At 49.7% G+C, this 60,948-nt stretch overlaps 3 protein-coding genes and 2 pseudogenes across 3 annotated transcripts; 4 read left to right on the forward strand and 1 right to left on the reverse strand.

Moving 5' to 3' along the window:
- Positions 1 to 8,877: 8,877 nt before the first annotated feature.
- LOC142007607 (olfactory receptor 52B2-like) lies at positions 8,878 to 9,736 on the reverse strand (annotated as a pseudogene).
- Positions 9,737 to 13,755: 4,019 nt separating this feature from the next.
- On the forward strand, positions 13,756 to 19,750 carry LOC142002516 (olfactory receptor 52B2-like). The gene is made up of 2 exons (XM_074978683.1): positions 13,756 to 13,798; positions 15,892 to 19,750. The coding sequence occupies exons 1-2, from the start codon at positions 13,788 to 13,790 to the stop codon at positions 16,895 to 16,897; spliced, it is 1,017 nt and encodes a 338-aa protein (XP_074834784.1). The 5' UTR covers positions 13,756 to 13,787; the 3' UTR covers positions 16,898 to 19,750.
- A 5,236-nt stretch (positions 19,751 to 24,986) lies between these two features.
- On the forward strand, positions 24,987 to 26,526 carry LOC142002521 (ubiquilin-1 pseudogene; annotated as a pseudogene).
- A 16,851-nt stretch (positions 26,527 to 43,377) lies between these two features.
- Positions 43,378 to 44,322, forward strand: LOC142002528 (olfactory receptor 52B2-like). Its single transcript, XM_074978708.1, has one exon. It carries the CDS (start codon positions 43,378 to 43,380, stop codon positions 44,320 to 44,322), a length of 945 nt encoding a protein of 314 aa, XP_074834809.1.
- Positions 44,323 to 57,707: 13,385 nt separating this feature from the next.
- Positions 57,708 to 58,658, forward strand: LOC142002538 (olfactory receptor 52B2-like). The gene has a single exon (XM_074978719.1). The coding sequence runs from the start codon at positions 57,708 to 57,710 to the stop codon at positions 58,656 to 58,658; it is 951 nt and encodes a 316-aa protein (XP_074834820.1).
- The last annotated feature ends 2,290 nt before the right edge of the window (positions 58,659 to 60,948 follow it).

The following is a 60,948-nucleotide window of genomic DNA, read 5'->3' on the forward strand; positions in this document are numbered from 1 at the left end:
GAAAGTGTTGGTAATGTGCAAGACAACATTGACCTCCAAAGGGCCAACAAATTTTCTCGTTCGACACTGGTCAAGTCGTTTGGATGCCAGACTTGGGAGGTTCAACCTGTGATTAAAACCATCTCTCATAGTAATGCTGCCCTTCGGCTCCTACCAAGAAATAATGTTAAATCTTATCACCTCAGGGAAATGAGTGCACACAGGGCCTGACGTGTGAAAGTGGAAACTGTGGTACACCACCTGCTCAACTCACAAATAAGAAAAGTGCGGAGGTAATTCTTCTGCTTTACTCCAAAGAGCAAGGAAATGTGGGACAGGAAGGGAACCATTAACCAATAGTATGTGCCTCTACCAGGAACTGAGAAATGTTTCTTTGTTTTTCAGACAGTCAACAGGCATACTGGCACCAGCAGGGTTGTACTATTCCCACAAAAATTGTGTTGTGAGTTCTGTGCTGGTTTTGTGTTATTGCTGTTATTCTGGTGGATATTGTGCAAGGGTGTTTATCACACACAGCAACACAGGTCAGTGTGTGGTATCACCTGCCTGAGAAGCACAGTCTACATGTGCTTGCAAATGCCAGTTTGGACTTAAGGACAAGCTGCTGGTACTGGGCAGAGAGCACACCGGGTGGGAATGGGAATTGCACACAAATATAAAGGTACAAGTGGGAGGGAAGGTGAAAAGGAGGATAGAGCAAATTGAAGACCAAATGTCCCTGGCTTTGAATGAGGCTATTGGTGTTGCTAATCACAATTGCTTTTGCAGGATTAATTCTCACGATCCTCATGGCAACCTCGGCTGTCAATGGGCAGCAGGCGGGATCGGTAACATACATTCCAGCCCCTCAGGAAGAGGCCAGAACTCTTTCACTGACTGTCAGGCCTTTGAGTGGTGTCCAGAATCCAGTCAAGATGAACCAGACAACATCCCGTGTTCAGCTACCTCACCTCCGTGAAGTGAAACAAGGGACTGAAAGGACATTCTCTGGTGCGGCCCATAAACTCCGGTGGGCAGAGAAGAGTGACACCACCAGCCCTCCACCTGCAATGGGATGAGGGCACTGGCCCTGAGAGACACCTAAGGGGCAGGATGAATAGAGCAGCAGTGGCTGTAGGAATAGGAAAATGGGGGAATGATCTGTCAGGTGGGAGGGGGAGGGATGAAAACAGTATCCATGGGAGGACTCGGTAAAGTGTTACTCGCTCGGGTTAACGGCGATTTTAATGTGATCCCAAACTAGATGGGAATCACATGGATGAGGGAGGGAGAATATCTCCAGCCTGTGCTTGTGGGTTTGTTGTAGGGGCACAAAAATGAGTTTCATGTTGGCCCCACTGGGCGCTGCCGGCAGGTCAGCAGTGCACCCTGGTGGCCGCGAGCAGGAAGGAGCCAAACAATCACCCTTTGTGCAACTCCCACTGGGGAGAGGTAGAACTCACCACCCAGCACTGGGATATGGGGAGGCAGCTCTACCCGCTGTGCCTGTAGCAGGACCCACATGTCAAGTGGTCAATGGGTGACACACTGTGATGGTAAAAACTGGACCCGGGGAATTGCCTGTGGAGCAGGTAAAACACTGGAAATTGACACTCGATTGTCAGAACTGGTAAAACCTTTCGCAGTAATGGGCCAGAAAAGTTCTGCAAACCATGGAGTCGAGTGTAACAGACCTACGTCAGATGTTGTCCCTGTTGGCTGAAGGAGTGGTAATTGCGACCCACAGGGCAGAGTGGGGCACAGGCGGTGCCTAGTTATAAACAGCGCTTCTGGGAACTCTCCACCACGCCCTGCCAGCTGCACCTAGAGGTCAGCGTTGAATGGAGCAGTAACACTTGAACTGTCACGTGGGGCCCCACTCACATCAGCAACGCACACTCTGTGCCAAGGGAGAGGCAGTGAGGGCAGCAGTTCATGCCAGCCCCTGGCACTGTGCCACGTGGTCAAACGTCAGCTCCAATGAGCTACCAAGTCCTGTGGGGAAACTGCACCAGGTCGATACGACACCTTGGGGAACAAACCCAACCTCTGGGCAATACTGGGGCCACTTCCAGTAACATGGCAGAGGAGCACCTCTGCTGCCTTCCTGGCCAGCAAAGAGCTACACCGCTAACCCCTCAGGAGGTCTAGCCTGCCTGGTGCCCCAACCAGTATGTCTCCTTATGCAGAAGAGAAGTGATGAAAACCAAGCTCACCAAATCCACCTGGATTCTGCTAGCTCACAAGGGCTACGTCTACACGTGAAGCCAACATCGAAATAGCTGATTTCGATGTAGCAACATCGAAATAGGCTATTTCGATGAATAACCTACACATCCTCCAGGGCTGGCAACGTCGATGTTCAACTTCGACGTTGCGCGGCACCACATCGAAATAGGCGCAGCGAGGGAACGTCTACACGCCAAAGTAGCACACATCGAAATAAGGTTGCCAGGCACAGCTGCAGACAAGGTCACAGGGAGGACTCAACAGCAAGCCGCTCCCTTAAAGGGCCCCTCCCAGACACACTTGCACTAAACAACACAAGATCCACAGAGCCGACAACTGGTTGCAGACCCTGTGCCTGCAGCATGGATCCCCAGCTGCCGCAGCAGCAGCCAGAAGCCCTGGGCTAAGGGCTGCTGCCCACGGTGACCATAGAGCCCCGCAGGGGCTGGAGAGAGAGCATCTCTCAACCCCCCAGCTGATGGCCGCCATGGAGGACCCAGCAATTTCGACGTTGCGGGACGCGGATCGTCTACACGGTCCCTACTTCGACGTTCAACGTCGAAGTAGGGCGCTATTCCGATCCCCTCATGAGGTTAGCGACTTCGACGTCTCTCTGCCTAACGTCGAAGTTAACTTCGAAATAGCGCCCGACGCGTGTAGCCGCGACGGGCGCTATTTTGAAGTTAGTGCCGCTACTTCGAAGTAGCGTGCACGTGTAGACACAGCTAAGGGGACCTGCCTCATTCCCAGGTCAATATTATACTTGGATCTTCTGCAAAACAATATGTTGTGCCAATTCTTTGGAATCTAGAATCTAAAAATTTATTAATAAAAAGAAAGAATAGTTAAAGAAAAAAGAAAAGAAAGAAAGAAAGAAAAGAAAGAAAGAAAAAGAATAGTTAACGTGCTCAAATTGCATGCATCAGTCATAAAGTAAATGGAATATGCTGCAATTCTAATACCTCAGTTCACAGCATAGATGGTTCTGCAAACAGCAGCCTGGAGTTTGGAGACAGGATCGAGATTGCAGACCGAAGACAAACTGGTGACTTTCAGGGGCGTCTTTACACCCTTGCCCATGTGGAGAATCACATGATCAGGTCACTTATCCATCCTTATTTGGGGCATTCTGCCATTGAGCACATGGTTGGACAACACGTCCCAGTTAAATTTCTGAGATGTGGAACAGAATCCGCCTGCTTTTCCTGGCTAGGCATTCTTTCACAGTTGGCTGCCCATCTCCTATTATGTTCTAAGGCTATGTCTACAGTACAGAATAAAGTTACATTTATTGAAGTTGACTTTTTACCACTAGATTTTATAAAGTCAAAGATGAGCATCCACACACGTTGAGCAAGTTGACACAGTGTGTCTCCATTGCCTTGGCTAGGCTTGACTGTGTCAGCAATGCATTGTGGGCACCTACCCCAGTGCCAGCAGTCCCATTGCATTCTGGTGTTTTGTGTCAGTGTGTTATGGGTAAATGTGCAGCAAGTGCTTGACGGGTGTCTGATGTCATCATCCCAGAGTGCAAAGTCACCATCCCTCCACCTTTGGAAAACAAATGGCCCAGGGAATTTTGTGCTATTTTTCCAACTCACGCTGCTGCACCGTACTAGCAGGGATCCTGAACAGCTCAGAGCCATTGCGCAGTGTGTTATGGCCACTTAGCAGAGTGTCATATGTTACGTTATTAGACACAGTCAGTGAGAGGATGAGGTGGTTGTTGACCGTGATTTGAATGACACTGAAGGACTGGAGGCCAGGAATGCACTGTTGCTGGCTGCCCCGGATGCATTGTATACCATGGAGTACCAGTTCTGGAGATGTGAAACCAGCACATGCTGGAGGGACCACACCATTTTGTAGGTCTGGAACATGACAGTGGCTGCAAAACTTCAACGTGCAGAAGACCACTCTTATGGAAGTGTGCGATTTCCTGTTCCAAGCCCTAAAGCTCTACAGTGCCAGAATAAGACCTGATTTGATATTTCACAAGCAAGTAGCATTTGCGCTGTGGAAGTTTGCAATGCCCGACAGTCAGTAGGAAATCATCTCGGGGTGGTCAGATCTGCACTGGGGCAGGTCATGGTGATTGAGGTATCCCAGGCAATCAGTCCCCTTCTGCAGTGAAAGACCATGACTGTGGGAAATGTTCAGGGCGTAATGTGTGGCTTTGCTGCCATGGGGTTCCCTGACCGAAGTGGGGTGATAGATGGAATGCACATCCCCATCCTAGCCCCAGATCACTTGACCTCAGAATACATTAACTGCAAAAGGTCCTTCTCCGTGCTGTTGCTGGGACTGGTGGATCACAAAGGTTATTCCACCAACAGCTACGTGGGATGGTCGGGAAAAGTACATGACTCTTGCATCTTTAGAAATTCAGGTCTGTACAGGTAGCTCCATTGTTGGACTTTCTTCCCAAGCCAGAAGATCAAGATTGGAAATGTGGAGATACCCACAGTGATCTTGGGCGACCCTGCTTAACCTCGGCTCATTGAGCCGTACAGAGGCACCCTGGACTGCAGCAAGGAGCGCGTCAGCGACAGACTGAGGATGTGCAGAATGGTGGTGAAATGTGACTTCGGCCATTTGAAAGACAAAGCTGAGTTCCTTTTGCTGCGTTTGGATGATTGTGAAACCAGCACGCCCCCCCCGGTTCCAGCATCCTGCATTCTCCATTACATTTGTGACTAAAAGGGGGAAGTTTTCTTGCCATTCTAGGTGGCAGAGGTAGACAACCTGGGTAGTGCTTATAAACAGACATAGACCAGGGCAATCATCAAGACATAGAAAGAAGCAACAAAAATCAGGGAGGCTTTGAAAATAGCTTTATGAATGAGCAGACAGACACCTGAATCTGCTTCATTTAATTTTTCTGATATCACCCCCACCCCCCACTTTTATTTGTGCTTGACCTTTATGAAAGCATCTCTAACTGCACTGCACCCCTTTGTGAACCAATAAACAAGTCTGTGGCTTTCACAACAGTATTTTTTTATTTAGGGGGTGAGGGTTAAGGGAAGGGAAAAAGAAAGGGAATCCCACGTGTGCAGGAATGTGAGCCTTTTGAGGTGTGGAAAATTTTGAGGTGTGGGCCATAAGACTGTACTTCCCTTGCCACCCTCTCAACCCCCACCCACACATTCAGGGTCCCAAATGAGGGGAGGTTGGGCAACAGAGTCAGGAGGCCGCATAACTGTGAGTTCTGTAGTTGGTGGTCCTGTGCAGTTCCAGCACGGACAGGAGGCTGGCAGTCTGCACCTTGACAGCCATCAGGAGCTCTGCTGACTCCTGGTTCCTGTAGCGGAGCATGCTTTGCCACCACTGCTGGGTCCACAATCTATCACCAGCGGCTTGGCCTGGGTCCTTCTGGGCCCCTTGCAGCTTCTGCAGGAAGAGGTCCTGTTTTGTTCATTTCATCCTGCTCATCACACTGACCTTCTCACTCCTACAGATGCTGCCTGTTGAAGACAGTCAAGGTCAAAATTTAGATACAGTTTTTATATGTGATACAACACACTGACCCATGCGATGAATGGGCATCTGTTTGGTAATCATGGCAACTTTTGTTTCCAAGGCCACTTTTGGTTTCTAAAGGGTGACAAAGAATCAACCTCTGCATAACAGAAGCTACAAGTTTGCCAAACCATTTCATTGTGGATATGGTAAGATCCTGGTGGCTAAGGGAGAGGGTGTGGGGTTGAAACAAAGCCCTGTAAAATGTAGAGAACAGGAAAAAACAAAAAAATAAAAACAAAACAACAACAACAACAACACATCTCTCGGTGTCTTTTTCCTGTGCAGGGAAAGAGACATTTAAATCAGGAGAAGCTGGTGCCTGGACATGCTGGTGACTAGGAGTAGGGTCCACACAGCCTGGCAGCTGCATGGGGGTGACAGTAGCAGGGGGCTTCCCTGTAAACTCTAAGGTGAAGAAAAAAATTTCTCAGCAGCTTCTCCTAAATCTTTTACAGTCGTGTGGTTGCGGGTTGTGGGGAACTGGGGAGCCCTGCAGCAATGCGGTGGGAGGAGTAAGAGACAAGAGATCCCACCAGCCACACAGAGTGGGGAGACGTAGAACCCACCAGCTACATCATGTGGTAGGGTGGTCCTGGGAAATTTAAATGGCCAGGGAGCAGTGTGGTAATGTTAAAGGGACAAACTTTCATGAAACTTCCCATGCTTCGTCAAGGTTGCAAAACAGAGACATCAGCCTCCTGAGAATAACAGTGAGTGAAAAAGAAAATATGATCATACCGTGTGAGCACAGGGCTGAAAAAATTTCAAGTAAGGTGTGTGGTGCCATGATGCCAGATTACTTACTGATGGCTTGGCATGGCAAGGTGTGCTCTGGTGGAAACCGGAATAAATCAGGCCTCCTCAAAAAATCTGGTGAAAAAATAAAAGAGTCTCTGGCAGCAATCTTAATGGAGGTCTCCAAAAAGTATAAGCGCTCCATCCCCAAGAAGTATTAACAAGCTGTTGTGGGGCTCAACAGAAGCAAACCTTTACCCCAACCCAGCTGAAACCCTCTTATAGCACTTTAAAAATGTGTATTCACCAGACGAGACTGCTCCATCATTGTTGGATTCCAAACCATCCAGCATTAATGAGAGGACTGGCTCCAGGTTGAGGAAGAGCTCCTGGCTGGCAGGGTCAGTTTCCTCAGCCATCCACTGAATTTCTTGACTGGCATCTTCCTCATCATTTGCCTCTGTCTCCTTCTCACCCTTGCTGCTCTCACCAGAGAGCTGAGCATTGTCTCCTGAAGAATCCATGCAATTCTTGGAGACTGCAGTCAGGTCCTTCCCAAGAATCACATCGATCTGCTCATAAAAGTGGCATGTTTTACAAGATATCCCAGATCACCTGTTGGCTTTCTTCACCTTCTGATAATTCTTCCTGAGCTCCTTGATTTGGACTTGGCATCCCTGGTGTACCCTTTCTCCACCATGCCCTGGAAACTCTTCCCATAAATGTCCACATTTCTTCACAGTTTGCTCATGACAGATTCTTCACCTCAGACAGAAAAGAGACCCTGCATTTTCTGATGGCTCCACGCTGGGGTTTTTTTGTGACCCTGGGAACTCTGATCAGAACTAGAATGTGAGAACTCATGATGGCTAGATGCGATTGCTCCTGAGGTGACCTCCTGAGGTGTGCTATCCACATTGGTGAGAAAGAAAATGAGTTTAAACTCCCGGGCTTCCTGTTACCTACTTCCTGCACACCTGAGCCGCATCTACACATGCCAGCTACTTCGAAGTAGCCGCACCAACTTCGAAATAGTGCCCGCCACGTCTACATGTGGCGAGCGCTATTTCGAAGTTGAAATCGACATAAGCGGGTGAGACGTCGAAGTCACTATCCTCATGAGGAGATGGGAATAGCGTGTAGCCGATCTGTGTCCCGCAACATCGAAATATCGGGGTCCGCCATGGCGGCCATCAGCTGAGGGGTTGAGAGAAGCTCTCTCCAGCCCCTGCGGGGCTCTATGGTCACCGTGTGCAGAAGACCTTAGCCCAGGGCTTCTGGCTGCTGCTGCTGCAGCTGGGGATCCATGATGCATGCACAGGGTCTGCAACCAGTTGTCGGCTCTGTGGATCTTGTGCTGTTTAGTGCAAGTGTGTCTGGGAGGGGCCCTTTAAGGGAGCGGCTTGCTGTTGAGTCCACCCTGTGACCCTGTCTGCAGCTGTTCCTGGCACCCTTATTTCGATGTGCGCCACTTTGGTGTGTACACGCTCCCCTGCAGCGCCTACTTCGATGTGGTGCTGCCCAACGTCGACGTTGAACATCGACGGCACCAGCCCTGGAGGACGTGTAGACGTTATTCATCAAAATAGCTTATTTTATAATATATAATAATAATATATATTTTATAATATATATATATATATATATATATATATATAATATAATATAAAATAAGCTAATTCGATGTAGCATACACGTGTAGACGTAGCCCTGGAGAGCAGTGGAGGTGAAAGCATCCAAAACGGACATAAGTGAGGCACTGCGGGATACAGCTGTAGACTGATAATATTGATTTAAATAATGCTGTATTAACAACACCTAAATGGTACTTGGCACAGGCTGCAAGTGCATTCCAAAAGGGCTGTAACGGAACATCTCGGTACCAACATGTGCCCCACAAATAACAGACATTCCAACCCAGGTTCAGGACAGGGTGTAAACTGGCAGAATGACAGTGACCGAACCCCGGCGTATAATGCAATGGGTGGTATGTAGGTAACATTGAGGGTGGCAACCTGACACGTCAGGAGTGATGTGTAACTTTCTACCTCTGTGACTTTATACAAAAGTACCCAAGGGAGCTGTCTCTGTCAGGCCTGGGTGCAGCAAAGAGTCCTGTTGGTGACTGAGTGGACCTCTTGTCAAGGTGTTTATATGTATCATGGTTCCATGGACTCTGCTGACAGCTATTCCTGGGCTTCATTTGACAACAAACCTGGCCTGGTGCCTTCAATCCTTATCTGATTGTGTCAGAGTGTATTGTGCCAAGCATCTGAGCAGAGCCAGGGCAGTGTGCGGGAAGAGCGCGCGCACACACACACACACACACAGAGCCAAATGGTTCTCCTCCTGGGATGAAGCAAAACACTTACCAGGACATCACCACAGTGACTTCTGACCCAGAAGTCCTTAGCATTGCAGGACGCTTTGGCTGCAGCACTGGCAGAACCCCTTGATCACCCAATTCAGGATCTCTTCTATTGCCACCCCGTAAACGATGGGGTTTAATGTGGGAGGAATAAGCACATGGAGATTGGCCAGTAGGTTGAGAATATAACCAGGGATGATGTCCCCATATTGGTGTGCAAAAGGAGAGAAAAAGGCTGGCATGTAGAACATCAGTATGACACAGATTGTGGGAGCTGCAGGTATGCAGAACCTTAAGCCGGGCCCCCAGGGTTGGGAGCTGGAAGACAGCCCTGAGGATCAGCACATAAGACACAGCAATAAGCCCAGCATCCAAGCCAAATATTAATACAGCCCAGGCTACGCTGTACCTAATATTGATAGTGATATCATTGCCGGCCAGCTGGGCTATGCCAGTGTATTCACAATAGGTGAGCGCCAGGAGGTTGGTTTTGCAGAACTTCAGCCACATCACAAGAAAGAGAACAGGAAAGATTAGCCAGAGACTTCTTGAGACAACTCCCAGTCCTATCTTCCCGATCACAGGATTGGTTAGCACAGTGGTGTATCTCAGGGGGTGGCAGATGGCAACATACCGATCAAATGCCATGGCCAGCAGGATGCCCGACTTGGTGATAAAACTGGCATTGTTGAAAAACATCTCGGTTAGGAAGGCAGCAAAAGAAATTTCCCCTGCTCTGACCCAGAATACAGCCAGCATCTTGGGAGCTGTTGTAGTCGACAACAGCAGATCAGCAGTGGCCAGCATGGAAAGGAAAAGGTACATGGGCTCATGGAGGCTTTGTTCTGTCCTGATGATGAATAGGAGGAGAGAGTTCCCTAGAAGCGCTGTAAAACACATAGTAACTCGCCACAGGGGTATAGCCCTCTGAGTCTTCATTGGAGGCAGAGGCATGCAGAGAGCTACAGATTCAGGAGGAGGAACATTGGACACACAGCAGCCCTGGTTATCGGTTGCTCCCAGGCTCCTCAGTTTGCACAGTCACAGCTCTGCTCCTGGGCACAGCCAGTTTCTGCGACCGGGCTGGACCCAGCCCTGAGACCCTTGTGGATCTGAGGGAAGTTTCCCTGAGTGCAGCCTGGGGATTTGGGGTGAGGATGTGACAGGACTGGGGGAAATTTCAAAGGAGGTTTAATCTGAACTGCCCCTCTAACCAACAACGGCCCAGCCCAGAGCCACTGAGTTCAACAGCCAGAGCCCCAGTGATGTGCGCGGGTGAGGGTAAGTGTAACCCGGCGCCCTCGTCCTGACACGGCCCCTCAGCGCAGGGCCGGGGGCATTGGCTCAGTGCAGGGGCTGCCGTCCTGCCCCTGCAGTCAGAGTGAGGCAGCCCCAGTCTAGCTCACCCCTTTCCAACACTGCCTCGGTGTCAGGTGTGTGCGGCCGCCCCAGACAGATTCATTCCCTGCCAAGGACTCACCAGGCTCCTGCCCCAGCCGGGGATGAGCAATCGCTGCCTGGGACTCAGCCGGGAGCTGCAGGGGGTGGGGAATCCGCACTGAGCGGGGCTGAGGTGCAGGGATGTTTATACAGCTGCCCTGGGAATCCCAGGGGGCTGAGAGCCAGCAGGGAGCCCCAGGGACCTGGCCTGTGGGACTGGCGCAGGTGGGGAAGAGCAGCAGCGAATTAACCCTTTCCTCTCCCCTGTTGTATCTGATCTGTTTTCCTTTTGTACATGATTTAAAAGGTCATCATGATACTGGGGCCCTGCCAAGAGTTCTCTGTTATTTGACGGCCACCATCAGACCTGAGAAACTCCAAAGACTGACCCAAAGACTCCAGAGATTTACCCTTATTGACCCATGAGTTGTAGCTTGTGAAGTGCGTGTAGGAGGCTCCTGCGTTGTCAAGGTCCGTAGGCATGTGCCAGTCCCAGTTGAACAATAGCAGCCTGAATCTGACAGTGCGCCCTGTGGCCCTTTGGTGAAAGCGGAGGAGAGGTGGGTTTGTGAAGGAAAAGCATCATTCATATTGTTTTATGTCAGCGGTTCAGGCCCGTGACGCGGAGACTCACAGGCTTGCGTGGCAGAGTAATCCCTCTGGTTACCTGCTCTGAGCTGCAGCAAAGCACAGGCTGTGGAATCATCCCTAAAGCCAGGCCCATAATGTCCATGTGAACTGAGGCAGAATCATCATCAGCATCATCAATAACTGTGGGCTCAGCGCCCGGTGGTGTCTGATGCCTCTCTCACTATTTCCTTCCATCTTTCCCTGTCCAGTGCAGAGCGGCTTAGTTTCTGTAGACTAGCTCCACACCAATCTACTACATCATCTACCCATTCTCTGTGGGGTCTGCCTCTCCTATTCTAACCACCCATTGTGCTGAATACTAGAGTCTTGATTTTTCGTTCATTGTTCATTCTGCGCAAGGCAGAATGAACTAGAATAAAGGGCCATCTGCTGTCTGAAATCTCTCCTCCACAAAGGTACTTGTTGACCTCGATTTAGTCATGTCTGTACCTTCCTCTGAACAAGGTAAAGACCTAAAACAATAAGCAGTCCTGTCTAATAACATCTTAGAGACTAACACATTTATTAGGTCACGAGCTTTTGTGGATAAAATGAAGTGTGTTTTACCCAGGAAACCTCATGTTCCAAAAATTTTGTTAGTCTTTAAGTTGCCACAGGACTGCTTGTTTTTTCAGTTATAGACTGAAATGGCTATCCCTCTGGGACTAAAGAGATACCACAATTCCCTGGGACACTAGGATATTGCTTGTCTTTGGTCAGTGTCGTCCACTCTGAAAATCCCGTACGACTGACAATGCATAATAATCACAGAGAGGTAGCTGCGCTAGTCCGTATCTTCACAAAATGAAAACAGCAGTCCTGTAGCACTTTAAAGATTAACAAAATGGTGTGTTAGGTGATGAGCTTTAGTGGGGCAGACCCACTTCTTCCAGATCTGAAGAAGTGGGTCTGTCCCATGAAAGCTCATCACCTAATAAATCGTTATGTTAGTCTTTAAAATGCATGATAAATGCATCATAATTTCTGAGCTTTTGTCTTCTCTGGCCTGCACCGGAAACACGGAGGTTGTTCCATTTATGAAGATCCAGAGAGGAACGGTAATGTGGGGTGAAACCATGTAGCCTTCGTTGTTCTGCCACTGGAAAATAAATCATCTCTGGTTTCCCAGCCGTGGGAGAGATGTCATTGTTGTTGCATCTTTGGGTGACACAGAAATCCTTCCCACAGCCCAGCCCGCAGAGCAGCAGCTGCCACATGTAGATATGAGGTTTGGGAGGCGTTGCTGTTCATGAAAATATTTTCACAAAGCTAAAGGGGATATTGTACCCGAGGTAGCAGCCGCCCTGAGACAAAGTGCCTGGTCTGTGACATTCTGAATGCCTTTCTGAGCCCGGCCCCATGCCCATTGTAACTGGTTCATGTGCTCAGTGTAAGCGCCACTCAGGGCCCAGCAGGTTGGGCAAGTAAAACCACTTGTAATGCAAATGATGGAAAAGCAGGAAACGGGTGAACCCAGCTGAGTGGGTTAGTGCCTGTTAATTGTTAATGATTTCAGATTCAGCCAGGCCAGGAGCCTGCCTGGGCCTCACTGCTGGGATACTTGAGGAGGCAACATTAATATCCCCACAGGCCAGCCTCAGTCAGTGCTGATTCCCACCAACCGCAGGTCCCAGCCCAGCTGACAGGCTCAGGCTCTTCAATCCCAGCCAGCCCAGGGTCCTGGTGAGTGCTTTGCATCAAATGTTTGGGTTCGGGCCGCTCAGTGCTCCTCTGAAATATGCTGAAAGGCAGGAAATGCTTAGCTGGGAGAAAGGGCTCCCCTGAGAGGCACTGGCTACAGGCTGTCCTGTGCGATTCCAAACTCCATGCTTGGGTTATTAGACATAGAGCCAGCTGGGCTCGCCATGCCCCAGGGGTGAATTGTCTGCCGGGTGCGACAGCTGGCGATCTCATGAGGCTTATGGTAGCAGTGTCTGAGAGGCTTCCAGGTCCACATGCAGGGCCAGACACGTCCTGGAAGGGAGGATAGGAGATATTCACAGCAGGGCCAGGGAACCTTTTCTGACTCAGGTGCCCCGACCCACAGCAAAATCAGCCGGGGGCCACGTCCAAGGGAGAAGCTCAATAAATAAATAACCCACCACCTTCCCAGCTGTGGCCCCAACTGAGGCTAGGCAATATTGTGCCTCCCCCGCCCCCGACTCTGGAATGGGGCCAAAATGAGGGGATCGATGCAAGGGAGGGGACCGCCGGTGCGTGGGCTGGATGGGAAGTGCAGTCTGGGCAGGAGATAGGGCTCAGGAGGGGGCTGCTGATGGGTGAGCCGCCAGGGGAAGGGTGCAGGAGTGGGATGGGGAAGAGGGGGTGTGGGAGCAGGGTTGGGGTGAGGGGTCTGGGTGGGAGGGAGGGTGCAGGATGAGTTTGGGGGAGCAGGCTCTGCAAGGGAAGGGGCAGGGAAGGGGGTGCAGGGGCCTACCTGGTGCAGGTTGGTCGGGGGCAGTGCACGTTACTCCACCTGACTCTGCGTGCTTCAGGGCTGCCAGCACTGCCCCCACCTCTCTCCTTGGCTGTGATTTGTCCCATGGGAGAGAGAGGCCACCGTGCCTGCATGGAGCCCTTTACTACAGCACACAGAGGCAGTCCCCCTGCCTGGCAGAGCCACAGCTGCATCCGGCTCTGGTTTGCCTGCATCAGGCTCAGGGCTTTCCCCCACCCCACAGCGGTGTGAGATAGCTGGCACTGCTGGCACCCCTGGTGACTGCAGCACCGGCCCCAGTTTGCACCACTGCAGGGGAGGGGGCAGGGAGCCCTGAGCCTGACGGGCCAGGTCCAGGTGAGCCCGTCAGCTAGATCCAGCCCCCGGGCCTTCGGTTTCACGTCCCTGCTTTGCATCCTAGTAAACAGGAGCCCAAAGAAGTGGATGGAGTGCAGGTAGGGACGGAAGAGAAACAGTGGCAGAAAAAGAGGGACATTCAGTGATGTCACAGGGAGGCAGACTGGTCCAGAGCCGTATTTCTTGAACTGTGTTCTGTGCGACACTGGTGGTCTGGGAGCAGCTCGCGGGTGTGTCTGACACTTGTTTGATATCATACACCGAGGGGCTGTATTTTCTGTTATTAAAACCGGACACAATGTTACTTCTTCATTATTATGACACCTGATTCAATTACAGGTTGAACCTCTCTAATCCAGAGCTCTCCCAACTGGCAACATCCGTCATCCGGCATGATTTTAGTTAGCTGGACAAACACATCCTGGGTGCAGCCAAGTCTTCCGGGGTCCCATAAAGTTTGCTTCCAGCCACCAGCCCAGGCTATCAGCATTCTGTGCGGCTATTTAGCTGTAATTTACCTCCAAATGTCTTCTAAGAGCCCAGTAAACTGTGGAAGTGTTGATAAAGTACTCGAAAGTATTGACCTCCTGTGGTCCAGCAAATTCTCTCCTCTGACACTGGTCAGGTCCCAAGCTAGAGAGTTTCAACCTGTAATTGATTTGGTTTTGCTGTATATGTTGCTGGAGGGTGGGGTTGTTGTAGTTGTTGTTGTAGCTTTGGATTTTTTTTTGTTTAGTCTGACAACAATTTTTTGAAGAAAATTTTCATAGGTCTTCCATATAAAAATGTTATTGTTATGTTAATGTTAATTGTTAATGTTATTGCCATGGTCTCAAAAAGTTTAAAAAACACTGCTCTAAACTGGCAGATTTTACACAAGCTTCTGTACAAATGCTAGACATCTACATGCTAAGATGAATGAACTTGAGTACAAGCTACTCAGCGGGGCTATAAATATAACAGGCATCCCAGACACTTGGTGGAATGAGGATAATCAGTGGGATATGGTAATACCAGGGTTTAAAAAAAACACCTCAGAATGACAAAGTAGGTCATGGGCTTGGGGGTGTAGCAATAAGTGTGCAAGGAAGCAGAGAGTTAAATGTAGTAAAAATCTTCAAGCATATCAGTCTCGGGCTAAGAGGGAAAGTCATTTCATAGGTCAGTAACGGTTAAAAGACAGGAAACAAAGGGTAGGAATTAATAAGCCATTGTCATAGAGCAGAATGGTAGCAGGATCACCCACGTCTCCCTACTGGGCCTTGTGCCGTTCCACATCATCCTAAACGATCTGGACAAGTGAGTCAACAGTGCTGTGGCAAATGTCACCCAATTATGGAGGACAGTTACGTCAAAAGCAAACTCCGAAGAGTCCCAAAGGGACCTCATAAAACAAGCTGATGAGGCAACGAAATGGCAGATAAAATGTGGAGTTCAAACCCAGGAAAAGATAAGCCCAGCTGCACATAAAATGGATGGGGGTCTGAACTAGCTGGGGCTGTGGGCCTTGCCCAATTCACAGTCCATTTTGGTCAATTTCACGGTCATAAAATTTTAAAAATGGTAGATTTTGTGATTTCAGATATTTAATCTGAAATGTCACAGCGATGAAGAGGGCCTAGCCCACAAAGGAGTTGTGTGTGGGTGGGTGGGGGAGTCCCAAAGCTACTGTGTGGAGGGTATTGCTACTCTTACTACTCTTACGTCTCTGCCGCTGCTGGCAGCTGCCTTGCCTGTAGAGCTGGGCAGCTGGAGGGGTGGCTGCTGGCCAGGAATTGAGACTTGAAGGCAGAGCCTCCGTCAGCAGCAGAGCACACAAGTAAGGATAGCACGGTACGATGTTACCACTCTCACTTCTGGCCACCCAGTGCCAAAAGCAGCGGTAGAGTCATTTCAGAAGCGGAACTTTGCAAGGGGTGGGAGTGTTATTGTAACCCACAACCCACGTACCTACTGGGTGTGGGTCACTGTCCATGTCGCGACACCTAGAGAACTTACACAGGGAAGAGCTAGTCTCCTCCACAGCCTTAGCTGAGTGCCCGATGGCTTTTAGCTCACACTGTAGAGGCCCCTGCATTAAGCTCCAGAGGTCCAGGTTTGATTCTCCCTGTTATAGTATGCTTGGTCCAGCTCAGTCCTGTGCACCCCAGGTAATCAAAGGAGTTACTCATGTGATTGTCTTACTCTACAGAGCCATGGTGAGTTCAAACCCAGGGCCCAACATACCAACTCTCAACCAAAGCAGCTTTGATCCTATAACCTTCATCCTGACCGGCATCCCAGGCATGGAAGAGTCTCACATCTGGATCTCGGTCCCCATCTGCCTGATGTACATTGCTGCCCTTTTTGCCAATTCTGTTGTACTCTTCATCATCGTCACAGAGCGCAGCCTGCATGAGCCCATGTACCTTTTCCTGGCTATGCTAGCGGTGGCTGATCTCATGTTATCCACAGCAACTGTGCCCAAGATGCTGGCCATATTCTGGTTCAGCGCCAAGGAAATTTCTTTTGATGCCTGCGTGACCCAGATGTTCTTTACCCATTTTAGCTTCATCGCAGAGTCAAGCGTTTTGTTGGCCATGGCGTTCGACCGGTACGTGGCCATCTGCTATCCCCTGAGATACCCAACTATCCTCACTCACTCAATGATAGGGAAAATCGCTGTGACGGCTGTTGTCCGAGGGCTGTGTATCATGTTCCCACCGATTTTCCTTCTGAAGAGGCTACCGTACTGTGGACACAACGTGATGCCCCACACATACTGTGAGCACATGGGCATAGCCCGGCTGGCCTGTGCTGATATAACAGCCAACATCTGGTACGGGTTCACCACAACCCTGCTGTCGTCAGGGCTGGATGTCATGTTCATTGCTGTGTCATACGCACTGATCCTTAGGGCTGTCTTCCAGCTCCCCTCCAAGGACGCCCGGCTGAAGGCTCTTAGTACTTGTGGCTCCCACTTCTGCGTCATCCTGATGTTCTACACTCCAGCCTTCTTTTCCTTCCTCACTCACCGCTTTGGTCACAGTATCCCTGGACACATTCACATCCTGTTGGCCAATCTCTACGTGATTGTGCCCCCCATGCTGAACCCCATCGTCTATGGGGTGAGAACGAGACAAATCTGGGAACGTGTAACCCGCCTGGTTTCCCAGGCCTGGGGGCTTCACTGCTGCAGCGGGAGGAGAGGCTGTTGACCTGTGCAGAACGGTGAGAGTCATGGACTGGGAGTGAGCTGCTGCTGTTGAACAGCATCACAGGGCCCCAACTGGAGCAACGAAGTTCACCAGCAGATTCCTTCTAAATGAAACCGAATTGCTTGGAAGGAGGGTTTGAGGGACATGGGGGCCTGGTTCATCTGGTCTTTGCTCCTTTTGGCTCAGAGGAACTATCAGACACTCCCCTCCAGCACAGATCAGATGCAGAACTTAGATGGACTGTCAAGACCTCTGTGATGATGAACTTACACAAACACACCTGTCAGCTGGTAGGCTGTCCATCTTTCCCTCTCATTTCTTTATTCACCTGTTGTGCACTGTCTTAATCGTAGACTGTCAGCACTCTGAAGTGCAGGCTGTTTTATGTAACCGGGAGAATGTCAAGCTTGGTGGGACCCTGATTTCTGATTGGAATCCTTGTGTGTTACTAATATACAGATAATAGCCATATCATATAATGATGACAACACACTTTCCATTCCGTTCTTGCTGGTGGAGGTTATTAATCAGCAGATGCTAAAGTTGGGCATTTTTAACTCAGCTGGTCTAGAGAAAATGCATGCAAGAGTTTTAAAAGAGCTGTCTCAGGCACTCACTGCAGTACTAATATTGATTAACATCATCAGGGAAATTCCAGAAGACTGGAAGAAAGCAAATGTAATAGTCATCAGTCTGACATTGGACAAGATAACCAAATAGCTGATAATGGATTTGATTAATAAATAATTAAGGATAATATAATTAATGCTAATGAACATGAATTTGTGGAATATAGACACTGTCAAACTAATTTGGTATTTTTGACAGACTGAGAAAACCTGGCTTCTATGCCTAACACTGCTTTAGGCCTCTTGGATAATCTTGGGCAGCTTACTTCCCTTCTATGTACCTCAGTTTACCCACTGATCATACTTATATTGACCTCCTTATTACCAAAAGGTACACCGCTGAAAAGTGTGATGTAGTGTATGTGGAGTTGCTGCTATGTGCCAGATGGGTGTGAAAAAGTATTCCACACATATTCTGCAGAGGAGCAGGTGAATCTATAAGGGGCAGGGTGGAATCAGACCCATGGAAATAACTGAGTGAACTTGGCTTAGGTTTATGTTTAGCGTATGAACATCCCCAACTGGTCCAATGCACTCTGGACTAGATCTACTGAAACCTCTGCTGATCAGGACAAATCCTGGTGTCTCCAAAGATGTGGGGAGTCCGCAGGCCCCATAGCCTCATCCCCAGTCAGAGGTGACCCTCAGACAGCAGATAGAGCAGAAGACTGATTCGATGACAGGGACACAGCATAGAACAGGCTTGTCAGCACAGAAACCAGAACCAGTCAGTAGAATCCATCTCCTGGAAAGGTGGCCCAGAGCTAAGGACAGGACTCCCTCCCTGCACACCAAGCCAGCTCTGACTAACCCACTTACCCCACAGCCTCCTCCCATTCCCCCCAATCAGCCCCTCCTTCAATCTTTGTCCTCCTTCCTGGGCAAAAGGTACTACTTGGCCAGCCCCTCTATGCCCCATGTGCAAACTCTGCCTGCATCAGGGCTACGGGGCAGGACAGTGGGCCTGCTGCTTCACAGATCTGTCACTGTCAATTCCCCATTCTGTAATGAAAGCTCATCAGCGACCCTGAAGGCAGCTTCCCTTCCCTTGTCACTGATCAACTCCCTGTGCCATGCCCAGTGACTCTGGCAAGCGGGGAAGGCAGGCTGGGAATTGAAGGAGACACATCCCACAATCAAGTTGCTCTCTGGCGAAGGAATGCCAGGGCCAGACGTGCCTCCTTTAGATAGAAGGGAAAAACAAGAAGGCAGCTGCCCTGTCAGCACTGGGCTGGCTGGCTGCGGACCTTCGTCTTTGAGCTGCTCAGCCCATCCCTTTCTTGGTCCTCACTCCTCCTGGGCCAAAAAGAGACAAAATCCATTTGGCTCCCTTGGGATGGGAATTTTCAAACCCCTCAGTGGTGCGGGAGCAGCAGCCGCATTGGAAGTCAAGCCTATTGGAAGCCAATGGAATGTGTCTTTCTAAACTCTGTAGGCCCTGTTAGACCTCCTGGTGAGACAAAGGCACACCAGAGGAGAGCACAGAATCATAGACTACTAGAATGGGAAGGAATCTCAAGAGGTCAAGCTCAGTTCCCTGCCCTGATGGTAGGACCAAGCACCACCTATACAATCTCTCTTAGATATTATCCAACCTGTTCTGAAATATCTCCAGTGACGGAGTTTCTAAAACCACCTTAAGCAATTTTTTGCAGTACTTGACCACCCTGACAATTAGCAAATCTTTACTAATGTCTAATCTAAACCTCTTTTGCTGCAATTTAAGGCCATTGTCTCTTGTCTGATTTTCAGAGGCTAAGGAGAATAATTTTTCTCTCTCCTCCTTGTAACACCTTTTTTGGTACCTGACAAGTAATACCATGTCCTCTCTCAGACTTCTCTTTTCCAAACTAAACATGTCGGGAATTATTTTCCCAACCCAATACCTTGGCTGAACTTCTACACAGGCAATCCTTTGTGGAATTCAAAGGCCAATGTATAAACATAAACATATTGATCTATACTCTGTACCCCTCAGCATACACTTGTAAGTGCCAGCAGGATTGGGCCTGGAGGTACCTTCCCATCATACTGCTCTCCGCAGCGGTGAGGAAAAACCCTGACAAGGAACCCAACACTATCCTGGCTTTAGGACAAAGAAGAGGTGCTGTTGCTGGTTATTAGACCAGCTGAAGTCAGATGGGGGAATTTTAGGGGTGGGTTAGGACAACATTCATGGCTGGGTCCCCTTTTCTCGTGGTTTCCTTCTCATCTCATGATCGTATAAAAATAAATGAGCTGATTATTTCCTGTGCCTTGAGTCCAACTAACCAGAGTTTCTTTGTTTAAATTTTATACAGCCCAAACCGCATGAGAGAACACTGGTATTTCCAGGGTCACTCCAGATCTAACACAATGCTCTTCCTTTGCTTGCCTAGCTTCCAGTTTTGGTTATTATTAATGGAAATACTATTGTGTGTGTGTGTGTGTGGTGGCATTGACGTTAACCACCAGAAATTAAATCACCCTCCATCTCCTATGAGGTCCAGCAGGCTCTGACCCCCCTGCCTTTGTTACCCGCCAAATTTCTTTATCCCTTCCACTCTTCATGGGTACACCCCCTTTCCCAGTTCCCAAGGCTCAGGGTGTAATTCACTGCGGATCTGCAGGATCTTTGCTACTGAAAAAGCCTAACACAGTCAGATTCTTATTCTCCATTTATTGGCAATTACCCAGCAAGCAGAAGACATGCTAAGCACTCAGTGCCATGTTCACCACTCCTGATAAAGTCTGGCAAACTTCCTCTGTTGGCCACCAAATCAGTTCTCTGGGTGCTGGTTACTGCACCTCATGTTCATGGTCTGAAGCTGTGTCTTGGAAGTGAGTTCTCCCCCCAGGGATTTGTCCTTCTTCTGCTTTCTGCCTTTCTTCCTGCTGACTCCCTGCTTTACCGTTGATGAGTGTTGCCCTTCATGCAGGCTTCAGGGGAGGCTTTTCCATATGGTAATAGGAAAACCATACTGTTCGGCGGGTACACCATGGCTCGTGAGGAGAGTTCTGTAAGCCATTGCAAGGGAGGTGAAGTGCAACGAGAAATAGTGGTCGAACGTTGCTGGGGAATCAAGCCCACTCCTCAAGAGCGGTTTCGGGTGCTGCTAAGCAGGAGGGGAAACGTGAATGACAGTTTTCCCCCTGCGCCAGGCCTCATTGTTCAGTCCCCAGTCACTTCCACAGCAAGGCCGCTGTGCTACGAAGGGGCTTTTTATGGGAGCCAGTGAGCTAGGGCAGCATTTTACCCTTTCCCCATTTCATAGATGGGCACACATGGTGCTGGGACTCACCCAAGGACACACCCATATTTGGTGGCTTGGCCAAGAGTTGACGCACGTTGTCCCCGTTGTTTTAGGGCCTAGAAACTCCCCCGAGGCTCCAGAGAAGGGCATGGGATAGGTGCCTGTCCTGGGAGGGGGCCCCAGGTTGAAGTGGGGCTAATGACTGGGATAGGTATCTCAGTCAGCCTCTCAGAGTCTGACAGAAGCCAGTGGAGCTTTGCCGTGGGGTTGGAGCACACAGAAACACACTCAACAATCTTCCATTTCTGGCCATCCTGAGGACCTTTTTCCAGCCCCCCTGTCTGGGGGAGGTGCGGCAGTTACTACAGGTTCAGAGAGAGTCAGGGGCTGGGTGGGGGGTGGTCTGGGAATCTGGATCTGCCATGAGGAGAGGTTTGATTGGGCAGCAGGTTTGCATTTCCTGAGGCCTAGGCTGGCTGAGTGCTGCCTCTTTTATAGGCTAATGTTTCTGTGGATGGTCCATTGAATTACAGGTCATGACTGTGGTAACTGTGCGAAGTACGTGGAGCAAGGAGGAGCTGACTGGAAAGCTCAGGGAATTGCAGATAGGAAGTTCTTCAAGAAATATTCTAAGGGTCTTTGGGAAACATCTGTCCATCCTTTGTCTTGCCCTCTCCACTTTAACTGGTGTAGCTCAGTTTCAATAGCATTTTGCTGAGGAACATTATAGACAGGGGTGATAGGCAGAGATGTGGCCCCCATCTGTCTACAGCTGCTGAGGTTGTTTAAAGTTTGGGCTATGGTTTTTTCAAAGACCCTCTTTTCCCCCCCATTGGGACCAGAAAACTGAGTGACTGGGCAGCAAAATGGCAAATTAAATTTCATGTGGGTTAGTGTAAGGTAATGCACATTGGGAAAAATAACCCCAATTATTCATACTATTCATACAAGATAGGCTGTCCTCCAGGGTTACTCAAGATGATCCAGTCGTTCCACGAAGACATGAGAGGAACCATCCAATATGACAGCGCGTTATCAGATGCTTTCAGAATCAGGAGCAGCGTCAAACAAGGATGCGTGCTTGCTCCGACATTGTTCGGGATCTTCTTCGCACACCTCCTGAAGCATGCCTTTGGATCTTCAACAGAGGGCATCTTGCTGCACACAAGATCTGAAGGGAAACTGTTTAACCTTGCAAGGCTGAAAGCCAAGTCTAAGGTGTGAGAAGTCCTCATCAGAGACATGCTGTTCGCAGACGATGCTGCTGTAGTGTTTCACACAGAAGACCAGCTTCAAAAACTGCTGGATCAGTTCTCCAAAGCATGCAAGGACTTTGGGCTTAACATCAGCCTAAAGAAGACAAACGTACTCGGTCAGGATGTTGCTGAATCCCCATCAATCAGCATTGACAACTATACGTTAGAGGTCGTCCATGAGTTCGTTTACCTCGGGTCCACCATCACTGACACCCTGTCGTTGGACACTGAGCTAAAGAGGTGGATTGGAAAAGTGGCCACAACTCTGTCCAGACTCAGCGAGAGAGTGTGGAATAACAACAAGCTGAACACTCACACCAAAATGCAAGTCTACAGAGCCTGCATCCTCAGCACCCTCCTTTACGGCAGCGAGACTTGGACCCTGTATGCCCACCAGGAAAAGAGGCTGAATGTCTTCCACTTGCGCTGCCTCAGGCGCATCCTTGGAATATCACGGAAGGACAGAGTGACCAACACCGCCATCCTCGAGCAAGCTGGAATCCCAACCATGCACACCCTCCTCAGGCAGCATCGGCTCTGCTGGCTTGGTCACGTCCACAGGATGAATGATGGAAGGATTCCAAAAGACATCCTGTATGGTGGGCTAGCCTCTGGCAAAACACCTCCTGGACGCCCCCAGCTGCGCTACAAAGACGTCTGCAAGAGAGACCTCAGAGAGGTAGACATCGAGCTGGACAACTGGGAAGAACTAGCAGACGACCGCAGCAGATGGAGGCAGGGGTTACACGAGGGCCTTCAGAAGGGCGAGATGAGGATCAGACAGCTAGCAGAGGAGAAGCGAGCGCACAGAAAGCACACTAAGGACTTGCCAGACACCCACCACATCTGCAAGAGATGCAGCAAGGACTGTCACTCTCGCGTGGGTCTTCATAGTCAAAATAGACGCTGTAAATGAAGTCCTCAATTGAAACTTGGCGCGATCCATAGTCTATGCAGACTGAAGGATGCCTACACTACTACTACTACTATTCATACTATATGATGGGGGCAAATTTAGCTACAACAGATCAGGAAAGGGATCTTGGAATTATAGTGGATAATTCTCTGAAAACATCCACACAGTGTGCAGCGGCAGTCAGTAAAGCAAATAGGATGTTAGGAATAATTAAGAAAGGGATAGAGAATAAGACAAAGAATATCTTACTTCCCCTATATAAAACTATGGTACCCCCACATCTTGAGTACTGCGTGCAGATGTGGTCTCCTCACCTCAGAAAAGATATACTGGTGTTAGAAAAGGTTCAGAAAAGGGCAACTCAAATGATTAAGGGTTTGGAACCGGTCCCATATGAGGAGAGGCTGGAGAGACTGGGACTTTTCAGTCTAGAAAAGAGGAGACTGAGGGGCGATATGATAGAGGTATATAAAATCATGAATGGTGTGGAGAAAGTGAATACAGAAAAGTGATTTACTTGTTCCCATAATATAAGAACTAGAGGACACCAAATGAAATTAATGGGTAGCAGGTTCAAAACTAATAAAAGAAAGTTTTTCTTCATACAGCACACAGTCAACCTGTGGAACTCCTTGCCAGAGGATGCTGTGAAGGCCAGCATTCTAACAAAATTTAAAAAAGAGCTTGATAAATATTTGGAGATTAGGTCCATAGATGGCTATTAGCAAGGGGTAAGGTATGGTGTCTAGCCTTTTATCGAAGGTGGGAGATGGATGGCAGGAGACAAATCGCTTGATCATTGCCTTCAGTTCACCTCCTCTGGGGCACGTGGCATTGGCTACTGTCGGCAGACGGGATACTGGGCTGGATGGACCTTTGGTCTGACCCAGTATGGCCATTCTTATGTTCAGTAAATCTTCATCCACTTTGTTATCCCTTTTGGCCTGAGCAGTTGGTCAAAGCAGGGGGCCCTGCCTGTTGTTTCATTAGGAGGAGAAATGGACAACAGAGTCACGTATTTGTTTGATGGACACCTGTTCCTTTACTCGGCAAGTAGGAAGTCCTGGCTACTTGATTCCAGCAGGAGCCAAGCAAAAGGAGATTGTTTTCTTGTTAGCAGCTCCAAGCCTCTGTCTGCCAGCACTCTGCTGAAAAGCCCTCTCTGACCTTTCCCAGGGTGGCTCCCCCAGTGCTTCAGTGTAATTCAGTTGTTCTTTTCTGCCTTCTCTCCCCTCTTCTCTAGGCTTTCTGCTGTATCTCTCTCAGAGCCACCCAAACACATACAGTTCTATCTTCCTGTGCCAGATCCTTCTCCAGGCAAAACCACTGGGCCGCATGCCTCAGCGTCTGCTCACACCCAGCCTGTGTCCTGGTGGCTCCAATGGTTTGGTCAGTAAAGGAGCTCACTTGTTTCTGCACATTTCTTCTGAATGACAGGTGGCTGCTACAACCCCGTCCCCGCAACTTCACCCTCATCAAATCCAATGAAGCAGGATGACACTAACTTCACGCTGGAGTGATGGATGAGAGAAATGCCTCCTTCCCCTAACCACTGAGCACAGACTGAGTAAGGCTCCCAGAACTATTCATTTTCAGAACGAAGGTTATTACCAATTTGGAGCCAAATTCACCTGTGACGTAAGAAGGCACCTCTCCATTGCCTTTGGTCTAGTTGCTCCTTCTGATGCCACTGGGAAGGAGGAATGTAGGTCTATGCCAGGAAATTGCCAAATTGAGGTTCCAAGAGATTGCTTGCATGGGAGTTAATGGAGAGGACATGGATGACATCACCCACTGGCCCCATGGTAGTTTATGACATCAGCAGCGATGTCACAGTGAAGACAGTGGAGGCTGCAGGCAGTGCTGGAAAAAGCTGCAGGTTGCTGCAGAAGCAGAGCAGTGCAGGTGCTCAGGCCTTGGTTGGAGGCACTGAGGAAGCCCCCCTGGGTGCTCTCCAGAGGCCCTTGAGTAGTCGGGGCCCATAGCGGGGAAGCAGAAGACTTTGTGTCCTACCCTTCTGGTCCCCACCCCTATTTGACGCAGACCAATGTCCCATCACTGAGGCACCATTCTGCTGAGCATGGTCAGAAGCGGAGACCACTGCAGAGCCCAGCTAGAGGCTGCTGCTTCTTCAGAAGTTATCAAGGTGATGGTGAAGACCCCCCGGCAGAAGGAGGAGTTCCTGGTGCCCAAGGACAGGCCCATCAAGGAGTTCAAGGCCAGCATCTCTGCCCGTTTCTCCTCTCCCACCGACCGGCTTGTGCTGATATTCGCTGGAAGGATATTGAAAGATCACAAGACCCTGAGCCAGCATGGCATCCATGACGATGCCGTCATCTACCTCGTCATCCAGTCAAGAAGGAGACACCAGGAGCATCTGGGTCAGCACCCTGGCTTCCCGGAGGGTGCTGCCACCACCAAGGGGAAGGACAGCCACCTGTCCAGGGCAGACTGTGCTGGCAGCACAACCTTCAGGACAGACAGCCTGCAGGAGCTCGTCATCCGCCTGGGCCTGAACACGACCAATTTCTCCGAGTTCCAGAGCCAGCTGACATCCAACCCTGAGATGATGATCCAGCTCCTGGAGAACCCCTTCATCCAGAGCCGGCTCTCCAACCCCGACCTGATGAGCGAGCTGATCATGGACAATCCTCTGAAGCAGCAACTGATTGAAAAAAGCCCGGAGATTGGCCACTTCCTGAGCGCTCCCGACATGCTGAGGATTATGCTGGAGATTGCTCGGAACCCGGCCACTGTGCGGGAAATCATGAAGGACTCCAGCCAGGCCTTGACCTCCCTGGCCAGCATCCTGGGCAGAGGAAGCACTTTTCAGGACCTCTGCGGTGATCACCCGGATTTAATGCTAATGCCAGTGCAGACACAGGCTGGGGAGAATTCATTTGCTTCTCTGAGGAGCAGCACATCCCTCACCAGCAGCCAAACCCTGCTGAGTACAAGAAGAAGTTCACCCCAGGCTTGTACTCCACCATACAGCTCCCCCAGTAATGCCAGCAGCAGCAGCAGCAGCGGCAGCATTAGTGACTGCACAGCACAAAACCACACCAGAGCCAATCCAGAGCCTGGAAGAACAGCCAATGCTGCTATCACCACAGCCATCAAGAGCTTGCTGCAGCAGATCATCCGACAGCTTGTGCAAAACATCCTGGCTGCAGCCAGTGCCAGGGGTGTGCAGCCATCGCTCAGCCAGAACCTCAACCCAGGGGCAATGACACTGCTGCTGAGCCCCCTGACTGTGGGGAAGCTTCCGATGCAGCCCCTCCCGAACTTCCATCAGCAAATCTGGCACGCGGAAGGGCTGACGGCCGTGCCGGCCCCTAGAGAAACCCAAGTGCTGGCACAGATTCAACGGCGGCTACAGGCTCTAGCAATGGGGGAGCCTGGTGTCCCACAGCTGTTCCTTTCTCCTGTAGCAGGGCTGGGGCATGCAGCAGGCTTGACAGGCCGAGCTCCCTCCAGCTCTGGGCTCGCTGCAGCTGAAACCCCGGGCTCCACAGGGCCAAGCCAGCAGTTCACTGTTCAGCAGATGCTGCAGGCACTAGCTGCCGCAAACCTCCAGCAAGCGCAAAATCTCTGAAAAGCTGCTGGCGCTGCTGACTGCAAAGGGTGTCCCAGGCTGCTGGGCAAATCCCCCAGCTCTGATGGAAGCAAGGGAAGATGCAGAGGTAACGATCACAAGCTCTTGGGCTCCCAGCCATTTCAGCAGCACAGCTGTCACGTCACGTGGAAAAAAAAAGATGAAAAACAAAAAGAATTTCATGATTTCTGATAAAAAGGCTGTAAAACTTTCAGCGCCCTTCTGTGTTTATTTCTTTCTGGGTTGCATCCCTCTGCAGAAGGTATGAGAGCGACGGCCGCAGCCGCTGCAAGGTTCAAAGCTTACACGGTCAAAGGCAGTTCTGTGTCACAGACAAATACGCCAATATTCCAAGCAGAATTAAAAAAATCAGAGCCGGCCCAGAAAAAAAGTCGTACTTTCTGAGAGAACATGGGAAGAAAACCATTTCCTGGAGGTGCTTTGCCACTGTTTGATGAACACCAAAAATGTGGAGGTAAAAAAAGACATTTTGGTTTATTTTTGGGTTTTGATGGGTTCCAAGAGTTATGAGTTACCAATGGCAGTCGAGAGAGCTGGAGGCCAGATCATGGCACAAGGCATCAGCCACAGCTATGCTTGGAACTAACAGCCAGGGCCGGTGAAAAGCAGAAATGCTCTTGTTCAACACCCGTCTAGGCCCTGCTGTTCCTGGGCTACATCTACACTTCCAAAAAACTTGCAAATGGCCATGCTAATGGCTAAATGGAAGAATGCTAATGAGGAATTGAAATGAATATTCAGCATCTCATTAGCATGCTGCCGTCACTGGCACTTCGAAAGTGCCGCGGTTCGCTCTCCCATGGCTCGTCTGCACGGGGGTCCTTTTGGAAAGGACCCTGCCGATATCGAAATCCCCTGATTCCGATCAGCTTTCGAAGTGCCATGGCCGGTGGCATGCTGATGAGTTGCTGAATATTCATTTCAGCACCTCATTAGTATTTTCGATTTGGCCATTAGCATGGCTGTTTCGACGTTTTCTGTAAGTGTAGATGTAGTCCTGAGGTTTCAGACACAGCGTCACCGTTCATCACTTTTTGTCAAACCACTTGGTCGCGTGCTCGGTTGGGCGTGCTCGTGCTGGCCGCCAGGGATGAGGCTGTGTGTTCAGGGTGTTTTATCCAGGACTGGTGCTGAGGTTGTGTCCTGGAAACTAACCTGCAGGCAGGCATCTGCTTTGGATGGGGCCTGACAGCTGCTCATCGCCTAACTTTAGGTCAGGCCTGAGGCCTTGCACCAGTCTCTGTACTTCATCAATGTCTATTTATTTATAGGTCAACAACATTGTCATGAAAACTGGTCATCACCTGTGTCTTACCCAGTGCCCCTTCCCCCCACCTGACTCTTCTTCCCCGGCCTCCTCCTTGGGTCGCACTCTGCCAGGTCTGTTGGGCCTTGCCTCAGGTCAAGCACCTGAGTCTGTGGCCTTGAAATGAATGGGGCTGGCCAAGAATTTCAGGCTAAGCTCCTCATTGAATTAGGGTCTTGTTTGTTACCCCTGCTTCGTTTGAGTAATGTATTACCCTTGTCCCCAGGAGCCCCACTTCCCTATAGGCCCGGCCCTGCTGTGCTAGGCCCTGTACAAATGTGGAACAAAAAGAGCTGACAATGGAGGTATATGACAAGAGGAGCAGACTGATGAGGGAGTACAAGGAGCATGAAACAAACTCGACGAGCGTGACAGACAGTGGGCTCAACATGCCAGCTGTCTAACTGTCCAGTTCACAGAGTTCATGGCCTGCTAATGCTGGAGCACAAAGGCATGTTTCTTATGTGAAAGGTCCCACTGAACTCAGTAGCAAATATAGATGCTCCATAGCTCTAAAATACCAGAACACTTCCACTTCGACTATTTAGGTGCCCGGTTTCAAGAGGACAGCATTGACCCATAAAGCAAATGCAACTTGCATGCCCAGCCATCAGCTGGAGCCTTTGTCAGACTGTGCAGCCACCCTGCAAAGGAGGCAGAAGGATTTCTAAACACTGGCTGCATCTCCGCTCCAAAGGGCGACTGATCGGCCTAGGGCCGGTTTGTGCCTGAGGCACGGGCATTCGGAAAATAAAGGAAAAGCAACGTTCTGCTTGGTCAGTCATCCACTCCCAAGCGCCGGCCAGCTCCGCTCCTACAGAACACGAGCTTATTCACCTCCTTAGCATGATTTATGCTTGTCGCGTGGTTAAAGTGTTAGCTTAATTGCCCAGCTGCTCCTGGTGAAAGCCCAGCAGCCTTCACAGCTTCTTCCCAAGGGCTCCCTGGCAGGAAGACAATATCTCTTTTAGAACACGAGGGCCGTACGGGGCCACTGGCAGAGTTGCTCAGCCAGCCAGGATGGTTCATGTAATTCACGCCAGGGCTTTCACCGAAGGCTGCATTCCTGCACGCCTCACTCAAAGGCGAGCCAGGCAGGAAAGGAGCGGAGCGCAATGCCGGGTGAGTTTGGGGGTCTGCACCAGAGACTGTGTAAGGCCCTTTGGGATTATTTATGCTTAGTCCCTGATTGGGCGAAGCACTTCAGCACCTTCTGAGCTTTCATTTATGCTTCCTGACAAAAAGACATTGTTTTAAACCTGCTGCTTATGACTTCCATTGGGTGATCCCTGTTCTTGTGATATGGGAAGGGGTAAAAACACTTGTAACCATTCTTCTGTGATATCCCCCCTTACGCCAACCTAACCAATATTTATTTGACTTCCTATTTTCCTCGAGAGGATTTGCCTTCCAGTTTTTAAAGGAAGCCATTTTGTTTCCAACTTCTGTAGTTTAGGCGTAGTGGTATTTTTTTTGTCTGTTTCCTTTTTTAACCAGTTGGGGTATATGTTTACTTTGATCCTCTCTAGTGATGTTTTTAAACTGTTTTCATGCTGCTCATGGGTACTTGGCTTTTGTCACTGTCCTTTTCACTTATGCCTTTTTGCCTAGTTCCCCGCTCTGAAGTTGCGTGCCACTGTGGTGGGTTTCTTTGTTATTTTCCCTTCCACAAGGATATCAAATGTCATTACATTATGATCACTATTACCAAGCACTGCAGCTATACACATTAAAATTATGGTGCTACACAAAAAAAGCATTTCAAAATAGCCCTCAGCTCTTTCAAAATAACATGTCTACACACATAAAGCCTATTTCAAAATAGAGCCAGTGGATGTACTGTGGCTTATTTCAAAGTAGGCTCTATTCCCCGTCTTAACAGCCCCTATTTTGAAATGGCTATTTCAAAACAATAATGGAGAGGTAGTCGTGTTAGTCTGTACGCCAACCAAACAAAACCGCAGAAATGCAGCGCTTTAAAGACTAACAAAATGATTTATTTGGTGATGAGCTTTCATGGGACAGACCCACCGATGAAGCCCATTTTGTTAGTCTTTAAAGTGCTACATTTCTGCTGTTTTGTTTTATTTTGAAATAGGCGCTATTCCTCTTGGAATGAGGTTTACCAATTTCAAAATAAAGCAACCACTATTTTGAAATAATTTCAAAATAGCAGTTGCATTGTGTAGATACTAGGATAGTTATAGAATCCAGGCTGATACTGGTGCAGAAAAAGGCTACTGGGATTATCAGGGAGTGAAGGGCCTGGCATAGAAAGGGGGCTAAAGGAGCCCAGCTCAGGTCTGTAATTCAGGTTTTCAACGTCTGTTGTGGAGGCCCAGTTTTTGAACATAAATTGGACAAACGCATGTCAGGGATGACCTAGTCCTGTCACAGAGGAGGGGGCTGTTCTATATGTTTATGATTTTTAAGATTCTGTTACTGTGTTTGGTGCTGTACAAACAACTCACCAATGCTAATCTGATTTCCCCATTGCTGGTGAGTTTAATTGCTGAAGTACTGGCCTCAGAACCAGCTGCAGCCGTGAGAACCCTTTTCTCCCTGTGCAGAAACTGTGGGCCACTCGTTCCCAAATCTGTCTGGTTCTCACCCCACACAGGATGGGATTTAACATGGGCAGAACAATGATGAAGAGGTTGGCCTATAGGATATGGCTATAGCGAGGGATGTGAGCACCACCAAAGTGATGTGCAAAGATGGGGAAAAAGGCAGGGATGTAAAACATGAATATGACACAGGTGCGGGAGCTGCAGGTGCCTAATGCTTTCAGACGGGTGTTCATGGATGGAAGCTGGAAGACAGCCTAAGGGATGAGAACGTAGGACACAACAATAAACACAGCATCTAGTCCTTTGGTTACAAGGCCCACTGATAGACCAAACCAGACCTTAGCTGCGTCTACACGTGCACGCTACTTCAAAGTAGCGGCACTAACTTCGACATAGCGCCCGTCGCGGCTACACGCGTCAGGCGCTATTTCGAAGTTAACTTCGACGTTAGGCGGTGAGAAGTCGAAGTCACTAACCTCATGAGGGGGTCGGAATAGCGCCCTACTTCGACGTTCAACGTTGAAGTAGGGACCGTGTAGACGATCCGCGTCCCGCAACGTCGAAATTGTGGGGTCCTCCATGGCAGCCATCAGCTGGGGGGTTGAGAGATGCTCTCTCTCCAGCCCCTGCGGGGCTCTATGGTCACCGTGGGCAGCAGCCCTTAGCCCAGGGCTTCTGGCTGCTTCTGCGGCAGCTGGGGATCCATGCTGCAGGCACAGGGTCTGCAACCAGTTGTAGGCTCTGCGTATCTTGTGTTGTTTAGTGCAACTGTTTCTGGGAGGGGCCCTTTAAGGGAGCGGCTTGCTGTTGAGTCCGCCCTGTGACCCTGTCTGCAGCTGTGCCTGGCACCCTTATTTCGATGTGTGCTACTTTGGCGTGTAGACGTTCCCTCGCAGCGCCTATTTCGATGTGGTGCCGCGCAACATCGAAGTTGAACATCGACATTGCCAGCCCTGGAGGACGTGTAGATGTTGCTACATCGAAATAAGCTATTTCGATGTAGGCTTCACGTGTAGACGTAGCCCTTGAGAGTTATATCAGTACCGGCCGGCTGGGCTATGCCCACGTGGTCACAGAATGGGTGATGAATGATGTAAACCTTTTCAGAAGGAAGATGAGGGTGGCCACCAGGCAGAACCCATGGATGACAGATGCTGCCATGATTTTTTCTGCCTGCTCATGGGTTAGGACGCTGGTGTATCTCAGGGATCACAGATGGCAACATACTGATCAAACGCCATGGCCAGCAAGATGGCTGACTCGATGACAAAAAAAATGGATGATGAACATCTGGGTGAAGCAGGAAATGGAGATGATTTCCCCGGCCTGGAACCAGAATATGCTGAGCACTTTGGGTATTGTGGCAGTAGACAGCAGAACGTCAGAGGCCGCCAGCATGGCCAGGAAGAGGTACATGGGCTCATTCAGGCTCTGCTCTTTGAAGATAATGAAGAGCAGTGGGCCGTTCCCTAGCAGACCAATCACATCCATGGAGCAGAAGGGGATGGAGATCCACAGGTGAGAAGCTTCCATGCCTGGGATGCTGACCGAGGTGCAGCTTACAAGAGTGAAGCTGGTGTGATTGAGAGTGGCCAGGGTGGGGTGGGGCTCTAGTCCCATTCACGGTTTCCTTGTAGACAAAACAAGTGGCAGGGGTCGTCCAGTTCACTGAAAGTCCTACCTGGCAAAATTCACCTCTGAGCACTGGTGGTGCCACAAGCAACGTCGACCCATAAAAACAAACAAACAAACAAACAAACAAAAGCCCATTGTTAGTATATCTCAAAATCCAGGTCTACAGATGTAGGCTTATAATACAGCACTAAATTTAATCTTGCAGACATTCTGGCTGAGGCTGGAGTTCGGGATCTGAAACCCAGAGAGGGGAGTTTTAGAAACCAGTGGAGATTCACCCTTAAAAACTTGGGCATGACATAAGTCTTCCTTATTCAGAGAATCCAAGCCTAGAAGTGACCCCTCTAGTCTGACCACCCATTTACTATAGTCCAGAGACCTGCTCCACACTAATTCCTAGAGCTGAGTTATTAGAAAACGTCCCATCTTTCTATAAAACCCACCAGTGATGGAGAAACTTATCCCAAGGGTTAATGACCCTGACTGTTAAAAATTAGGTTTTATTTCTAGTCTGAATTTGTATCTTCCAGACCTTGATGGGTCTCTACCTTTATCTGCTAGGCTGAAGAGCCCATTGTCAAAATTTTCTACCCCAGCTAGGTAATTATCAAGTTTGTACCCCGTAAGGTTCTTTTTGTTAGGCTGAAAAGATTGAGCACCTGGAATCTATCCCGATGAGCCAGGTTTCCTTATCCTTTAATGATTCTCATGACTCTTCTCTGAAACCTTCCCAATTTAACAGCCTTCTTCCAGAACTAGGGACCCCAGAATTGGAAGCAATATTCCAGCAGTGCTCTGCTCACAGCCAAATGCAAAGGTCATATAACCTCTCTCCTCCTACTCAGATTCCCCTGTTTATGCAGCCAAAGCTCACAGCCTTCCCCTTGGCCATGGTATCACACCAGGATCTCATGCGCCACTGTTAATGTGTGATGTCCCCCAGTTGTTTTTCACACTTGCCGCTTCCTAGGACAGGACCTCCCCACCTGTGAGTAGGGCTGATATTCTTTGCGCCTAGATGTCTGTGTTTATATTCAGCCTTATGAAAGCACCTGCTGTTTGCTTGTGCCCAGCTTACCAAGCCACCGGGCAGGTCTAAGTACCACATCAAGGGAAACTTCAGAAGGTCAAAAATGGTCCTGAAGGGGTACCAAGGATGGCAGAGGTAGGAAGTTTGGGGCGTGGCTAGAGGCATGTGAGCCCAGGAATCAAGAACAGCCAATTTATCTTCAATACCTGGAAAGATACTGGAACAAATGATTTAGCAACTAGTTGTAAGCAGCTGGGTACATAAGTTCATAGGAATGGCCTGGGTCAGACCAAAGATCCATCTAGCCCAGTATCCCGTCTTCTCCCAGCAGCCAATGCTAGTTCTCCAGAGGGGAATGAACTGGACAGCTAACCCTCAAGTGACCTCCATAGCCCACTCCCAGCCTCTAACGAGGATGGGGACACCACAAGGAATATGGAATCGCCAGCATTGATCTGTCAAGGACAAACCCTGCCAAACCAGCCTCTACTCTACCTTTGAGGATGGCTGAGTGGATGGAGGATGCAGGAGAAATGCTGACTGTGATTTTCATAAGGGGTTCTACACCACCCCATATGCTTTCTCATTAAAAGAACAAGGGAAATGCTGTTTAGAAAAAAATACTATAAGGTCAAGTAATTATCACTGTCTAATTGGGGCTGGTATGTAGTGAGATCCCACAAGGGTCAGTCCAGGTCGGGTGCTTAACACTTTGGACTATGGATGAAAGAGTGCTGCACAGGCTTATCGATCAAACGCATGCCTACGAAACGGGGAAGGACTGGGGAGATGGAAAAGGTTCAGAAAAGGGCAACAGAAGTGATGAGGGGTTTGGAACGGATGTCATATGAAGAGAGATTAAAAAGACGGGGACATTGCAGCTTAGGAAAAGGAGACTAAGGAGGGATATGATAGAGGCCTATAAAATCACCATTAGAATGGAGAAAGTGAATACGGTATTTTATTTATTTGTTCCCATAACAAAAGAACTTGGGGTCACCAAATACATGCGTATTTGCCAGGATGGTAGGAATGGTGCTTGTAGCCTCTGTTTGTCCGTAGCTGGAAATGGATGGCAGGAGAGGGGTTGCCTTGGTGATTACCTGTTCTGTTCACTCCCTCTGAGGCATCTGGCATCAGCCTCTGTCAGTAGACAGGATACTGAGCTAGGTGGACCTTGGGTCTGACCCAGTCTGGACGTTTTTTTCTTTGTTAGGAGCACAATTGTCCTCAGCACTGGGGAGGCGCAGCCAGAGCTCTGTGTCCAGTGTGGAGCTGTACAACCAGGGACCACTGTGGACAAACTGGAGGAGCCCAGAAAAGACCAAGAAAAATGATCAAAGGTTTACAAACCTGACCTCAGAGGAAAGGTTAAACACCTGGGTGTGTTTGGCCATGGGAAAACCAGGGGGACCTGCATCAAGGACCATGGGGTCAATAGTCCCTGTGATCCACCTGCAGTTAAATGTGGCTGTCCTTCAGCAGGGAGAACTGAGCAATGGTTCCCGACCTTTTCAGTACCATGGCGCACTTCAGCAAGACAAACAATTCCATGGCACACCCACTTTTTTTACCTGACTCGATTGCTCATAAACATCACGTTTGCGTGCTTTTACTATGGTTATGGTCTTACCAGAGAGGTTCACAAAAGAGCAGCGCATGCACCAATCTAAACAAGGAGCCAAGGCTTTCGTGATTCACATCCACCACCCAACACACTGTCTTACGCAGAGAGCACGGGCACGTTTTCTAAACCTGCTCAACGCCACGCGAGGGATATTAAGTAAACAAGTCACTACCGAAAGCAGCTCCCACACCCCGCCAGCCCCTCAGAGCCAGGAGGTGTCATTGAAACTGCACCCCAGCGCTCCAGCCGACTCCTGCTGTTTCACTCTGCCCCTTGCCAGAGCAGGGAGTGAGGCTGGGCTCCCTGCCAGCTCGTCTGGGCCAGGAAGCAGCATTTACGGTGCCTCCTGGTGCAAGGAGTCCTGCGGGGTCAGCGTTTCCCCTCAGGGTGGCTCTGCAGAGCCGCCGCAGGGGGAAGTGGATGAACCCCGGCCAGCTGGGGCTCAGGCAGCCTTGCCTGCACAGAGCCACAGCGAGGGGAAAGTGACAGTTTCATGGCCCACTTGGAGAGTTTTCGCGGTGCACCAGTGTGCTGCTGCACTGGCCACAAACCACTGGAGCTGAAGGTTCAGTAGTCAACAGGGACCCAGCGTGGAACAGACCTGTCAGCACAGAAACCAGAAGCCATCAGTACAGTCCAGATGGGGAGAAGGGCCCAGAGGGGGATCCCCTAGCTGGGTCTTGGGCTCCTTTCTCCCTCTCCAACCACACCAGACCGTCCCACTCCACAGCCAAAGTTCCAATTCAAACCCCCCCCAGGCCCTCCTCCCGACTTTGTCCTGTTTCCCAGGGGAGAAAGGTGCCACCTGGCTGTGTAGCTTACAAAGGGCCTGGAACCCATTGCCTATATGCGCCAAGTCATCACACCAAAACTTCCATCACCACTGCGCACTAATGTGGTGCCTAGGGAAACTGAGGCACATACTTTGGGTTACTGCTGGACAATAGGAAACACATGTGACCCAGTCAGGGGAATACCATCCCCACACACCCTACTTTGCCACAGCCTGAGAACAGACTTCAAACATGCAAAGGGATGAGCAAAAAAGGGGCCTAAAGCCAGACATGCTGACCACTTGTAGCCAAGAAGGCTAACAGCATTCTAGGGTGTATGAGGAGGAGCATTTCGAGCAGATCTAGAGAAGTGGTTGTTCCCCTCTCTTCAGCACTGCTGAGGCCACATCTGGAGCGTTGTGTCCAGTTTTGGGGCCCCCAGTATAAAAAGAATGTGGATTTGCTGGAGCAGGTTCAGCGAAGGGCAACAAAAATGATTAAGAGTCTGGAGCACAAGACCTATCAGGATAGGCTGAGGGATTTGGGCTTGTTTAGTTTACAGAAAAGAAAAGTGAGCAATGATTTAATAGCAGCCTTCAACTTCCTGAAGGGGAGCTCGAAAGAGGAGGGTGAGAAACTGTTCTCAGTGGTGTCAGATGGCAGAACAAGGAGTAATGGTCAGAAGTTGAAGAGGGAGAGGTGTAGGTTAGATATTAGGAAAAACTGCTTCACCGGGTGGGTGGTGAAGCACTGGAATGCGTTGCCCAGAGAGGTGGTGGATTTTTAAGTTCCGGCTTGACAAGGTTCTGGCTGGGATAACTCAGTTGGGATTGATCCTGCTTGAAGCAGGGGTCTGGACTAGATGACCCACTGAGGTCCCTTACAGCCCTAGGGTTTTGTGATTCTATGAGCTGCATAGGGCCAGGACAGGCAGGGAGCCTGCCTTCGCCCTGTTGCACTGCCAGAGGCCTGATAGGTGGGCCACCCACCCAGACGATAGTGAGTCAGGAGGAGCCAGGGGACTGGGGTGGAGAAGGGCCAGACAAAGCTAGGTATGAACAGAGAAGCAAAGCAGGCTGGGACAGGAACTCCAACCAGGTGCAGTGGTTCTGGAACCAAGGCCTGTCCCGCCCATTTTTCACCAGGGCAAACACCGCGCCCTTCCCCTCCTCATCCCTCTGTCCCCACCACCTGGCCAGGACAGCATAGGGCTGGCTTCGGAGCACAGGCAGTTTCAGGTGCCACTTGGTTCTTCCAGCCAGGGCCAGTGGCTGTGGAGGCAGAGTGTTGGGGAGCTCATGCCAACACACCTCACCTGCCTGCCTGGCTCTCCCCAGCTCAGGTTTGAGGGTGGGAGAGAAGAAGGGTGAGACTTAAACCCACACAGGCAACTGTGGGGAGCCACGGACTTCCCCCTTGCCCTGGATGGCGAGGCGGGAGGTGGGGATGCAGGTTGGGGTCTGCTCTCGATGGGTCTTGATACCCTGCGTAAGCAGAGGGATGCCACAGCTCCCTGATGGTGCCCACAGGGCCCTTTTCATCGCTGGGCTGTGGCTTGAAAGCCTAGGCTTCTGCCCGCAGCTGGGTGGGGAAGAGACGTGGGCTGCTGTGGGGAACCTGGGTCTTTCCACCTATCTTGGGCAGTGGGTCAGACGGGCAAGGACATGGATGGGGGCTGCTTTCAGGTCCACCCCACCTCAGAGCCATGGGCCCCAGCCCTCCATCCGACCCCTTTTTAGCAAGGCTCCCATGTCCCTGGTGCCAAGGAAATCTATGGAGGATGCGCATGGAGTGGCTGCTGAGCCGGCCGTAGAAGAAGCTGCAGAAGAGTTAGACTTGCAGAGAAGGGTGTCCTGGGACACCCCAGAGGAGACAGACAGGCTGGGACACCTGGAATGAGACAGGGATGTCCTTGGCCCAGCTCAGGCAGGTCAGGAGACATCCCAACGCCCAAACACTACAGGCCTGAGTGGGAGTAATTGTTATGGTCACTCCACCCCATGCACAGGCTGAAAGGAGTTCAGGTGGCCAGCTGGGCCAATTAAACCCATAGGCTGCTCATGGCAGAGAATTAATTAGAGATGGGCCTCATCTCAGCAGGAAGAGGCACTGCCTGGGTTGCCAGGTTGTGGGGTGTCTGGGGGTCAGGCTGCTGTTCTGTCATTAGCTACAGAGGGGACAATAAAACATTGGAAGTAAAAAGTTTCAGGAATTCTGGATGGGGGTTTCTTCCTCACGGACCTCCCAGAATGTTCTGGGCCTTTCCAGAATGCCACAGAACCTTCCAGACTCTCTGGGAACATTTTCCAGGAAGCTGCTAAAGCACGGTCATCCAGCCCCCCCCGGGTGTGTATAAGGTGGGAGGGGACAGGCGTCGCTAGTTCTTCGGGGAGATGTAAGAGTAAAGGGCTGTGAGAAGTGAGCTGAGAAGTTGTGAACATCGTTCCATTGTGTAATTGTGAATGTGCCTGGGTGTTTTAAGGCTTCAGGGATGCAAATAGTGAAAAAGCATTAGAGTAAAGCCACTTGCAACTGGATCTCTTGGCAACGTCTCTGACCAGTCTTTGGATTTCTCTGACAATTCTGCTTCAGTCCGCAATGGCGAAGGCGAGAAAAGCGACCTGTGGAGCAGCAGGAGCAGGGTTACCTTCTAAGGCTGTCACCTGCCATGGCATGCTCGGCTGCTGGTCCACCCAATGGTGGAGCGTGATTCAGTGTCTCCCTGCAAGTTCATTTTACTTAAACTGAAATAGCTGCCATAAACTCAGAGGAAGCAACATTTTAATTTGTTTAACTGTGGCCCTCCTAAGTGCAGCTTTACAAACCCAACGTGCAAATTTACCATGTCGCAGGACAGAGATAAATCCTATATGAAAATCCTGCACACGATGAGTGAAATAGTCAGGAAATGCAATCAAAAAATTGGAGGGGTAGCCATGTTAGTCTGGATCTGTAACAGCAATGAAGGGTCCTGTGGCACCTTATAGACTAACAGAAAAGTTCTGAGCATGAGCTTTCATGAGCACATCTGATGAAGTGAGTCTGTGCTCACGAAAGCTCATGCTCAAAACTTTTCTGTTAGTCTATAAGGTGCCACAGGACCCTTCGTTGCAATCAAAAAAGGCATTCAGAAGTGTCAGAGACGAAGCGGAGTGGGCGAGGGAAGACGGTCCCCTCGTGTGGTGCCATTTGATCTAGGGCCAAGCTTGAGGGGGCCTGGGACCTGTGCAAAGCCCAGGAGCTCAGGGCAGAAGGCAGCTGCAGAGAAGGGCTGCAGGCACTGGCAAGGTGAGAGGCGGTGAGGCGGGGAGCAGCCCAGGGACACAGCAGTAAGGACTGGGGCTGTGCAAACCATGACTGCATGTGGCCGGGTGCCTAGGCTGGACCCCACATGGAGGGCAGCATCACTTCACCTGCCAGTCTCTGGGGAAGTGACACCGTTATGGGGCAGTGGAGAAGGGTCAGTGGGCCCTCAGGGACATTCACACAGGCCTTGTGCCCAGAAGGGGGATCCTCAGTGCCCAGGCCTGTGGGCCCAGCTACCAAATGGGAGCAGAAGCGCCCCAGGCGAGAGACTGAGCAGTGGGACGCAGGTGGGGGTGTGACCCAGCAGAGCCAATCCCCGCCATGGCCAGAAGGAGGTGCCCCTCGCTCTGAGTACAGCGCCCCGTGTAGCACACCAAGGCCGCGTCTACACGTGCCGACTACTTCGAAGTAGCGGCGCCAACTTCGAAATAGCTCCCGTCACGGCTACACGTGTTGGGCGCTACTTCGAAGTTGAAATCGACGTTAGGTGGCGAGACGTTGAAGTCGCTAACCCCATGAGGGGATGGGAATAGCGCCCTACTTCGAAGTTGAACGTCGAAGTAGGGACTGTGTAGACGATCCGCGTCCCGCAACATGGAAATAGCGGGGTCCGCCATGGCGGCCATCAGCTGAGGGGTTAAGAGACGCTCTCTCTCCTGCCCCTGCGGGGCTCTATGGTCACCGTGTGCAGCAGCCCTTAGCCCAGGGCTTCTGGCTGCTGCTGCGGCAGCTGGAGATCCATGCTGCATGCACAGGGTCTGCAACCAGCTGTCGGCTCTGTGGATCTTGTGTTGTTTAGTGCAAGTGTGTCTGGGAGGGGCCCTTTAAGGGAGCGGCTTGCTGTTGAGTCCGCCCTGTGACCCTGTCTGCAGCTGTGCCTGGCACCCTTATTTCGATGTGTGCTACTGTGGCGTGTAGACGTTCCCTCGCAGCGCCTATTTCGATGTGGTGCTGCCCAACGTCGATGTTGAACGTCGACATTGCCAGCCCTGGAGGATGTGTAGACGTTATTCATCGAAATAGCCTATTTTGATGTCGCTACATGGAAATAAGCTACTTCGAAGTAGTGTGCACGTGTAGACGTAGCCCAAGAGAGGAAGGAGGTCAAGTGAGTACAGCTCTGGGCTGAGATGGGGCAGACCCCAATTCAAATCCTGGTTCTGCCCCCGACTGCCTGTGTGATGGTGGGTGAGTCACTTAGCACCTTGGGGGCTTTGCTGCCCACCTGTAAAATGGGGAGCAATCCGACCTCTTTGCTCCCCACTCCATGGTTAGATTGTGAGATTCCTGGGTGAGATGTGATGCTCAGCTGGGCCCTGATCCCAGGTCATGCTCCTCGGTGCTGCCCTGTGACCCACATGGAACAGCAGACAGAGCCGGGTGTTTGGGCTCGCAATGGGGAGAGCCGGGAGGAATCATTCATGCAAACACTGTTAAATCCCCTGATAAACACCTGCACCTGCGTGAGGCTGAGAGGGAAAATGGTCTGTGCCCGGGGCTCCCTGCTGGCTCTGAGCCCCCTGGGATTCCCAGGGAAGCAGGATAAATATCCCTGTGTCTGAGCCCTGATCAGTCAGTTCCTACCACCTGCAGCTCCCCACCCGGATCACAGGCAGAGCCTCCTCCTCCCCGGGTGGGGCAGGACTCTGGTGAGTCATTTGGGATCAGGGCAGGTCTCTAGCACTGCTGCATCCCTCTGGTAGAAAGTTGCCCATCGCGTGTCGACAGTGGGAACGTAAGCTCACTAAGGACCCAGTCCAGGGGAGCCTCCCACAGCGCAGGTTGGCACAGGAACTGAGGGCACGTAGGATCTAGCGGGATCGAGCCCACAGAGTAAGGAAAGGCAGGGAGAGCATGGACTGGAGTGCAACGCCTCCCAGAGTGTGCTTCCTGCTTGCAGTGAGCTGCACAGTTCTCATCCCCCTTTGCTGCTGGCAGGCAGTGAGCCCGGGAATGGAACCTGGAGCTTCCCACTTCCTGTCCCAAGGCCTGGCCTCCCCATGGCCCCGATGCTGCAAAGAGATTCCACAGCAGAGGGCCCTGTAAGACATAGACCTGTGCTTGTCTTCCACTATGTAAGACAGCAACATAGTTTGCTTTGTGTTTTGATAGTGTATGGACTAGCATGGCTTCCTCTCTCTTACTGTGTAAGGCGGAGATGATACCAGCTGTATTCCCCTGGGGGCTGATGCTGCCAAGCTCTGCTAATAAAAGGAAATTTTTCTTCACACAGCGCTCAGTCAACCTGTGGAACTCCTTGCCCGAGGAGGCTGTGAAGGCCAGGACTCTATTAGGGTTTAAAAAGGAGCTTGATAAATTTTTGCAGGTCAGGTCCATAAATGGCTATTAGCCAGGGATAAAGTATGGTGCCCTAGCCTTCAGTACAAGGGCAGGAGATGGATGGCAGGAGATAAATCACTTGTCTTCTGTTCTCCTTCTCTGGGGCACCTGGCATTGGCCACCGTCGGCAGATGGGATGCTGGGCTTGATGGACCTTTGGTCTGACCCAGTATGGCCATTCTTATGTTCTTATGTTCTTATGTTCTAATGGTGGTTGTGGGAGATTGTGTGTCTCTCATTCTGGGAAGAGAGGCAGACCTTGGTTTTCCTGCCCAGTAGCTCAGACGAGAGCAGGCCAGTGTCTCCAGCATTTTGTGTCACCAAGCTCCAAATGATTCGGTCGTAAAACACTAAGGCCCTTAGATAAATTGGGAGACAGAGCCTTAGAAACAGCAAAGCTGGTGGACAGAAACTCATGAAGATGGATACAAACTACTTTTTACTCTCACAGGGGCAGCCGTGTGAGTCTGTAGATTCACAAATAACAGCCAGTGTGGTGGCACCTTAGAGGTAACTAAGTTATTAGGTCAGACACTTTCATGGGTAAAACCCACTTCATTGAAGTGTAATCTAAGCAGTGACCTGGAACAGCTCCAGTATTTACCTAACGGCTCCCAGGTGCAGTCTGTCAGGCTGAGACAGCGAAGGACGGCTCAGCAGCCAGTGCCCTCTGTGGTAGTGCCATTGCCTTTGCTGGGCTGTCCTGATTCCAACGGCTGGAGCTGTGGCCATGTGTGACGACCAGACGCATGTCAGAAGGAGCTCAGTGTAATTTATGCAGTGAGGTGACACAGGGTGAGAAGCAGGACTTCTGCAGCTTGGAGAAAATGCTCCTCATGGATGCGGCCCCCAGCCTCACAGACAGGGAGGTGCCGGTAGCCCAGGCAAGTTTATAATACAGTGTCTCTGCCTGGGATACTTGGCCATTTCCAGACTCGCCAAAATTCTAACCGGCCCAGGGAATCCCATGGGGTGTCACTAACACCAGAGTCGCCTGCTCAGCCATGATCCTGGAGAGATTTCTGGACAACCCCACCCCCACCCTGCTGTAACAGGCAATCAGCTAGCTTGGGCCAAATGGATTAAAAGCACCAAAGAGCAAAGTGCATCTGCCATGAGCATAGAAACAGAGGCATTTTCAGATTGGATCTGACCAAGGTCCACCCACCCCTTCCTAGCAGCAAAGCAGCAGCAGCTGCTCCAGGAAAGGACAAGCAATTCCAGCACTGGCAGATGTGGGATAATATCACACTTCACAGATCATCCTGAACGGCAGTAGCTAGTGACTAATTTCAGTGAGAAGTGTGAAGATAAATCTCCCTTCAATGCTCCTTTATTTAGCATTATCGTTGGTATGCATTGATTAAAAGTGACAATTAGAACTTGGCAGTAGACAACCTCTGCTGGACGACGTCCATTTCATGCTGTGGAGAGGCTGAATTCGTCTGCAAGGATGGCCGGTTGACTGGAGGACAGAGTTAGGACAATGGATCTCCCACTGCTATCAAAGGGGCTCCATAGAACGATTGAGATAGATTTTTGTGAAAAGGTCGCAGGGTCTGTTGTGAATAATTAACTGAACATGAGCTTCCTGTGTGCTGCTGTGGCTGAAAGTGCTAATGTGACTCTAGGAGGTATGAATGAGGGACTCTCCTGTCTGAGTAGGGGAGATATATTGTCTCTGTGTTCGGCACCGGTGTGACCAATGCGGTAATTCTGCATCCAGGTCTTGTGCCTTCGATCCATGAAACCAGCAGGAAGCCTTTCTGCACCGACTAACTTTTGATGTGTGTTTATTTGCTCTGTGGCTGACTGTTGTATTCAGCACCTGCCAGTGGGAAAGCAGAGCAGGAACAGAGTTGATGGAGTAAGGTCTAACAAAACTTTGGTAGCTGAACTTCTCCTTTTTGTATCTCTTTGTTTATAGTCCTAGGGCTGAGAGATTTGCGTTACAGTTTTAGTTCCCTTAAACTATCTGCCCAGTAAGTCTTGCTCTGTGGCTTGTTTATGGAGAGTTTGCAGATATTCACATCTGACACCTCAGCTCCCTGACAGGTCTCTGTCACTGGGTTTGTTTCTGTTCTTTACAGATATGAAGGCAGCTCTGGGACTCAGGGTTGAGATGCATGAAAGGAAAGTGAGAAGGGAGTCTGAAATGGAGAGCGGGGTGTGATTCCAGCAAGGACTGACCTTGTCTTTGCTTTCAGCAGGGCCTGGCATCTGAGCAGAGCCCACGCTACATCATGGCCGTGTTCAACAACACAAAATTCAGTCATCTCACATTCATTCTAATTGGCATCCCAGGCCTGGAGGCCTGGCACACCTGGATCTCCATCCCCTTCACTATGATGTACACTGTTGCCTTTTTAGGGAACTGTGGTCTCATAGCCCTTATTGCAACACAGCGCCGGCTGCACGAGCCCATGTTCATTTTCCTCTCTATGTTGGCAATGGCCGATTTAATTCTGTCTACTACAACGGTGCCTAACATGCTGGCCATATTCTGGTTAGGACCCAAGACAATTGCCTTCGGTTCCTGCCTTACCCAGGTGTTCTTTATTCACTTTGGGTTTGTTGCTGAGTCGGCCGTCCTACTGGCCATGGGGTTTGATCGCTACGTAGCCATCTGTGACCCTCTCAGATACACCACTGTCCTCACCAATGAGAAGATTGGGAAAATAGCCACCGCCATTGTCATCAGAAGCTTTCTTGTCATTATCCCCGATGTCTTTCTTCTCAAATGGCTGCCCTTCTGTGCAAGCAATGTTCTACCTCACTCCTACTGTGAGCACATCGGGGTGGCCAGGCTGGCCTGTGCAGACATAACCCTCAACATCTGGTTTGGCTTTGCAGTGCCCATTTTAACAGTGATAATTGATGTTGTGCTCATCGCTGTGTCTTACATGCTCATTCTCAGGGCTGTCTTCAGGCTCCCCACCAAAGATGCCCGGCACAAGGCTCTCAGCACCTGTGGCTCCCACTTCTGTATCATCCTATTATTTTACATCCCAGCCTTCTTCACTCTCCTAACCCATCGCTTTGGCCATAACGTCCCTCGACACATTCACATCCTGCTGGCCGATCTCTACGTGCTCGTCCCGCCCGTGCTCAACCCCATTGTTTATGGTGTGAAAACCAAGCAACTGCGGGAACAAGTGGTCTATGTGTGGTCTCAGAAATGGAAATAGTGCTGAGTGTAGGGCAATGCATCTTACTTGAAGGTTTCATCTGTGCTACAAGGAGAGGGCCCCCTAGCACCCAGAGGTGGAAATTAACACTTTTAAGACACTGTAACAAACAGAAATTTTTGGTTCCCAGGGTGGTTCATAGCACATCCAGTGTCCTGGCACTACGAGGCTTGAGATCCATTCATTGGTGGCCTTCTGATCCTTTTTAAAGACCGCCCCAGAGCAGGGAGGCTCTCACTTGTCTGAGGGAACGCCAAAGGGGAGATTCACTCTTGTGCTGCCCACGTGGAGAGGCACAAGGAAGCTGAAAGCTGAGTCATGCTCACCTTGATGGGCATCAACAGACCACCCATTCCATGGAGTGCTGCTGACTCCCCACATACCATGGAGCTGACAACCCCTCCCGTTACGGCATGAGTTTCACCTGCGGCAAAGTGCCCCTTTTTTTTTTTGCAACTCTACCACAGTTGATATCTAGAGACATGAGAATTGCTGGGCTGGGTTAGAGCTGTGGACCACCGAGTCAGTATCTTGCCTCTACTAGCCAGCATGGACTGTGTCAGAGGAAACCCCTACGCACAGAAATCCTATTCCTGGGAAAGTGTCTTCTTAAGACCCATCAGGGAGATTTTGCTTATTCCCAACAGCAGGCAGGGCTCTGCTAAAAGTAGATTTAACCCTCATTACTGTACAGCAGGGTACTTTGATCTGTATCAGTCTCTAATCTCCTTTGACTCCTGCTCCGTTCTTGCAAATCCTGGAAGCTTATTGCAGTGAGTTCCAAAGCTGAACTGCATTGTGTGAATATACCACACCCTCCCACCACCATTTTCAATTTGGTGCCTTTGGGTTTCAGCTTCTCAGATGTTCTTACTACAGCCATGTCCCAAAGATTTGTTCTTTTTCTTTGAAGTTGCGGCCTCATGTCTCCCACAGAGAAACTGCTGCCCTTGCCTGTTAATTTTCTTATTGTTCGAAAGTATCCATATGAATGACAAGTTGGCTGTGATCACACTGTGCCTGGGCTGCCTATGCGATACATAACTGCCCCTTTCCATTTGATGCTGATGCATTTCCTTTCCATTGCCATTCGAAAGCCGCCATTTCTGCCAACACACAGTCATGGGAGGGTGGCAGGGGAATTGGTTTCAAACCACTCTGCAGGCAGATTTACACAGAATCCAGAGACTGTCTCTGGTCTGCAGTGGAACCGCAGTCTGAAAGTCACCATCATTGTCCATATACAGCTTCTGGGCTGCGGGCTCGTAGGCGATCCTTTGCACTCTGCTCTCTGCTGTCTTCCCTCTCCTTCTCGTCCGTCTCCTCCTGCCCAGCAGGGACGGCTCAAATGGGGTAAAATACCTCCCCTTTAAAGACAGCTTTGGAAACTCCAGGCTTGCACAGCCTGTGACACCAGCTACTTTGCAATTACATGGAGCCTTCCCTCCGTCTGCAATTACAGTGATAGGAATCAGTGATAGGTTTTGCCTCCGATGAATAAATTGTCCACATCCCACATTAATTAACAGCCGAGTCAATGCCCTGACATGTAGCACCAGCAAAGGAGACAACGGTTCTTATGGATGGCATCCGGGAGTATTTTAGATTGAACAAGTTGTTTCACATTTAGTTTGAGTTTATACACATGGCCAGTATTAAAACAAAAAGCAGTCAAGTAGCACTTTAAAGACTAGCAAAATAGTTTATTAGGGGAGCTTTTGTGGGACAGACCCACTGGTCTGAAGAAGTGGGTCTGTCCCACGAAAGCTCCCCTAATAAACTATTTTGCTTGTCTTTAAAGTGCTACTTGACTGCTTTTTGTTTTGATAGTGTATAGACTAGCACGGCTTCTCCTCTGTTACTATGGCCGGTATTGTAAGCGTTCTGATACATGAAAGTCTTCTGTGTGATCATACTCCTGCTTTGTCCACCCTGATGGCTGGACACTGTGATGAGACAAGTATCAGAGGGGGAGCCAAGTTAGTCTGTATCTTGAAACGCAACAAGAAGTCCTGTGGCACCTTAGAGACTAGCAGATCTTTTGGAGCATCAGCTTTCATGGATAAAGACCATTTTGCCCACGAAAGCTGATGCTCCAAAATATCTGTTAGTCTATAAGGTGTCACAGGACTTCTTGTTGTTTGTGATGTTGCAGAGTCGGATGAGCTGGTCACCTGATAGTATACTCCATGTTGGACTGCTACACTTTTCCACTGGGAAGTGAGGGGATCAAACAATAGATTCCTGCCTTATGGAAATCCTATATGGTGTGAGCGGATAACAATCAAGTCTTCAGTTCATGTTGCCTCCCCGTCCAAGGAGACAGGTGAAAACAGCTGGGAAGAGAAGGACTGGAACAGAAGTCAGCAGGGAACAACTGATTGACCCAGGGTGGAAAGACACCTGGCCTGTGAAGGAATCTACCTACAAATGTCCACGTTGAGGCATCATTACTTGTGACCAATTTCATGAGTGAACCCGGAGTAGTGTTCGTTATTTGTTTTGTTTTCTTAGTAGTCTGCTTTATTCTGTTTGCTGCCTCTTTTGCCACTCAAAATTCACCTTTTTGTAGTTAATAAATTTATTTCTTGTTCTTGTAACCCAGTTTGTGTAATTTTTAACTGGGGGGCCAAGAGGTTGGGCCCATCTTCTGCTGTGTTGAGGGAGGGGCCAATTTCATGAAGTGTTAGACTTGCCCTCTGAGGGAGGTGGGCACCTGGGTGCTGTGGCAAGTCCCTTAAGCTGAGCTTGTCAGAGCAGATTTCCACGTCTACCTTTCTGCGGTGAGGTGTGGCCTTGCCTGTGTGTGTGCTGGAAGAGGCTTAAGAGCTTGTCTGAGCAAGACAAGGATAACGGATGCCCAGGTTGGCAGAAAAGGCAGGCCCAATGGTATCTCAGCACATCAAGTGGCATCCCACATGGCCAACTCCCAAAGGAGCCACCCAGTACAGTTCCTTCCCTAGGTTAGCAGGACAGTGACATCCTGTCCTGCCATGAGGGCAGAGGGCTGGACACGATGACCTCTCAAGGTCCCTTCAAGTCCTAGTATTCTATGATTCTATGACAGGCAAATCCCTCTAGCTCAGATGTGCTACGATGGGATTTGCGATGCTCACAAGCCAGCCATGATCACAGGTACCTACATAAGAATGTTCACACTGGGTCAGACCAAAGGTCAGTCTAGCCCACTACCCTTTCTTCCAACAGAAGCCAATGCCAGACCCCAGAGGGAGAGAACAGAACAGGGAATCATCAAATGAGCCCTCCCCATCACCCATTTCCAGACTCCAACAAACAGAGCCTCAGAACACTAATCCTGCACACCATGGCTAATAGCCGTCGACGGACCTAACCTCTATGAATTTATCCAGTTCTTTTTTGAACCCTGTTAAAGTCCTGGCCTTCACAACCTCCTCTGGCCAGGAATTCCATGGGCCTCCTGTGCGTGATGTGAAGAAAAACTTCCTTTTCTTAGTTTTAAACCTGCTACCCACTAATTTCATTCGGTGATCCCTAGTTCTTATGTTATGGGAACAAGTAAATAATTTTTCTTATTCACTTTTTCCACACCAGTCATGATTTTATACACCTCTATCAAATCCTCCCTTAGTCCCCTCTTTTCTAAGCTGAAAAGTCCCCAGTCTTTTTAATCGCTCTTCATCTGGCACCTGTTCCAAACCTGGACTCAAAAGGAAAGGAAATGGCTATCAATCTGATGTATGAAGGAGTTTCCGGGCTAAACAGATCCTTATAGTCTCTGCCTATATGTATGGCTGACTGAGGTCACAGAGGGACACTTGGCAGTCATAGAGCAGGGGTAGGGAGGTTTAGAATCATAGGGCTGGAAGGGACCTCAGGAGGTCATCTAGTCCAGCCCACTGCTTCAAGCAGGATCAACCCCGCTAAGTCATCCCACCCAGGACCTTGTCCAGCTGGGACTTAAAAACCTCTAGGGATGGAGATTCCACCACCTCTCTAGGCAACGCATTGCAGTGCTTCACCACCCTCCTGGTGAAGTAGTTTTTCCTAATATCCAACCTACTCCTCTGCCTCTGTAACTTCAGACCATTGCTCCTTGTTCTGCCATCAGTCACCACTGAGAACAGTCTCTCTTTATCCACTTTAGAGCTCCCCTTCAGTAAGTTGAAGGTTGCTATTAAATCACCCCTCAGTCTTCTCTTCTGTAAACTAAACAAGTTCAGATCCCTCAGCCTCTCCTCATAGGTCGTGTGCGCCAGCCCCTTAATAATTTTCCTTGCCCTCCACTGAACCAGCTCCTGTACTTCCCCATCCTTTTTATTCTGGGGAGCCCAAAACTAGACACAATATTGCAGATGTGGCCTCACCGTGCCATATAGAGGGGAATGACCACTTCTCTAGATCTGCACAAAATGCTCCTCCTAATGTACCTAATATGCCGTCAGCCTTCTTGGCCACAAGGGCACAGTGTTTACTCATATCCCGCCTTTCATCTGCCATAACTCCTAAGTCCCTTTCCGTTGTACTGCTGCTTAGCCAGTCAGTCCCCAGCCTATAACAATGCTTGGGATTCTTCTGTCCCAAGTGCAGGACTCTACTTTCTTCCCCTCCCTTCCTCCAGGTTTGGGGCTGAGCTCTGGGGAGTGGACATAGGTCATGGCTGGAAATCTGTACATCAACTCTTCCCCAGCCCTTGCATTAAGAGTAACAGAGGCCATACTGACTGGGGTGACCTATTTGGCGGTGTTCTTCTCCTTCCATGCCTTCAGCCACTTCCACAGCACTCACTGTGATTTCCCTGTGGGTGGCCAGGACCTTGCTTTTGTCCGGCCTCTCCAGCTGATCCACCATGGGGCTCATAGTCATACTTCTAATTTTATAACCATTTATTTTCCTTTAGGCCACAGATGCCTGTAACTCTGGGCTCAATTCAGCATTAGCACCAGCACAGTATAGCATCCTACCTTGGCTGATGTTAGACTAACACAGGCCTTCTGCAGTGAGGAGGCTGTGATGGCAAAGGGTAGGGGGATGCAGTCCTGTCTGGCTCCAGTTCATCCCAGCCTAGAGCCCTAACAATGGCAGAGCAATCTGCCATGCGATAAATGGGGATTTGGATGCAGCACACTGACTTTGTCGGGGACAGAGAACCCACCAGCCCAGCGATCCAGGCACTCACATGGGAGGGAGACCCAGGTTCAAATACCTGCTACCAATCACGCAGAGCTTGGACTTAAACCTAGGTCCCCAACAGCTGTGTGAATTAACGATTAGCAACATGTAACATTTGTGAGTCTCAGGTCATTGGCGAGCTCCATATTGGCCTCTTGCTAGTCTTTCTATATTTCCTCCGCACTGGTGTGGTTGTCAGTTGTGCCCTTAACACTGTCATGATAACATGTAACAGTTACAGTATTATTCATTATTTACTAAAGGACAATGTTAAGGGCACAACTGCCAATCACACCAGTGCGGAGGAAATATAGAAAGACTAGCAAGAGGCCAATATGGAGCTCGCCAATGACCTGAGACTCACAAATGATCCTACAAAAAACGGAAACCTGGACAAATTGATAACGAGACGCACACAGGACTGGCACAATTATGGAGAGAGGGAATCAGAAAGGCTACGGAGCAAATGAATTAGATCTAGTGATGAACAACACCAGCAACAAGGAGACGTTCTTTAAATACTTTAGGCACAAGAAAAGTTGGGAATTGTAGGTCCCCTGCTTAGTGGAGAAGGAGACCTAGTAGCTAATGGCAGGAGGAAAGCTTTGGTACTTAGTGTCTACTTAGCATCAGTCTCTCTTAGAAAAGTTATTGATGCCCAAAACTCCAGACAATTTACATTAACGAACAGGACAAAATTGTGCAAGCCAGACAGGGAAAGAGCAGGTTAAAGAAAATTCAGATTATTTATATGTAGTCAAGTCTGCAGGGCCTGATTAAATTCATCTTATTGCACTGGAGCAACTAGTTGAAGCAACTTGGGGTCATTAGCAATTATCTTTGAGAATTTCTGGAGGACAGCAGAGGTCCCAGAAGACTGGAGAAGGACAAACATGGCACTAATATTAAAAAGAGGGAAAAAGGAGACCCAAGGGAATTCTAGACCAGTCAGCCTCACTTCAGTGCCTGCACAGGTACTGGATGGAATTATTGCATAATGAGTTTGTAATGGGAGAAGCAATAGTAGCCATAATTCTGGTAAAGTTTTGACACAGTTCCTCACAATGTTCATTTAATCAAGCTAGGAAAATGTGGTCCAAATGAAATCACTATATGGGAACCGCAAAACTGTTTGAAAGACAACAATTGGAAATAATTATCAATGGTTTGCTGTCCAATTGAAAAGTGTATCTAGTAGGTTCCTGTCTAGAATGTTCTGGGCCTTTCCAGAATGTTGCAGAACCTTTCCGACTTTCTGAGAACTTTGTTTTCCTTGACCCTCCTCGAACCTTCTCAGCCAGTCTTCAGCAGGTATATAAGGGGTGAGAGGGATGCCAGTCCATCAGTAACATAGGAGAACAAAGTGATGCGAGAGATGTGCCGTTGTGAACTTTTATGGTGTAAATATGAAAGTGTGTGTGTGTTTTAAGACTTGAAGAGTGTAAATAGCGAGAAATGAAGAACTTTTTAACAAGCTCACCTACTATCTGATCTCTTGGAAATGTCTCTGGCTAGTCTTTGGATCTCTCTGACACTGGCTTCAGTCTGCAAGGACAAAGGCAAGAAAAGTGACCTTTTGAGCTTCAGGAGAAGGGTTATCTGCTAAGCCTGTCACCTGCTGTGACACACTTGGCTGCTGGTCCACCCAATGCTGGTGGAGGAAACATGTTGTCTTTATTTACTCACTATGGGATGAGTGAATGCAGCTTTAAATGTCCCAGCATGAAAATTTATTCTTTCATATGACATGGATAACTCAGGCATGAAAATCACAGGACAGGAAATGGGGTGGAAGAAAAACTGCAAAAAAAGGCGTTCAGAAGTGTCAGAGACGAAGCGGAGTGGGCGAGGGAAGACGGTCCCCTCGTGTGGTGCCATTTGATCTAGGGCCAAGCTTGAGGGGGCCTGGGACCTGTGCAAAGCCCAGGAGCTCAGGGCAGAAGGCAGCTGCAGGGAAGGGCTGCAGGCACTGGCAGGGTGAGAGGCGGTGAGGCGGGGGGCAGCCCAGGGACACAGCAGTAAGGACTGGGGCTGTGCAAACCATGACTGCATGCGGCCGGGTGCCTAGGCTGGACCCCACATGGAGGGCAGCATCACTTCACCTGCCAGTCTCTGGGGAAGTGACACCGTTATGGGGCAGTGGAGAAGGGTCAGTGGGCCCTCAGGGACATTCACACAGGCCATGTGATGGTGGGTGAGTCACTTAGCACCTTGGGGGCTTTGCTGCCCACCTGTAAAATGGGGAGCAATCTGACCTCTTTGCTCCCCACCCCGTGGTTAGATTGTGAGATTCCTGGGTCAAATGCAATGCTCAGCTGGGCCCTGATCCCAGGTCAGGCTCCTCGGTGCTGCCCTGTGACCCACATGGAACAGCAGACAGAGCCGGGTGTTTGGGCTTGTGATGGGGACAGCCGGGAGGAATCATTCATGTAAACACTGTTAAATCCCCTGATAAACACCTGCACCTGCGTGAGGCTGAGAGGGAAACTGGTCTGTGCCTGGGGCTCCCTGCTGGCTCTGAGCCCCCTGGGATTCCCAGGAAGCAGGATAAATATCCTTGTGTCTGAGCTCTGGTCAGTCAGTTCCTACCACCTGCAGCTCCCCACCCGGATCACAGGCAGCGCCTCCTCCTCCCTGGGTGGCACAGGACTCTGGTGAGTCTTTTGGAATCAGGGCAGGTCTCTAGCACTGCTGCATCCCTCTGGTAGAAAGTTGCCCATTGCATGTCGACAGTGGGAACGTTAGCTCACTAAGGACCCAGTCCAGGGGAGCCTCCCACAGCACAGGTTGGCACAGGAGCTAAGGGCACGTAGGATCTAGCGGGATCGAGCCCACAGCGTAAGGAAAGGCAGGGAGAGCATGGACTGGAGTGCAACGCCTCCCAGAGTGTGCTTCCTGCTTGCAGTGAGCTGCACAGTTCTCATCCCCCTTTGCTGCAGGCAGGCAGTGAGCCCGGGAACGGAATCTAGACCTTCCCACTTCCTCTCCTAGGCTACGTCTACACGTGCCCCAAACTTCGAAATGGCCATGCAAATGGCCATTTCGAAGTTTACTAATGAAGCGCTGACATGCATATTCAGCGCTTCATTAGCATGCGGGCGGCAGCAGCGCTTCGAAATTGACGAGCCTTGCCGCCGCGCGGCGCGTCCAGACGGGGCTCCTTTTCGAAAGCACGCCACCTACTTCGAAGTCCCCTTATTCCCGTGAGCTCATGGGAATAAGGGGACTTCGAAGAAGGTGGCGTCCTTTCGAAAAGGAGCCCCGTCTGGACGCGCCGCGCGGCGGCAAGGCTCGTCAATTTCGAAGCGCCGCTGCCGCCCGCATGCTAATGAAGCGCTGAATATGCATGTCAGCGCTTCATTAGTAAACTTCGAAATGGCCATTTGCATGGCCATTTCGAAGTTTGGGGCACGTGTAGACACAGCCCTAGAGTCCTGACCCAAATAGAGATTTCACAGCAGATGTGCCTGGAGGGTCAAGGCCTGTGTCCATTATACGGTGCATAAGCCACAGATAACACCAGATGCATCTCCCCAGGGGCTGATGCTGCCAGCTGTAGTAAGTACAGGCCCAGTATGAGGCCTTAGGCCTGAACTAAAACAATGGTCAAGACTTTGCTAACAGAAAGCAAAGTGCAGCTGTGAGCTAAAGGAATGCATTGCTCACAGAAGCTGGCAAGAAGAGGGCTGATGTTGCATAAACATATCTACCTAGCATATTGAAGTATGAACATGGCACCAGAACACCCTACCCTGGAACATTCCACAAATAAGAAAGAACAGGCCGACCCATCCCAATGACAGGAGCAAAAGGGTAATACGATGGATAGAGTTGGTTTGTTCGAACCAACATGTACAAGGTGAGAGGCGGCACCTGACTACGTAGAAGGGTTGTACCTCAATACGTCAGGAGTGATGTGTAAATTGTTTGTACCTGTGTATAAGAATGTACTCCTGGGGTGTGGTCTGGATCCGGCCGAGGGGGCAGTGGAAAGTCCTGCCACTGACTGAGCCGAGTCCATTGACCATGGGTGCATATTTGTAGTATGCCCTGACTTAGACTAGGAAGTGTACAGGGAACTACTATTGTGTCCAATACAGCAATAAACCTGGCCGACGTGCCTTCGCACCTTACTGACTCTGTGGTCATTGGGGGTTCTCTTCGGGTCTGCTGTGTTGGTTATCTGCAGAGCTGCGGCAGCGCACAGAGGGAACACACGCACGCAGCCGAGTGATACCAACATTGGAGAAAGCAGAGCACCACGCTGGTAGCATCTGACAACACCAACCTCTGCTCAGTGTGGTTATGGTGAATCTTTCATTTCCCATTGAGGGAAGGAAGGCAAATCTTGGTTTTCTCACCCGATAGGTGAGACAAGAACAGACCAGAGTCACCGGCATTTCCTTATGCTGGAAAAGCTAGAGAAAAGGCTTGTTATTTTATCTCTTGAAAATATCTGTGGCTTCTGGGCCTTAGATACTGATGTGACCACACTGTAGAGATACCAAAGATAGTGGGTGATGATATGCCGACCTATTTCTGGTCCCGTGGGTGCGCGTGGAGTTTGATACAGTGGGGGAGGTGGATGGCCCGGGACCAACCACCCCACCTCTATGGCAGCCTTATATATTATAGCAGCAATATGTGATACAGTGTATCTACTTTACACCCTGGGTTTCCACAGTATTATGAATACCAGGAACAATAACACTCCGATTGTAATCACCACAATGCCCTGTGGCTGCTCTAAGTCCCAGTAATTCTCTATACAGCTCCAGCTAGTCCAGCTAGTGGTATTTACTGATAATGACTGATTCATCCATTCGTAACTACAACTACTTAACACTTGTCTTAAATATATTTATTATTTGGCAGAGGCTAAACACTAGGTTACGTATAGCTGTATACAATTACATGTGACTTACCAATAACATCCAATGCTCCCACGTCTTACCAACAACTACGTTAAAGCGACCCTTCAAGTCAGAAATACGGCTTGGTTGGGACCTTTCGTGGTGGTGACATCCGGGTGATCAGGCCGGGGTCTGCTGTCTGGACTGGAAGGTGCTAACCTCCGCCTGGTGTCCAGGAGCCCACAACCTTGTCCCTGCTAAATCACCTTTTATACTGTTTCTTACTTGGGGGTTCAATACCTGGCCAATTAAAGTGTTTGTTACCCAATTTGGACTTTCTATTCTCCCAGCCTGTCAGAACATGTTATAAGATTTCCTCTGTTCTTGGTAAATTTCCGAACCTTACCCCCCCCACAGGACCTTCTGATATCGCACAACCAGGATGTTCTCTTTGGGGGGCTTCCAGCTACTTGTCCAAGATGTTCTCTTTGGGGACTTTCTAACTACTTGTCAGGATGTTTTTCTTTGCGGCTCTCCAGCTACTTGTCAACTTTCTGATTTTTTTCCTGGCCTGGTGTCAGACCACCCGTCGTTATATGGTAGAGTTCCAGGATGGAGTGTATGGTCATTCTGCCTTGTGAGTGAGGTCCGGCCACCAGGTGCTCGTGCTCCCACAGTGGGTTCATGGACAGAAGGGCAGGAAGATGGAGACAAGTTGTTTCATACTCTCAGAGGGGCAGCTGTGTTAGTCTGTAGCTTCACGATTAACAAGCAGTCGGGTGGCACCTTAGAAGCGACAAATTTGGTCATGAGCTTTCAAGGGGAAAACTCCTTCATCTGAGGAAGTGGGTTTTACCCATACAAACTCATGACTGATTAATATTTTTAGGCTCTAAGGTATCACAGGATATTTCTTATTTGTTTTTTGCTCTCTATTTTCAAGGAGTGTTCAATTCCAACAAAACAGCCAGATGCTCCCCTCTGCAGATTCTGCTTGCAGGGCTGAGGTGGGCCGTGTCGTCCCAGGGTGTGTATGAAAATATGGTAAGCACTGCCAAGAGCTAGGCAATGTGGCGGTCTGCATGGAGGGTCCTTGTTCCCTGGCTCACAAGGGCTACGTCTACACGTGCAGCCAACATCGAAATATTCTATTTCAATGAATAACGTCTACACGTCCTCCAGGGCCGGCAACGTCGATGTTCAATTTCGACGTTGCTCAGCCCAACATCGAAATAGGCGCAGCGAGGGAACGTCTACACGTCAAAGTAGCACACATCGAAATAGGGATGCCAGGCACAGCTGCAGACAGGGTCACAGGGCGGACTCAACAGCCAGCCGCTCCCTTAAAGGGCCCCTCCCAGACACAGTTGCACTAAACAACACAAGATCCACAGAGCTGACAACTGGTTGCAGACCCTGTGCCTGCAGCATAGATCCCCAGCTGCCGCAGAAGCAGCCAGAAGCCCTGGGCTAAGGGCTGCTGCCCACGGTGACCATAGAGCCCCGCAGGGGCTGGAGAGAGAGCATCTCTCAACCCCCCAGCTGATGGCCGCCATGGAGGACCCAGCAATTTCAACGTTGCGGGACGCGGATCGTCTACACGGTCCCTACTTCGACGTTGAACGTTGAAGTAGGGCGCTATTCCTATCTCCTCATGAGGTTAGCGACTTCGACGTCTCGCCGCCTAACGTCGGTTAACTTCGAAATAGCGCCTGACGCGTGTAGACGCGACGGGCGCTATTTCGAAGTTGGTGCCGCTACTTCGAAGTAGCGTGCACGTGTAGACGCAGCTAAGATGACCAAGATGTTCTCCCAGCCACAGCTCCTATATTTACCTAACTGTTCCTAGGCACAGGCTGTAAGGCTGGGATAGCAAAGGGAACCCATCAGCCAGTGCCCTCTGCCATAGTGCCATTGCCTTTGCTGGGGCTGTGCTGATTCCAACAGCTGGAGCTGTGGCCATGTGTGGCGCTCGGACGCATGTCAGAAGGAGCTCAGTGTAATTGAAGCAGTGAGGCGACACAGGGAGAGCAGCAGGACATCTGCAGCCAGGAGAAAATGCCCCCCACGGACACAGCTCCCAGGCTCACAGATGGGGAGGCGCCGCTTGCCCAGGCAGGTTTATAATGCAATGTCTCTGCCTGGGACACTTGGCCATTTCCAGACTGGCCATCATGCTAATAGACCGAAAGGAGCCCCTAGTCACTAGCACTGGAGTCTCCTGCTCAGCCATGATCCTGGAGAACTTTCTGGGCATCCCCACACTGCTGTAACTGACAATCTGCTAGCTTGGGCCTGACCAATTAAAAACACCTGTCACATGGCTGGACTTTTATATGGGGTATGGAAACCATTTATACGCCCAGTGTGGCTATTGGACCCAAATATTGTGCTGGGGGAGGCCATGTGAGGTGTCAAATGAAAGCTGATGATGCCCTGAGTTTATGTAGTCTACTTGTGTGTGTGTAGGTAAAGTTATAGATTTTAGCTCTGCAGCTATGTGAGGAATGTTTCAGAGCTGAGGTTCACAAAGGGAGGTGAGGCTCCACCCCAGCCAGGATGATAGACGGAGCAAAGGCCCAGACGGACAACACCCCTTTTGAGCTGGTGGGATTTTCCTTCTGGGACTGCACCAAATGGAAACTTAGCACAGTGGCCCATGTGGTCATGTCAAGGCCAATGGGAGAGAATGGAATTTTTCCTCCTCATATGAAAAGCTATAAGATGGGCCCTGGTGGGTATTTCTTTGTTTTTCAGTCCTCACGAGTGAAGCCTGCCCAGACTGGGGCTCATCCCTGAGAAGTATGATGTGGATTTAGCAGTGTCCATCTTGGATCTTTTGTCTCGTAGGCTCCAAGGGTCCATGTCCCGACATGTGGACCCGAGCAGGCCAGATCAACAATGCTCCAATGACTGAATCTATGTAACCTGAAATGAACTTTCAGAGATTCTCAAGAATCAGCAAATAACGTCGCTGGCCTGCATCAGTAATTAGGACAGATGCATGTAAAGTTTTGCTTTTTAGAGATAAATCATTGGGCTTATTTTTTGCGCAATTATTTTTTTAAGTGTCCATTTTGTGCAGTCATAAGTATGATGCCAAGTTTATTGCCTACAGACAATTTCTTCCAAACAACAGGTTACAATTAAGCTGTTTGAGCAAACGTGTTATAATTGTAGAAAAAAAGTGTGTTTGAGAATTGAAGTAATGGGGGTACTTTTTTTTTTGACAAAGTAGTAACTTATAAAAAAATGTTGAGAACACTGCTCTAAAATATTAATGTCAAGTGAGTGTGAAGGGGTGTGTGTGACCCCATTAAATACTGACCGTGTCTTTGCTTTCAGCTGTGCCCAGTGGCCGAGCCGAGCTCTCACCTCATCATGGCCACACTCAACAGTACAAAATTCAGTCATCTCACATTCATCCTTGTTGGCATCCCGGGCCTGGAGGCCTGGCACGCCTGGATCTCCATCCCCTTCTCGTTGATGTACTCTGTTGCTCTTTTAGGGAACTGTGGTCTCATAGTCCTCATTGCAACACAGCGCCGGCTGCACGAGCCCATGTTCATTTTCCTCTCCATGTTGGCCGTCACAGATTTATTCTTATCTACTTCTACAGTGCCTAACATGTTGGCCATATTCTGGTTTAGAGCCAGGGAAATTTCTTTCAGTTCCTGCCTCACCCAGATGTTCTTTGTTCACTTTGGGTTTGTTGCTGAGTCGGCCGTCCTGCTGGCCATGGGGTTTGATCGCTACGTTGCCATCTGTGACCCCCTCAGATACACCACTGTCCTCACCAATGCAAAGATTGGGAAAATAGCCACCGCCATTGTCATCAGAAGCTTTTGCATAATTGTCCCTGATGTCTTTCTTCTCAGATGGCTGCCCTTCTGTGCAAGCAACGTCTTACCACACTCCTACTGTGAGCACATTGGGGTGGCCAGGCTGGCCTGTGCAGACATAACACCCAATATCTGGTACGGCTTTGCAGTGCCTATTTTAACTGTTATACTAGATGTTGTGCTGATTATTGTGTCTTATGTGCTGATTCTCAGGGCTGTCTTCAGGCTCCCCACCAAAGATGCCCAGCTGAAAACTCTCGGCACTTGCGGCTCGCATGTCTGTATCATCCTATTATTTTATACCCCAGCCTTTTTCACACTCCTAACCCATCGATTTGGCCATAACGTCCCACGACACATTCACATCCTGCTGGCTGATCTCTACGTGCTTGTCCCCCCAGTTCTAAACCCCATTGTTTATGGGATGAAAACCAAGCAGCTGCGGGAACAAGTGGGCTACGTGTTTTCTCGGAAATGGAAATGGTGCTGAGTGGAGGGCAATGAAGCTTAGTTGGAGACCTCATCCACGCTTCATGGGCAAGACCTCTTGGAACCCAGACATGGAAGTTAACCCTTTAACCCCTAATAGCAAAACAGACGTTTTCATTTTCCAGGATGCTTCAGTGCACGTTCAGGGCGAGGTGATTATGTGGTGTTTTCAAGCAAAGAGAAGTCTGAGGACGGGAGGAGTCTGAAAAGAGTGTCCAGGTATGTGATAGGTTCCTTTAAAGAGGACATTGATCACTCTTGTGGAACTCCTTGCCAGAGGAGAAGACCCCGTCCCTCATTTGCTCACTTCTGAATCCCTTATCCTACATTTTATTATTACCTTTTTGGTGACTTCGGTGCATTGACGTGAATGATTAAGACAATAAGTTTGCACACTAGGATCTATAAAGCTGTATTTATGCACGCCACAAACACGATAGCAGGGCTCAAAGAAGATTATATCAGTGGTGTCCAATAGGAAGTGAAAGCTCGCCACACTTGTGGTTGTCATCTTTCCGTATTCTCTGCATGACATTATACAAAATGTATCAAAGAGTATAAGGATATTGCCGGGTATTTCATACCAGATAACACAAACAACAAAATTTCAGATGATCCATTTGTTAATATCCAATGCCAATGACTCACAAAAGCTGCCAGAGCCACGACTAGAGCTGCCGCTGCTGCCGCCACGTGCTTCTCCCACCGAGCGGTGGGACGCGTGTGCAGAGTGGGTGGATGGCACTCCCAGTGCCCTCTCAGGAGGAACCTCATATCCAAGCTCCAAGAGCATCATGTAGCTTGTCTAGCCAACATGCAGGACACCGCAGAGCTAGAAAATTCAAAGAGTACAGCTCCATCACGGGCTGTTAGCCAGGTTGACCAGGGATGGTTCTCTAGCCTTTGTCTGCAAGAAGCTGGGAATGGGCTACAGGGGATGGATCTCTTGGTGGTGGCTTGGTCTGGTTACTTCTTTCTGAGGGTCCTGGCATTGGCCACTGTCAGGACAGAGGATACCAGGTGAGATGGGCCTTTGGTCACACCCTGTATGGCTGTTGTTATGTATGTTCTGATTGTCCTCTACGCTCACTGAAGGCAGCAGAAGAAGTAATGGGCTGAATCTGCAGCAGGGAGTTTTAGTTGTGGTAAGAGGGAAACCTTTCTAACTCTCAGGATAGGTCAGCATTGGAGCAGAGGCTATGGAGATTGTCTCAGAGGGGTAGCTGGGTTAGTCTGTAGCTTTGTAAATGGCAAGGTGTCCTGCAGCATCTTAAAGACTAACACATTTATTACATCATGAGATTTTGTGTTACTGCAAGGCTGTAAGACCAGACTGATGCATATCTCTCAGGGTGGTCTAGGATTACCTGGTCCTGCCACAGCAGCACCGGGACTGGACTAGAAGATCGAGTATGGCCCCTCAGCCTGACCTGTCTCTTCTATAGCTGGTGAGAGGTTATTTCTGGAGTGGGCAAGGCCTTTTTAGGTGGCTGGCAACTTGGCACAGAAAAGAAGCCCTTGTCCTTGTCTTGTCAGTTGCCCTTAGTATGTCCTTCACCTGCCCTCTTCTGTGCTAGCCATCCCCTCACAGGTCAGAGGTTGAGTCTGGGGGTTTGATTTGCTTTCATTTGGCTGGTGAAATCAGTCGAGTCAGGGGAGATAGAAGTGGAGCAAATCTCTAGGGCTTCCTGGTTCTTCTGAGCAAATCCCCCACAGGGATTGACGGGGCAGCTCTATAAATATCCCCATGTCTCCACTGCAGTCAATGTGAACAGGTCTAAACCCTGACCTAATGGTAACCACGCAAGGACCATGTTTGGTGCACTCCCCCTTCAACTGTAACAGAGAGGTAGCCATGCTAGTCTATATACTATCAAAACAAAAAAGCAATCCAGTAGCACTTTAAAGACGAACAAAATAATTTATTAGGTGATGAGCTTTTGAAGGACAGACCAACTTCTTCAGAGTCTTTTCATGCAATTGATGTATCTCCATTGCAAATGGCTAAATTAAGTCAACTTTTGAATATCTTATTTTTTTATCTCATTTTCATCCTGTTTCATTTTTCTCAATATCCAAACTAAACCTTCCTTTCTGATATTTAAGCCCGTCACCTCTTGTCCTATTTCCAAGTCTTAAAGCATGTGTACACTTTCACAATTACACAATAAAACAAAGTTCACATCATCACCACTGGCTTGTCACTTTACTTTGTTCTTACTTCTCCTTGACTCACTGGCAATGCTGCACTCCTGGTTTACCCGTGGAGAGCCTGGCTAACAAGAGTCATA

This window comes from Carettochelys insculpta, chromosome 1 (assembly GCF_033958435.1).
Source record: "Carettochelys insculpta isolate YL-2023 chromosome 1, ASM3395843v1, whole genome shotgun sequence".
In the NCBI taxonomy this organism is placed as follows: domain Eukaryota; kingdom Metazoa; phylum Chordata; order Testudines; family Carettochelyidae; genus Carettochelys; species Carettochelys insculpta.

Bases quoted from the DNA above. Each gene is read 5' to 3' on its own strand.
- LOC142002528 (XM_074978708.1), top strand. From the start codon at position 43,378: ATGGCCGTGTTCAACAACACAAAATTCAGTCATCTCACATTCATTCTA.
- LOC142002538 (XM_074978719.1), top strand. From the start codon at position 57,708: ATGGCCACACTCAACAGTACAAAATTCAGTCATCTCACATTCATCCTT.